Source organism: Macaca nemestrina, chromosome 13 (assembly GCF_043159975.1).
Source record: "Macaca nemestrina isolate mMacNem1 chromosome 13, mMacNem.hap1, whole genome shotgun sequence".
Lineage (NCBI taxonomy): Eukaryota > Metazoa > Chordata > Mammalia > Primates > Cercopithecidae > Macaca > Macaca nemestrina.
In genome coordinates this window covers 8,666,506-8,737,394 of record NC_092137.1, presented here as the reverse complement: position 1 = coordinate 8,737,394, position 70,889 = coordinate 8,666,506, and the positions used below count along the sequence as shown (strand labels likewise).

The window sequence follows — 70,889 nt, the reverse complement described above, 5'->3', positions numbered from 1 at the left end:
GTGGCTCAAGCCTGTAATCCCAGCACTTTGGGAGGCCGAGACGGGCGGATCACGAGGTCAGGAGATCGAGACCATCTGGCTAACACGGTGAAACCCCGTCTCGGCCGGGCGCGGTGGCTCAAGCCTGTAATCCCAGCACTTTGGGAGGCCGAGACGGGCGGATCACAAGGTCAGGAGATCGAGACCATCCTGGCTAACCCGGTGAAACCCCGTCTCTACTAAAAAATACAAAAAAATAGCCGGGCGAGGTGGCGGGTGCCTGTAGTCCCAGCTACTCGGGAGGCTGAGGCAGGAGAATGGCGTAAACCCGGGAGGCGGAGCTTGCAGTGAGCCGAGATCCGGCCACTGCACTCCAGTCTCGGCGACAGAGCAAGACTCCGTCTCAAAAAAAAAAAAAAAAAAAAAAAAAAGAAACCCCGTCTCTACTAAAAATACAAAAAACTAGCCGGGCGAGGTGGCGGGCGCCTGTAGTCCCAGCTACTCGGGAGGCTGAGGCAGGAGAATGGCGTGAACCTGGGAGACGGAGCTTGCAGTGAGCTGAGATCCGGCCACTGCACTCCAGCCTGGGCGACAGAGCAAGACTCCGTCTCAAAAAGAAAAAAAAAAAAAAAGAAAAGATTTGTTTCATAATAGAGAAATTATTTTCATCAGGTAGAGCAAGGCAGAAAGGGAAAAGCTTCTATTATAGCTTCTATGCATTAGACTTAATGCTATCTTTGGAAAGCTGATAAGGAGAACAAGCTGTCACACCATGGTGCCCCGTATTTGGTGGGTAGATTTCCTGGTGACTGAGCTGTCATCCTCAGTTCCAGGACAGCTTCTGCCTTCAGAAAAGACCAGATTTTAGCAGTGAACTAAAATGGCTTCCAAGTCCCTGGTGATACTTCTGAGCACTTGGCAGCTGAAGTGTTTTCCGGTGAGGAAGACTGAGTTAATGGGCACTTTCTGGGGTTGTTGGAGAACCCTTCCTTGCTGCAGGGCAGCCCTCAGCCAGCTCAGGTCCTGCTCAGCCATGATGGGCCAGACAATGCACACAGAGTCGCCAGGAAGTAGATGCTTCCCTCATGCTCCCTATGGCCTCATTCTGGTGGATGGGATGAATGTGCTTTTAGAATCATGTCCGCATCATTATTTATTGAAGAGGAAGGGAAGGATTTATCCTCTTCCCCCAGATGCGTGACTGTGGATATTTTAGGCAAGTATGCAATGACTTGGGGAGGCGTGAGGATCACCTGGGATGGGAGAGCACGCCGGAAGTAGGCAGGGAGGAGGAAAAGGAAACACCTATCAAGGTTGTTTAACTGCACAGGTCAGCGGACATGGGAGCCCCTCTTGTTATGTTGGAGAGGGGCTCTCTCATTTTCAGGTTGCTCATACATCAAGATTTATCCACGGACTATAACCAATGCTTCAATTGGTTGGGGGAACATTTCTTGACTGGGAGATTATTGGATGGAGAGGCAAGACAGAGTGTGCGCATGCACACGTGCGAATTTGCAAGTATGGGTTTGCTCTTGTGAGTGGGAGACACGATCTATGGCTTCCTCTCGTAAGGACTTGTAATCTACTCTTACAGAGAAGGAAACCACAAATGGCTCAAAAAAGAAGAAAGATTAATAACACCAAAGGGATGAATAATGATGGTATCAGTTTTCTAGGACTGTGATAACAAAATACCACAGGGCCAGGGAGTTTAAACAACAAATCTACTTTCTCACAGTTCTGGAGTCTGGAAATCCAAGATTAAGGCGTCTGCAGGGTTGGTTTCTCCCCAGTCCTCTCTTCTTGGCTTGCAAATGGCCCTCTTGTGGGCGTGTCCTCACATGGTCACCCCTCCATCTGTGTGTCTCAAGTGATCCTGCTGCTTCAGCCTCCTGAGTGGCTGGGATTACAGGCATACACCACCACGCCCAGCTCATTTTTGTATTTTTAGTAGAGATGGGATTTCACCATGTTGGCCAGGCTGGTCTTGAACTCCTGACCTCAAGGGATTCGCCTGCCTCAGCCTCCCAAAGTGCTGGCATTACAGACGTGAGCCACCATGCCTGGCTCCCGTGGGTATTTTCGACACCTCCACAAGGTGAGAGGGGACCAGGTGTCCTGGTTGTTCCAATAGGGAGGACCCTGGAGGGGAGGCTGGTGGCTGTCCACAGCTGAGACAGTTAGAGGCAGTGCCCAGGCCTCTGGATTCCTTTCCCGTTTGTTGTCACAGCTCCAGGATCCCACAGTGCCACTCCCAGCTATTCTAGGAGCATATCAGTCACACCATTGTGACGCCTGATAGGCAGGGAGGCCACTGAGGAGCGCGGCGCAGAGAGGCTGCCTCTGGGGATTCAGCTTCTGGAGGAGGCGTTCCTGTTCTGTTCTGTTCCCCACCACCCTGTCCCACTGACTCCTGCACCGTCTCCATGTGTCTCTGTCTGCTACCTGGCTAGCTGTCTGGCTCACGAACTCCCCGTGCAGTTAGAAATCTGAGCACTGAAAAACCTGCAATCCTGTGCACGACAGCCCTGGCCTCGTCTCCCCGAATGCAGGCAGGGCTTTCAATGCAGCTCTCTGCAGGCACTCTCTAGCACGTTGGTAGGCACACAGGAAGCTTTATTTATCTATGTGTGTTGAATACATGAATAAATACATTTTAATGTGGAGTTCTGGAAGTGGAAGAAGCCTCGTGCTCCTTTCTCCTGACACCTGTGGAAAGCTCGACACTGTGCCTGGCTGCATCTCTTTGAATGCTCCCGGGGATGAGGTGCTCACTCACAAAATAGCAATGTCCCTCCTGGGAGATGTTGACAGTGAAAACATGATTTGTGTATGGCAGCTGCACTGTGGCTCCCTCTCACGTTTGCCGCATGGTCTTAGTCATGGACAGAACCTTGGGGATCTCTCTTCCAGGGCTTCTCAGAAGGGAGGAAGATACCTGCTGGGTAGGGGTGAGTGGAGCAAGATCATTTGAAAAGGCCTATGTACTATTGTATATTTTGAAATTTAGAAGATCAATTCAAAACCCCTATTATCTTCTTTCTTTTTACGAGACAGTGTCTTGCTCTGTTGCCAAGGCTGGAGTGCAGTGGTATGATCATGGCTCACTGCAGCCTCGACCTCCTGGGCTCAAGCAGTCCTCCCACCTCAGTCTCCTGAGTAGCTATGGGTGAGCGCCACTGTACCCAGCTCTATTATTTCCATAATAAAAACTACTGACAATAAAGAGAAGAGTAATTACAAAGGGTGGGGGGTAAGATGCTGATCAAGTCCGGGTTGGTAACCGGGCTTCTCAAAGTTCACCTGGTTATATTGTTTTGAGGTTTGAACCATGTGAATGTATCACCTGTTCAGGGCAAAAACGAAATAAAACATGAAAATCAAAAGCAGGAAAAACAAAAAGGGACACGTTTTGCTAGGTCGGGATAAGACGTAATGATTCCAACACCACAACGTTCCATTCCGCCACCAGACTTCTCTTTTGTACCAAAAGAGAGTGTGTTTTAACAAAAGTTAACGAACACTCCGGTAATGGGGCCGCTCTGTTTGGAAGGAGGAAGGTGCAGCAAAGAGAGGAAAGTGTCGTGTCCAGTTGTGGTTGAGTCGGCTCAATCTCCTCCCGCACTCGGAAGCTCTGGTGGTGGATGAATTTGGTAGAAAGCATCCTGGCCTGAATATTAAGCTAGTGATGTTTGTTGACCCCTCCGTTTGGATGTTTATAAGTTGCTAACGTGGGGTTGACATGAGCATAGCTGGCTGCTCTACAGCTACTGACAATAGCATTTAAAACATTTCCTTCTCTTCTCTGAACCTTAGCCTCACTTAGAAACAACACAACACAACACAACCTACTGTATTGTGAATACATGAAAAGGAGCTCAATTTCACTGCTTCATAAATGCAAATCGGAAGAAGATGCCATTTTTCACCAATCATATCGACAAAGATGAACAAGTTTGATCATCTGCAGTGATGACTCAGGTGTGGTGGAACAGGGCTCTCAGCACTGTCGGTGGCAGAGTTTACGTTGACCAGAGTTTACATTGGTAGCAATTTTGCCTTGTGTATCAACGTCATAAGTGCGTGTAATTTGAGACCTACAATTCCACTTCTAGGAATTTGCTCTTCAGATATCCTGTGGCAATATGAACAAGGACACTGTAGCAAGGTTTGTAACGGCGGTAAACTAGAAGCTGGGTAAATAAATTATGGCGCTTCTATATAATGGAATCTTATACTGACATCTAAATGAATGAGACAGATTTTATAGAAAAAGCACGCCAATTTATGTTATTAAATTAAAACAAAAATGCAAAAACTGGTGATGATAGACAGCGGTTTTTTTTTTTTTTTTTTTTTTTTTTGCAAAAAGATATTTGCATGTGTTTGTGTAGATGGGAAATTTCTGGGTGGATGCATGGACAATGGACCGCTCTGGAAAGTGAATGGGGGCATGAAACGAGCAGGAAACTAACTTGGATTGTATAACCCTTTGTAGTGATTGAATTCAGTCACTATGGGCATGTGACTTTTATTTTTATTTTTGTTTATTTTATTTTATTTATTTTTGAGACAGATTCTCGCTCTGTCACCCAGCCTGGAGTGCAGTGGCACGATCTCGGCTCACCGCACACTCTGCCTTCCAGGTTTAAGTGATTCTTGTGCTTTAGCCTACTGAGTAGCTGAAATTACAGGCGCGTGCCACCATGCCCAGCTAATTTTTGTATTTTTAGTAGACACGAGGTTTTGCCATGTTGGCCAGGCTGGTCTCGAACTCCTATCCTCAGGTGATCTACCTGCCTCTGCCTCCCGAAGTGCTGGAATTACAGACGTGAGCCACAGCGTCTGGCCGAGTTTTATTTTTAAGGGGCAACTTTTCCCTCCGACAAAAACCTAACCCCTCATAGGCCATTGTGAAAATCAAATTGGATAAACTCAATTCAATTCAATCAACTTTTATTCAGCACTGATTACATTTCAGCCACTGGCTAATGCATATAAAACTGCTTCCCAAACTGTTAACCACCAGAAACACCGAGAGCAAAGCATTTATTTTAGATAGTACAGCTAATTAACCAAATATTTATAAGAGCCAGCTTCCATTTATAAGACAGAGCCCTCCTGAACAGCAAGATTCATTGCAAATGAGCAGTCACTGTTATTTTATTAAGGTGCTAGATTTCAACAATACAGAATCACCCTATAACTTGAAAAAGCAGACATATAACAATTCCCCCTAAATCCTTCCAGAAAGCCAAAAACAGGTGTGAAGATAGTTCAAGACCTGGGATAGATTACTATATATCACAAGACCTGTGATAGTATGTAACATCTCTCCTCCCCTCCCCTTCCCTCCCCCGCTTCTCCCCTCTCTTCTCCTCTCCCCTCCCCTCCTCTCTCCCTTCCCCTCTCCTCCCCTTCTCTCTCTCTATATATACACATATGTATATGATATTTGCATGTGAGATATATATTATGTATACACACACACACACAGAGGATTCATACCACTTTAATTTTTTTTTTTTTTTTTTTGAGACGGAGTCTCACTTTGTTGCCAGGCTGGAGTGCAGCGGCGCAATCTTGACTCACTGCAACCTCTACCTTCCAGGTTCAAGCGATTCTCCTGTCTCAGCCTCCAGAGTAGCTGGGACTACAGGCACGTGCCACCATGCCCAGCTAATTTTTGTATTTTTAGTAGAGATGGAGTTTCACCATGTTAGCCAGGATGGTCTCAATCTCTTGACATTGTGATCTACCTGCCTTGGCCTCCCAAAGTGCTGGGATTACGGGTGTGAGCCACCCTGCCCAGTCACCACTTTAGTTCTTTTACTCATCCTTGCTGTGAGTTTTTGGCTTGCAGATGTTGTAAGATGTCATAATATTCAGCTATTCCATTAAACTGTGTCTGCCCTGAGCACCCAGCCCCTCTGACTGCAATCCTCCAGGGGTAACAATGCCTCTGATGTCCCCTGATGCCCTGGGGCGGGGGGAGTGCGCTGGTGTTATCAGGTGAGACTGTTTTAGCTGAGATTTCTACTGTACCCAACTGACCTGACAGCTCTGTATAAACTTCTTGGGTTGCAGGAAATGGGCTACAGGTGTATCCTAATGATCCTACGGGGCTGTGACTGGCACATATTTCAAAATCATTTCCGAGAGCAACGTGAATCAATAGCTAATGAGCCATCTATTTTCACCCTCCAATGACTATTCTTGTAAGGTGGGAAAGGATGTGGCTTCTTAAAATGAAAAAGGCATCACAGCCCTTTGGTATCTCACACCATCAACCTTCCTTCCCCTCCTGTATGAGCAGCAGCTTGGTCAGGATGGTGTGTAGCTTGGAGGAGGGAAAGTAAGGGCTGCTCTGGGGCAGGGAGGGTGACTGAGATCGGTCTCACCAGGCAGTGCCCTCCTTGGAGAGAGACCCTGGAGCCGCATGGTCTGGGTTCCGATTCCAGCTCCCCTACTTAGTGCTGGTAGGATGGTCCGTGCAGCCGCCCTTTGCCTTAGTTTTCCCATCTGTGAAGTGGGAATGACGTCAGTGAGGTGGCCCAGTGTGTTAGTACAGGCAGGGGGCTCCCAGCAGCACCCAGCATGCACTAAGATGTTCAATAAGTAGAAGCAGGCACCCGACTTTGAGAGAGAGGAATGAGGGCGCAGAGGCTGGGGGGAGACTCTCTCTCTCTTCTGCCTCCCTCCCGGAGTCACCATTTGGGTGGCAAAATTGTTCTGGCTGAACTGTTTCCGAGGCTTTTGACCTTCTGAGGACCTGTGGGACTTGATGGGGCTGTGGAGAAGCCAGCGGGGTCAGTGTGGAGCCTAAGCAGAGGAGGCCCAGGTGGGTTTCTCCAGGGTCGGCGACACGGGGTTCCACCAGGCAGGCCTGGCTTCAAACTGGGCTCTGCTATTTACTAGGTTCCCACCTGCCCCACTGGATCCTGGTTTCCCAATCTGTAGAATGGGGATGACTTTATACCACAGCTTAAAGCCTTCAACTGGTGTTCACCACTGAGACAGACACTGGGTATTTAGACTAGAGCTTGGGACCCAGATGCAAGGGCTGCTAGGGTGGAGCTAGGGACTGAAGCGCTGCTCAGGAGAGAAGGCGAGAGGCCCTAGAGGGCTTCACCTGGTTGTGTCTGGTCCCTGAAGCATTGAGGTTTTGGGTAAAGCCCTGGGCACCGTTCTGTGGCCCTCACATTTGGGGGTCCCTGATATGGAGGGCTGGTAGCTCATGCCGCATGTCACTGAGAGCCAGCTAGGAGGCTGTTGGAGGATGGCTGGAGGGAGAGAATAAGTTGGAGACTGAGGGGACAGCCATGGTCTGAGGGCCACTGCCGAAGGAGACCCAACTGCTCTGCAGAGTGGAAGAAGGACCCAGCAGCCATTCTGTGCCGTTGGGACAGGAAGATGGGGTGCCTGTGGTGCCGACGTGGCCACAGGTTATATCCTACCTGGTGTCTTTCTAAGACGTAGAGCTGCAGGGGAGGAGTGGGCCCCCACATGGGTGAAAGGTCTTCTCCCCTGCGGCCCTGGGAGGAGGGAGGGGAAGAAGCTGGAGTGGTACCCTCTTGGCTGCCTGGAGTTCATCTGCTCTGCCCCTGGTTGGGGAGGTGACCAGGGAGCTGAGGGGGCCTTGGGCTCAAACACGAAGTCCTGTTTTGAATTATGCCACTTGCACAGCCGATGTGAAGCTCCAGATGTGCTCCCAGACCTCATTTTTTCCCACTTTAAAGCAAATGTGTGTAGACTGGGAATGCGTTTGACCTCTCAAATTTCAGGTTTTAGATTTGCTGCAAACCTGTCCCCAACGTGGGGCTGTTTTCAGATTTGAAGGTGAGTTGTCTTGACCTAGTTCATACCTTGTCTTGGTTTGACATGAGCTGTTCTGGCTCCTGAGGCATGACCTGACCCGGACCCCCTTCGCTGCCCTGTGAGGCTGGAGCAGGCCACCTCTGGCAGCGCTCGTGCCTGGCCGTCACCCTTTGTTTTGGTCCCACTGGCCACCCCAAGGCTCTAGCTTCTCCCCTACCATGAATCACAGCAGTCCTCGCTTCAGATGGCTGTTGTGAGAAGAAAGCGAATTAACCCAGCCCCTTTGGCTTTGAATCCACTGCTCTGTCTCCTGGCTCCAGGCCCATGTCCTGGCTCCTGCCTGGCTTGGGGACCTCTTTGGCTCCCCCAGATCTACCGTGGCCTCCCCCAGGGGTCAAATGTGAGTTCCACTTTTGGAAGAGGCCGGTCCAGCCCAGCTGGACATCCCGAGGGGGAACGGAGCATCCCAGGCCAGGCAGCCTCTACAGCTGCCAGTCCTCTCATGGAGCCCAGAATCTTCTCTCACTCTTCCAGCCAAGGGGGAGGCCCCCTGCTTGGGAGCTTCCAGGGGCTGTGGCTTGATGGCAGCGATCTCAGAGGTATCCGGTGTTACTTGGGTGTTGCTGTGGGAACCTCACCGCTCACGGGTTACCCTTCACACTGGTGACCTTTTCTTTCGTGTCTGAGCAGGATGACGTCTCAAATGTCAAGAACTTTAATTTTCACTTAGCAACGTCCCTGTGAGGTGATTTCCAGCCAACTTGGAAGCAGAAAGTTCAGGCATTTCTGAGTGGGTTGAATAATAATAAAATTTTAAAAAGGATCCTAAAACAAAATGAAAAAGGCCCCCGGAAAACCCAGACTTTCACAGATCCCCAAACCTTGTCATGCTTCTGCTTCCTCAGGAAGGTGACGGGGTTTCAAGCCCCTGTTGCATGTCAGGTGGTCTGGCCACAGTGGGAGCTGGTGGCACTAGTGACTGGGACATTTCAGTTCTAAATGGATCAGGGAAGTTGCATCCCCCCCATCTCCCCCACTGGCTTTCCCACCACAGCCTGTTTCCCCACCCCCCACCTGCAGGTGTAGCTGCTGCTGTTTCTCCTGAGGCAGCCACTGAGAGCCACAATGTTCTCCCCTCTGGGTGCCCTTTGGTTTGTTGCTTGTGGCTACTCAGCCAGGTGAGACAGCTACATACCATCGTCTCAACACCTTCCCCAAGACCTGGACTAACTGTGACATAATTGGGGTTTGAATCCTGGCTCTGCAGCATCCACACAAAAGTGACTTAACTTGGCCAGGTGCGGTGGCTCACGCCTGTAATCCCAGCACTTAGGCGGGTGGATCACGAGGTCAGGAGATCGAGACTATCCTGGCTAACACGGTGAAACCCTGTCTCTACTAAAAATACAAAAACAAAATTAGCTGGGTGAGGTGGCGGGCGCCTGTAGTCCCAGCTACTCGGGAGGCCGAGGCGGGAGAATGGCATGAACCCGGGAGGCGGAGCTTGCAGTGAGCTGAGATGGCATCACTGCACTCCAGCCTGGGCAACAGAGAAAGACTCCGTCTCAAAAAAAAAAAAAAAAAAAAAAAAAGTAACTTTTCTGATTGTCAATTTTCTTGCCCATAAAAGGAGGAAAAATACATTTTAACCCGTAGAGTTGTTTCAGAGATGAAACAAAGTGACATATGAGGTATACTTAATATGCCAGTCAACACTGGTTGAGGGTTTATCCTGCACTGGTCACTATTTTAAGCTCTTCTGAGCACTGTGTGAACTCATTCAGTCTCCTCTAATGACCCTCGCAGGTAGGTAACATTATTATTATCTCCATTCTTAACATTTTCTAAAAACAGTTGTATTGAGACAAATTAACATACTATACAATTCACCCATTGAAAGTGTACAATCCATTGCTTCTTGGCATATTAATTTTTCTAAATTGTGGAAAAATATGTAATATAAAATGTATCATTTTCACCATTTCAGCTGTACAACCCCGTGATGTGAATTATATTTACAGGGTTGTGCAGCCGTCACCACTATCGACTTCCAGACCGTTTTTATCCCTCCTAAGTAGAAACTCTGTACCATGTTATGCCCATTCTACAGATGAGAAAACCGAGGCACAGAATGATGAGGAAACTTGTTCGAGGTTATGCAACCAGTATGTGGCAGAGCCCAGATGTGAGCTCTCGTCATTTGGCTCAGAGCTGGTGAATTCACCCGCACGAGGAGCTGGGTATTCCGTAACCTCTGACTGAGGACCCATTCCGTGCCATGTTCTTTCCTTTGGCCATCGTAACAAGGCTGCAAGACAGACGATTGCTGTTGCCATTTTGCAGCTCAGGAAATCGAGGCTCAGGGAAGTTAGACAACTTTCTCAGGGTCACAACCATGGTGTGCAACAGAGCCAGGCTTTGACCCCGGGGTCTCACTAACCCCAGAGTTCACAGGCTCAGGCTCAGCAGAGTCGCAGAGCTTTCTTGGTGTCCAGCCTAGAGGTGGTGTCGCACAGTAGGTGCGCGGAGTGCGAGCTGAGCTGCCCTTCGAGATGCAGTTCTGAGGGAAGTCTAGGTCCCGGAGCCTCCAGCGGGTCCTGCAGATAAAGAAAAGTTCTCCAGTCAGCCCCAGAGGAACGCTGATCCCGAGGCAGGGCCCGAGGATCCTGTTCGGGGCCTCCCTGCTGCAAAGGAGTCCTGGACCTCCGAGGTTCATGGAATTCTGCAGGGGAAGGCCTGATATGAAATGAAAGTCACGAGGAGCCCTTTTAAACCACCTCACACGTATTTCTTCAGGACTTCAAAGTGCCTCGCCGGGAGGAAACCATAGGGGTGTGCCTGAAACTGGTAAAGTAGCCGGCAGGATTGGATGTGTGCACTGATTGCCAGGGTGGGGGCGGGGGTTGTAAAAGAGAGAAAGATTATACCTAGGCCTAGGAATGATAAAAGGTCTTAAGCAATGACAGGGACTTAAAAAGAGGCGACTGACAGGTCGGCTGGCATGCCTGGAGACGGGAGGCAGTGAGTTCCGTGGAGAGTAGCAAGTTGTCCGGAATGAGGCTGGGAAGGTGAACCTGGAGGCCCTCCGGGAGGCCGGACTGTGGCAGGAGCGGTGGGCAGGACCTTGAACATGACCCTGCGAGGCGGGCCGGGAGGGGGCGTGGCATGGTGCGGCAGTGGGCGGGTTTTGGCTGGGGCGGAGCATAGTTAGGGCTGTGGGCGGGGTGTCGCCTGGCCCCGCCCCGTAGGTGCCACCCCGCGGGTTGCACCCCCCTCCCTGGAGCTCTGCCTGCGTGCTGGGTCCCAGAAGAGGAACCTGCTGCAGGCGCCGGCGCGGGCGGCGAGGACAACCTGTTTTTCTGACCCAGCCCGGAAGCGCTGGTGCAGGTGGTCTCTGAATGAGGGTTCCTCTTTGCCTGTGATGTCTGGAAGGGGAATTCAGCAAGAGGGACTCCAGTCTGGAGCTCTGACCCCAACTTCCTCAATCCAGGCCCTCAAAGAGGGCGGCCTGTGTCACCGGGCGCCGGGTTCCCTGGGGGTGTCCGGGGTTGGGGCGGCACATTCCCACCTGGAGTGTCCTAGTACCTGGCTCTGAGGGACCCACAGGGTCACACTCTCTCTCTGAACCTTTCCCTCCCCTGCACCCCCGCTCATGCCCCAGGCCCTCTGCTGCTTAAGCCATGGCCCTGGGTCTGTATCCTGACCTGCACTGAGTAGTTTAATTACAGCTTTATGTGCGCTTCTCTGGTCTGTGAGCACAGGACCCCGGGCTTACTGAGAGATCCGTAATGTTCATGGATGGTGGGTGTGGCTGTGTAGGATGCCGGTCTCCTCCCGCAGGAGCAGCCTCGCCCCACCTGACCGGGCCTGGGACCAACAACTCGGTTGCTCTCCTGGAAGGAAAGGGGTGCCTCCTTCCACCTGGGGGTCTGAGCTGCTTCTCTCTTCTGAGGCCCTGTGCTGCAAGGTGCGCATACCTCCAGTCCACACCTCAGGAGTCCTTCCCGTGTCCTCTGGGAGTTCCCGCCCACGCTGGTTGAGCCCCAGGTCTCCCTGGGAGCAGTCCCACAGAGGGAAGCTGGTGGAGGAAGGGGCAGGGATGCTGGCTGAGGAAAGGCCCTCTTTCCTACAATGGCTGTACCCCAGGAAGCCCCAAGTGCGTGTTCCCTAAGCCGAGGCAGTGCTGGCTGTAGTTTCTCTGGGCTTCTGGGCTGGTGCATCTGCCCCTGCCTTCAGAACGGGCCCCTGTGCACGGCTGGCATCTGTGATTGGGGGCAGCGCCTGTTTCTGAGAAATGTGAAAAAAGCAGCTTCTTTGATTTCACCATTTCTAGAAAATGGCCTAAATTTGCTGGAAGAGTGGGGACAGAGGGTCTCAGTTTCTCAGGTGAAGCTCGCAGGCCATTGTGTTCAGCACCCAGCGTGTGTTGAGGCCTGTGAGGGTCTTGAGGGGCTTCTTGAGGAACTCTGGGCATGGGATTTTTAGCCGAGGCTGAAAGTGGAGTTCCCAGGCTGCTGTGCTGAGTCCCAGCTCCCTACAGCCTCCTGGGTTTGGCCACGTCCACCCGCCCTCCTCCTCTTTCCTGCAATTGTGCCTCTTTTCCCTGCTGCCTCCCCAGTCAAGCCCAGGGCAGGACTTAAAGGGCAGTGGAGGGGGTAAGGGGCTGGTGGCCTTGGTGCCTCTAGGCAGCCGTCTGTTCTCCGGGCTCTGGGCCTGGGTACCCAGGGAGGATGAGTGTCAGCGGATTGATTTTGTATCAGAAGGAACAGACTGCTCCAGATCCCTTTTCTGGAGTGTTAGGACTTGGGGCAAAAGAGATGGGCCCATCTTGTGAGTTTAGCGCCTGGAGCTTGCTTTAGTGCTAAAGCAAGAAGTAAAAACAGGATTTAAAGAAACCAAATGGAATCACAGTCATGGAGTATCAGACCTGGACGATGCCTTGGTGATGAGGTGGCCCCCTTCCCTTGGCAGACCAGGGGAAGAAACTGAAGCTCTGAGGAATTCAGGGATGTGCTGGAGGTTCCAGAGCTAGGCCTGGAACTTTTTCCTGGGTTCAATGCTATGCTCAAACAGTGGAAGGATCCCGCAGCATGGCATAGAGCCCCTTCAGAGCTCCAGCAATCTTGAGCTTAGCAACTGAGTAGACCCTGGAAGCCAGAGGGCTGCCTGCCGTCTCCCCAGAGATCTCAGGACCCGTGCTGCTAAGGTGGTTCACTTGAAGGGTGTGTCCACAGTGGTTACAAGTTAGCACTGGGGCCCTGTGCCCCGGCTCCCGCATCTCCAGGTCTGGCCTCCCTTGGCCCCTCCCTTTCCTCAGTGGCCTTGGCCTTGGCCTATCAGTGTCTCTGCCAGGATGTCCTCATCCTAAGGGTGAGCTGATAAGGCAGTCTCATAGGATGCAGGGTTGGAAGGTGGCTCAGGGACACTTCAGCTGAGCCCTCTGGGAAAACAGCAACCCCTGCAGGAGGTGGCGGGCGGAGGGGCCCAGGCTGCACTCAGGCTCTAGGAAGTTTTATTCTGTGTTCGCCCTCCCCATGGGCTGCACCCTCCTCAGCACAGAGGCGGCAGCTTCCACACCTAGCACCGTGCCAGCCTTGCTGGACACTCAAGAGAGGTGAGTTCCCTCCTGCTGGCCGCCTCTGCCACTGTCTCACCAGCCTGGGTGCTGGGTGGTGGCCGCACTCCTGGTGTGCTGCCTGCCTGCTTGCAGGAAGTCCTGGTGCCAGCGCACCCTTTGCTTGACGAGCTAGTGAGCTCCCTGCGGGGGGTTTTCCTAACAGTCTCTCCCCACATCCTCTCCTGCTCCTCCCGGCTTCCAGATCATGGAGGATGTCCCCAGCTGCTGACTTGTACGCAGTGGCACTGCAATTTCCAGAAGAAACCTGACCTGAAGAATCTATCCACCCAGGCATCTGCCCCTCCCACCCCGCTGAGAGTCCCTGTCCTCACTGAAGCCGGCCTCCTGAGGCCCTTTTCCTCACTGCCATGGCCCTTGGGAGCTCTTCCTTTTCCCTTCCCAAGGAGGAACCCCTCAAGCCCCATGTCGGTGACCCCGGGGCAGCTTGGTGTTTCCTGCCTCAGCGGCTCTGCCCACCTCTAGTCTGTCAGCAGATTCTCCCTTGCTGGTCTGGCCTGTCACTCCAGCCAAGGCAGGCACAGCTCCCACATATTTACTTCTGTGTCACCTGCAATCTTGTCATGGAAAGAAAGGTTGTAAAGACGTTCTCATCTGCTCCATTCTCATGCTTAAAGGGCAGGAAGGACCGTGGGACCTCCCCTCAGGGTCAGGGCCTGATAGGACACAGTCACCAAAGGGCTCCCCAAGGGAGCTGCGTGAAAAATGCCTGATTGTCACATGGTCACAGAACAACATAACCTATAATGGTATCATTCCATATACTACTCATTGCATGTACTAATTTCCTATTTGGTCTTATGGAAAATATTTGACAATGCCTCTAGGGGAACATTCGAGCATGCATTGGGGGTGGTGCTGGCGCACGCCTGCTGGAGTGATCTGTGCGAAGCTGCATGCTCACCCTTTCCCCCACCTACCCCACTTCCCTGAATGCTGAGACTCATTTAAAGTCACAACAATTTTTTTTAAGTCTCCTTTGCTGAGTAGCAGAGTTTCGCCTTCCAAGCATGGATGATCAATTCAGGAGTTCAATTGTTCGTTCATTAAATAAGCCAAATTTATTGAGCACCTACTCTGCACCAGGTGCAATGCTAGATAGGCTGTGGGATACAATAGTAAACGAGACTGGCACAGCCCAGTCCTCATGCAATTGTGAGTCCGTTGGTTTGAGTCCTAATTCTGCCATTTGCTCTATAACCCTGGGCAAGCCATTTTATCTTTCTGAACTTTGATACTTTTATCTATAAAATGAAGATTGGAATTCTTGCCTCACTGAGTTTTCCTGGTACATAGTTGGCGCTCAATAAATGGCAGCTATTCTTTTTACATTTTCCAGGCCTTGAGCTTTCTTTTTTCTTCTCGCTGTGGAAATTGCCTGATAAGCTACAAACTGTTGGTTCTTGAATGGGCTGGCTGCCCCAGATGTCCGAATCCCTTGGAAGGAACCTGGAGGAGTTGGGTGATGGGCTCCAGGTACATGCCAGGCTGTGGGCCGTGCTGAGCCCTAGAGTCTGAGCTGCAGCTATATTCTGTTCTAATTTCTGTCTCTATATTCTTTGGAATTGGGCCACTCTCTTAGACAGCTGGAGCAATTAATGACCTTGAGAAATGATCCCAGCCCTGAATGCAGAATCCTGCTCTTTTGAAGTCAGTCACTTTCTTTGTGGGTCTAAACGTGTTCGTGTTTTCCCCTCTTGGGCATGTGCCTCCTCCTTCAGCTTTGATGCTGCCTCTATAACAACAGCGTTTAGAATTATTAATTCCTCTGCACAGCAAGGTGCATTTTATTACACAAAGAGGGGGAAATATAATTGCTATCTTGAGTAATCATTTTCCGAAGGCTGAAAAGTGTAACCTTTAATTAATATTTCATCTGCAGCCAGGGTGGGTAACTTTAGCAGGGCCTAAAAATATCCCTGTCCCGGTGCATGGAGAGATCATGAACTGTGCGACATGGAGCCAGTGTGTGCTATTCAATTGTTGGCAATTATTTCTAGAATTAAAATGTTTAACCCATTAACCCATAATAAACTGGGGGGAGAGCTTTGGAGATGCAACTCTTTATTGAGTAGGATAAATGTGCAGATTCCTGGCATAATTTGTCTCAGTCACCTGCATTGGAGGAGCCATCTCACCTGCCTGAGAAATGAATTTGGGGTGCAGGGGCCTGGTGGGCCAGGAAGTCACTGATCAAAGCTTGGCTTCCAGGCTGTGGCTGTGTCCACCAGGCACTGTGCGGGCTGGACTTGGACTTCTACAGGTCAGTGGGTTTAAGGGTGGGATGGGAAGCACTGTCTTTGGTGTTTTCCAGAGCGGGGCCCTCGAGATGTTCAAAGTGCTTCCTGAGAGAGGGCCAAAGGGTGTTCCCTGGGAGAGCTGGGAATCCAAGAGACATGCACTCTGGGGGCAGGAGGAGGGCAGGTGAGGACCTGGCTCAGGGTCTGGTGGGAGAGGGAAGGAGGGAGCCAGTCAAGGGCAGGAGGAAACAGAGTTGCGAATCATGTGGTGGCCAGCAGTGATTCTGGGTGAGTTCCATCCCAGTCTTAGGGATTCCTCTGGATAGGATCATAGGGCTGACTCTGGCGAACCTACAAAAGTCCTTAGTCATGTGCATGTCCATCAGCACAGCTTTTCATGGTATACGCATCATCTCACTGACAGGTGCTACCCGATCACACTAACAGCCCTCTGGAACCCGTGACCATGTGTTCACAACAGCAGCCATTACAGGGGTTTCCTGAGCTCTTGTCGTGAGCCTCTGTCTGCTCCATCTCATCGATCCTCCCAGCAACCCACAAGGAAGGAGAGGTTTCTTTACAGATGAGGAAACTGGGGTGTTGGGCTAAAGTTGTTGATTTGCCAGAGTCCCACAGCACTAGGTGAGTTGGGACAAGAACTCAGTGGCCTGCTGGGTCGTGAGGACTGTGCAGAATGGTCTGGGTTTGGGGACCCCTGTGGGGCACATGTGTGAGGCTTGCTGCCGTGATGTTCTCGCTGGCCCTTCTGGATCTCTCTTGGGGTCCCTGGGAGTCCTCGCCCAAACCTAGGACCCATCCATGCAAGAGGACAAATCGCTTTATCAACACCATTGAGATGATTGAAAATCCTCCTGCTCGTAGGACCCTGGAGTTGCTGTGTTTCTGTGTTGGGCTTGTTGAGTCTCTCTTGAAAATAATATTGGCTAATGGGTTTATTGCCATTTTATTGATCACCAAGGGGATGGTCTCAATGGTTAACCATCTTGAGATTTCTAGACATGTTTGCCAGCCCTGGTTTCCTCAGGAATGCCCTCAGCAGGGAGAAAGGCTACTGGGTGTGTAAATGGCCACCCCTTCCTCCCCCGCTACCTGCCCCTCAAGACGTGGGAGGCTGGAGAGGAGCAATTAATTTGATTTTTTTTTCTCTTTGGAGAGAAGAGTGTTCTGTGCCATGTACCAGGAAGCAGGGAAGGACAGGTATGCTGACCACAGCTCATCCGCAATTCCCATGCTTTAGCTCACTTGATCTCACAGCAGCCCTGGTGGCCGGTGTTCCTATCCTTCCCATTTTATACAAGGAGAAACTGAGTCCTTCAAGATGGGGCACCAGCCAGGGCACTCTGGTCAGTACGGAGAGCCAGGATTGGGAGTCTGGGGGAGCTGACCTCCAGGACAGGGAGTGGCTCTTGGTCCCTCCGACCGACACTGGGACCTTGCTCTCCTCACTGTGTTTTTGTGGCCTGCTTCTACCTGCTCCAATCCAGCTCATAAAACCACTTCTAAGAGGTTTAACAAGAGTGACTTCATTTTATTTTTCTCCCTTACTCATTCCTTTTTAAAAATTATAAAGCAATACTTGCTTACATAACGTTTAAGGAGTTTTCTTCCCTAATCATCTCTCAGAAGTAACCACGATTAATAACTTGGTGTATAGTGTTCTTCTATGCAAATAGGAATCTTTAAAGATATGTAGAGATATCTATACACACGTGACTTTTTATCGATGAGCACATATAAGCATATATGTCACAGCAACGTTTGTAAAGGTCAAAGACTGGAAATACATGTCCCTCAAAAGGGATTCAGTAGAATAGATTATGATGCAGACATTTAATAGAATTATTGTTTGGTCATTAAAAAAATGAGGCAGCTCTCTGTACAGATGTGAGAACTCCCTCCTTACAACACATTGTTAAATAAAACATTGTATGCACATTGTCAGCTCACTTAATTTTCTATCACAGCTTCACATAGAGGCAGATGCCACACAAGCCACCCACCCAGATGCAGAGCCAGATTCCCTGCATGGACTGGACGGGAGTTTCCCAGCTGGAGTTCTCTGGGCCCAGTTGCCTGTGACATGGGGTTGGGGGTGCTCCAGAAAGTCATGGCCACCCCTGGAGGAAGTGACTTGTGGCTGACTGCTCAAGGGGAAGTCCTGTGGCGGTGGAGTCGTCAGCATTCATTCAAATAAGGTAAGTGCTTCGGCAGGGATGAGGGAGGGGCTGAAAGGCTGGGGGTGACTGCGATGACCTCAAGCTTGAACTGAAACCTCTGGAAGGGCATTGTATTCGAACTGTTTAGATGATTGCATGGAATCATCTCATTTTTACATCAGCAGAAGCCTAGACTCAGAGAGGTGAAGTGATTTGTCTGAGGTCACACAGCACGGTAGTGACTGGGCTGGGTCTGAGGGCCTCTCTGGGGGTGCATCTGAAGTCTCTGTGCCTCAGGGAAGCGGGAGGAGTGGAGACCGGGGCTGTGGCCAGGCTCTTCCTAGCCTTCCTAGGTGTCTATCTCCTCTTCAGTGTCATCTCCACTTTCCTTTCCCTCTGTTTCTTCCTCCTCTGCCTACAACACTCTTAGTTTGTTCTAAATGCCCCCTTGTCAGAGCTGAGGAACTTGAGGTGACATGCTGAAGACCCTGGGTGAGGATCCTGGTTTGACGCATTTTTCTTGGAACCCTTGGATGTTCCTGGGGTGTAAGTGTGTGTAGGGTGTGAGTGTGTTGTATGTGTACCCATGTGTGCTTTGTGTGTGTGGTTTGGTTCTGTGGTATGTGAATGTGTGTGCATGCACATGTGTGGTGTGAGTGTATGGAGTGTGTGCACAATGAGTATGTATGGTGTGTGTGCATGCATGTGTAGTGTGCACGTATGTGTGTGAATGTGCGGTATGTGTATCTGTGCACATGTGCAGGGTGTAGCTGGTGTGTGCTCACTTGTTTGTGATGTGTGCATATGTGCACCTGTGTTCATGCATGTGTGTACTTGTGTGGTGTATGCCTGTGTGTGCCCATGCATGCATGTGTGTGTATACGTGTGTGCAAGAGGAAACAGATGGTGACTTTGCCACAGCAGTGTTTAGCTGACCCCAGTGCAGGAGCTGCCCTTACCGCCTGTGTCCCCCTTTTCGGCAGCCCCAGCGGGAGTTCTGCCTCATGGCACACGCGTGTCCAGTCCTGCGGAGCCTGGACTCTGGGTTAAGAGAGGTAAGCGCTCAGAAATAGTAAACCACTGTTTTCTTGCCGACTGTTTGCCCTTATTAATTCAGGTAGCAATTACCCATTCTGAATATTTGGCAACTAATTAGTTTTCCCGTGGAGATGGCAGAATGAGGAATGCTCTGCTTTGACCTGATCCACTTTCTCAGTTCCCGGGGATGGGGGTGGGGGCTGGAGGAGGGAGGGCGTGGAGCGCGGAAGTGAGAGCTACAGAGAAGTCTGCTCAAAGCCCGAGATGCCCTTTAGCTGCCGGGGTCTTGGCTACAAATCTTTAGGAGGATAAAAATAACCCACCCAATGTTGGTTTTGTTGGGGCTTTCATGTCACGGGCCCATTTCCTCTGTGGGTGCAGCTCCTGGCAGTGTGCCGGGTAACGGAGGAGGTGCTGTCAGGGCAGACTCAGGGCTGCTTTCCAACCAAAGCGCCTCCTTTTTGGGAACCCTGATTTGGACTCGGGATCCATAGGAGACTGGAACCTGGACCACAGGGACCCGACGCTCATGGTGAGGGCACCCCTCAGACCCCAAGAGACTGGGGCCTGTGGAACACACAATCCGGGGGACAGGTTGGAAGAGACACTCAGATGACCGTCTGGCCAAGCTCAGCTGGGAGTTGAATCAGAGATCGTTTCTTACCAGCCACTAAGTCCCTTGGCCAACATCTGGCCTATATTTGCCTTTTTAGCTCCTGAGCTTTCTGTTACTGGGAAGAGTTGTCAGTGACATGATCTGGTTCCCAGAGGCACCTCTGAGAAAGGGTTCTTACAGATAGGAGGGTGCATGGATCAAGGCCAGCTCCATCCAGCAGCCTCCTGCATTGGAACAGCCCTCGGGCGGGAATCTATTTTGGGGAAGTGGTAGAAGGATGAGTCAATCCATCGCACTGCTTGCTATACCTTTTCTGGTGGCGGTGAGGGGGCTCAGACTACTGTGGGGAGTGGATGCAGTTCAGGGTGCCACAGACCAGCCCGCTGGTGGGGGAAGCTGCCTCCAGACACCTCCCCGCACGCTGTGTCCGCAGGGACGCAGCCTGTGAGTCACAGGCCTTCCTTCTGCCCCGCATGGTCATGCATTTGTGTCTGTGAAAGGTGCTCTTTGCCTGATGGGGGCTGGGAGGCCTCCAGGCCGATGTCCCTACCCATAGTCTTGTCTTAGCTGTGGGCAAGACCGGCTGCCTGCTTTCCTCCTTGGACACAGGTCCTCTTCAGAACCTGGGGTGGGCATCAGCATTCTCAGACTGGCACCGGCTGGCTGCATGCCCCCTCCCGCTTCTGTGTCCCTGACACTCAGCACGCGCCTGTCCGTCTGCACACGGCTGGAGCCGGCTCCGGTCAGCCGCACACAGTTTGCCCAGCTCACCTGCTTATTATAATTCAAGGCCAGGGACCCTGCGTCCTGTGTGTCTGGGGTTTCCCCAGGGCCTAGCGTTTGCTCTGGCTGCCGGCCCTGGCCGGTGGCTGATGCCGGGTCACATGTTCAGGCTGGTTTCCCTAAACTGCGGCAGCTGCAGTTCCTGTACAGATAGGCTCAGCGAAAGTGCCAGGGCCTTGGGTTCAGACCTGGCTGAGTCCCGGTTCTGCCAGTTGTGTGTGACTTTGGGCAAATTCTTTCAGCTCCAGGAGCCTCGCTTTCCTGGTGATTGCTGTATTTTTGGGGTAGACTACACGCATATTTGTCATTAGAACCACATGCTCCGGTCCCCAGCGATGTGAAGGGGCTTCAGGGAAGAGAGTGTGCGGAGGTGACCTTTGCAGTTTGCAGCTGGACGAGTGGCCTTGGGCCTCCTTACTCCCTCACGTGTCTGTGGGGTGAGCAGGCGTCACTCCTTCCTCCCTGGAGCTGAAATAGTTCTGCTTCGGCTGGGAATGACCGGCTTAGAGCTGAGGTCGGGGTGACACCCAGGTGTTTTCCAGGTCACCCAAGGGACAGGGTTGAAACAAGCGCGATCACAGAATTCCCAGGCTGGGACGTGAAGTGGCTTTGAGGCGCGGACCAGCTGTCTTGCGACCTAGGCCTCCGCTTGCTTCCTCCGGGCCACACCTGACCTCGGCCTAGGAGTGAGCTCAAAGCTGCACACACAATCCCTTCAGCTGGCTTGGGAAATGCAAAAACACCAGGTGCAGGGCTGTCGGTTAGAGTTTCCATTTACATTACCTGGGGCTTTTCTGTCCAGCTCACCCTTCCCCCACCACCTTGCACAGGCCTTCACCCCCACAAGCCCAGGGAGGGGGCGGTTCTTCCCAGACAGGTCACCTGTGGAATGTGAGCACCAGGCAGGCCTGGCCTCCCGCTGCAGGCAGGACACACAGCTTCTGCTGGGGACCTGGCTCTGGCTGGGGAATTTTGACCTGCAAAAGGCAGACAGCCATGTGATGACTGTGGAGGCCGGGATCCTTGGTCCAAACCCCTCATTACCTGGGTGGCCCTGGGCAAGTCAAACCACCTCCGATTTCTCCACCGCACATGGGGTTACACATGGGGGTTACGAGTACTTCCTTAGAGGCTAGTGGTGGGGGTTAAATAAGCAAAGGATAAGAGAGGGGCTGGAACGGTGGCGCTTGATAGTGGTGGCTGATATAATCATCACCCCAGCGTTCAGTGCGGGCTCTCTGCCTCTGGCTTCGCGGAGTTGGCACAAGTATCACCTCATTGAAATGGCACAACACACTCATAATGTAGACATTATTCTTCCTGTTCTTTCCATTTTGCCAGTGAGGAAACTGAGGCACAGATAAGTGAAATAACATGCCCAACCTGACGTTGGAATCTAGGCGTGCTGACTTCCAGCACTGTGCTGATGGACTCTGGGCGTGCTGACTTCCAGCACTGTGCTGATGGACTCTGGGCGTGCTGACTTCCAGCACTGTGCTGATGCTGTTCCTCTCCCTCTGCTCCTCAGCGGCCCTGGACGCCCCTGTGGGTCCCAGGCAGCTGGCATGACCCCCACGCAGAGCCTCGCTGTGGTTAGCATCGAGCCCTGGGGAGGCCAGCTCCAGACCCTGCTGCTCCGTTTGCAGGTGGGCTGGGGCGGGGGAGGTTGGGGGGAGGGTGTGGGCTCCCAAGCCAGATACACCTGGCTGTGCTTCCCAGCTGTGACATTTACAACTGAGGATTTTGATTTTTGTCACTAGTAAGGGTACGGTCAAGAGAAAGCACTGTGCTTAGGCTGTTAGCTTCCCATCCTTGGGTGTACCCAGGTTCCCCTGCTGTGAGCCTGGTTTCCTTCTATGCTTTCTTCGTTCAACAAACCTTTCTGGGAAGCTTTTCCCTGTCAATCTCTGGACTAATGAGCAAGACTCAGTCCTCACTCGTCTGTTAGAGGGTGTGTGTGAGCGTATGTGTGTGCATGTATTTTGTGTGCATATGTGTTACATGTGTGTGATATGTAATTCCAAAGACACAGGAGTAAAATAAGAGCCATCCACAAAGGTCAGAGGAGGGAAGCAGCAAGGTGCTTCCCAGCAGTCCTTGAGTGCAGACACTCAGGAAATGTTTGTGGAATGAACAGGAGGAAATCAAAGGAGGCTTCCTAGAGGAGGTGGCATTTAAGCTGAGGCTCACAGGGTGAGTCCTGTTTTGGTTACAGAGAGAGAGGCTGCTATAGGAGCCAGGCTTAAAGACATGGAAATGCCGAGCCAGAGGCAGACAGCTCCCAAACTGCAGTCTAGCCAGGGGTCCAAGAGGCCTTGTTTTGTCACAGGCTGTGTGTTGGGGTTGGGGAGCAGCACAGGGTGAATGAGTTGCTGGAGGAAAGTAATAAGGACCCATCTGTTTGTTCAACAAACATTTACTCGCTATGCACCCAGCCTAGTCTGCAGCTCAGTGAAGACCAGGATGAAACTGTTGACGGAGCTGGCAGACTCGTGGAGGTGACTGACCCTGGAGCCACTTGGGGCCCCCACAGTGTCCCCGTGCTGGGGTGGGACTTCTGCAAGGCCCTGGGGGCCCTGAGCAGGGAGGAGAGACAGGAGGAGGAGGACCACACAGAGGGGTCAGGAAGGAGGGCATCACGCGGCTGGGCTTCCAGGTTATGCAGGTGCTGCTGGGAGAGGCGAGGGAGGCCATGTGCGCATTCTGTGGGGCCTCGATGTGGGGAGGAGAGTCTGTCGGCGTGGGGCGGCTGCTGGCAGATGGCAGAGGCTGGGCACTTGCCTTTTAGGGCAGCGGTGCTCATGGTGCATTGAACTCAAGTTACCTGGCAAAGTGCAGATTCGGGGTCCTACCCCCCGAGACGGAGTCAGTGGGGGCCTGGGGATGTGGATTTTAGTTTTGTGGGTGTGTTTTTGGCACCCTAGGGAATTCTGATGTTGGTTATTTGCTTAGTCGCCTGGGCAACAAGAGCAAAACTCCGTCTCAATAAAAGGAACACCTCTTTAGAAGCACTTCAGGCATCAAAGCTAGAAATTCTCTGACGTCCATGACGCTGTTGCTTCTGCCTAGAACCCAGAGGCCCCAGGTAGGAGGCGTGCAGGAGCATCACCGCAAACCTGGAGTTCCCACCTTTGGCAGTCTGCAGCCACCGCTTATTTCCTTTCAGGTCACTCCATTTCTTGTATTTCATCGCCTCTCTCCTCATTCAAGAAAAGAGTTTCTGACGGCTTATAAAGATACCATAATATATGAACATGGCATAAATTAAAAATGGGGTAAAAAGATGGCAAAACAAAGGAGGGGTCGATGCAGATGGGGAAAAGCAAGGCTGCTGCCTTGGCTGTCATTTCCTGTCCAGCTGCTGTCATTTCTTTCGGGGCATCTGGCTACTTTGTGGGCTGTGTGAAGAACTTGGGGTCAAGCTGCCAGGGCTCCTTCTCCTGCAGAAAACCTCGCATCTCTATAGAAACTACAGCTACCAAATCCACACTTGATTTGTTGAATGAAACGCTGTGTTTCTTAGTATGGGAGCAACGTCGAGGAAGTCTTGTCTGGCGACAGGAAGGGCTGTGTGCCCAATGTCGCCAGCGGGGTTTTGTGCCTGTGAATGCAGGCCCTGCGCTTGCTCGCTAAGCCACCCCTGAATGGTCAGCACCAGCTGCAGGGCCAGTTGGCCTCTGTGCCTGACCCAAGGTTCCCAGGCCCTGGGGTCCCCAGGTGCCAAGTCATCGCAGAAGGGGTTTTCCAGGGGCCTAAGGGGGTCCAGAGGCCACCATGTTTTAGGGTGTTTGGTGGAAGGGGACTCAACCCCATTATGGTTACTGTGTGGTCCTTGGTGGACAGAGATGTGTGCTTTAAGAAGAGCTTCAAAGCAGTGGACTCCACTGGGAGGGAGGCAGCTGAGGTTCTGGAATCTCCGTCTTGTAGATCTCTCCCTGCACACAATCTGCTTTCGTGTTCCTGATGGATTGAATCAAGAGTCAATGAGCTCCTACTTTGTGAAAGCAAAACAAACTAAATGCTATCAACCACGACAGCAGAGCCTCCACCTCTCCCAGGAGGGTGAGCCCAGGTTGTGTTTTCATTTGTCAGAAATTTATCTGAGGAAGCCATTCCTGGAATCTGTTCTAATTTAGGCCTTTTTTTTTTTTTTTTTTTTTTTTAAATAATGCAGTTGATTCTTTTCCCATGAGTTTTCTTTTCTCCATGACTTGAATTTCCCCAGGAACTATTCAAATGCAGCATCTGGGGTTTTGTTTTTGTTTTTTGGTGAGGTCATGACTTTCTCTAAACAGTACTTATTAAACAAACCAAAGAGCAACCTTCTGTGAGGACGCTTTTACAAATATCGCCACTTTTACAATCAGGAATGGAGGTTACAAGTGCAGGATGCTGAGTTCCAGTGAATCTAGGGGAGTCGCCTGAGTCTTCCAGTTGGTTCCTGCCTCGTTCAGAAGATAGTTTCTCACATGGGAAATGGTCTTCAATGCCCTTCCCTCCTCTTCCTCTCTCCTAACTCGACTTTTCCAGGGCTTTCGTGTTTGGCTCCCATTGCAGGCTCGGGAATGCCCTGGGCTTGGTGACCAGAGGGTGGTGAAGTCACCCTGCTCTGCTAGAAAAGGGATGAGTGCTGTGTTTTTGGCAGATGATCAAGGGCTCACCAGCCTGGTGGCTCATTTGCTGGGGGCCTGCAGGCTGCCAGGAGCACCATGAGGAGGACAGAGTGGAGTTGCAGCTGCCCACGCGCTGCAGAGGGGACACGGGGGGTGTGCAGCATCTCGGGAAGGGCGCGGCGGGTGTGGCAGGTGCGTGGCAGGGCCACGCCATTCTGTCTGTTGTGGTACCCTCCATCCAGCATGAATTGAACAGAGAGGCAGGTATGGCAACTGAAAAGCAAGGGTGCTCCTAGGTGAGCACTGGGGCTAGTTTCCCGGCTGGCAATGGGTGGGATGTGGTGGTCAGAGGAGTGGGGTTTGGGTTTGTGGCTGTGGCCTGGCTGCTGTGCTGGGAAAGGGTGATGGGAGCTTGACGGGAGGTGGCACCCACATGGGAGAGGAGCTGGCATCATAGCCGTGCCCTTGGGGATTGGCTGCTTCACCACCCAGATTGGTGGGTGCTCCAGGGGGAGTGGTGAGTGGGAAACTGCACTAGGAACAAAGCTCTTCCTTCCTCTCTGCCCTTCTCCTTCCCTTCTTTCCTTCCTCCCTCCCCACCACCCTCCTCTGTCTCCCTTTTGACCTCTCTCCTTCTCTACCCTTTTCACCCTCAAAGTGTGATCTGAGGGTCCCGGATGCTGGACTCATCTGGGGCTGGGTGTGCAGGGTGAAATATGATCCTGAGGACTTTCTGAATTGGGATCCCGGGAAGGGATCCTGGGGGGCGCCCTGTTAATAGCACCTCTGTTGACACTGGATTGTGACAGCCACCGTTGGAAGGCACAGCGGCCTCTTCCCCTGAGTTAGAGATTTACTGTGACTCCCCAGTCTCTGTCGAAGGCCATCTGGTACACGTTAGTGTCCTGTGAGATGAGCAGTGTATTGTCTGCTGCACCTTCTTGTCCTGTATTAGCCAGGGTTCTCCAGAGAACAGAACCAGTAACCTGTGTGTGTATATAGAGAGATTTATTTTAAGGATTTGGCTTACATGATTATGGAGGCTGTCGAGTCCAAAATCTGCAGGCTGGCCAGCAGGATGTGAATTGGGAAAGTTTGGGGCTGCCGTTCAAACCCAGAGGCCTGGCAGGATTCCTTCTTGCTTGGGGAATGTTAATCTTTAGCTTCTTCAGTCCTTAACCTGATTGGGTGAGACCCACACACACGATGGAGGGTCACCTGCTTTACTCAAAGTCCACTGATTTAAATATCAGTCTCAGTCAAAGGCACCCTCACAGAAACATCCGGAATAATGTTTGACCAAATATCTAGGAATGGTGACTCAGCCAGGTTGACATATAAAATTAACCAACACAGCCCCTTCTGTCTTTCAAATATCCAGAGGGTTCTCTGGTTCTAGAAGACTGCCATAGGCAAGGTAGGGGTCTCAACCCTGTGGAGCTACAGAAATGCATAAAGCCACATGAGTGAGCCGCAGGTCTTTCTGTCAATTAATCATTTGGCATAGCGTATCCATTTCGTGTCCATCATAGACAAGTGCAAGCCTTATATAATGTTACCAACATAGATCACACCTCCTCATCTTCCTTGATGTGAGTGTTTATTTTTCCATCAAACCTATCCATCTACTTCCTCCCTCCCTCCCTTTTTGCTGTTATTCAATCCATACTATTGGGCATCTAGCATATTCCAGGCACCAGGCCAAGCACTGGGCAATCAGAAATGGAGAAGACACATCCACTACCAACAGTGAGCCCAGAGGCCAAGAGGGCTGCAGGTGCAGAAGTCAGTCCACAGAAGGTTGGGGCCAGCAGCCCGCCTTTCCCCTCTCTGAGCTTCCTTAGCAATGCCAGGTCTTAACACACAGCCCACAACAGTCCTGGATTGTCCTGGGGACACCACATCTTTGTACCTGATGTACCTGCTCTTCTGTACAGAGGCACCATGTCCCTTTTCTTCAAGGTGCGGCCGAGGTGCAGAGCAGCGGCATCACCTGGCAGCTGGTTAGAATGCAGATGCTCAGGCCCCACCCAGACCCATGAGTGAAATCTGCATTTTCACCAAATCCAGCAGGTGATTCCTGCACGTGTACATCTGCTCCCTGCTTCCCTGGTCTTCATCCCCTGCAATACGCAGAAATATTTCCATGGAGAATTCCAGAAGAGTTGGCAGCCTGGTCACAGGGCTGCTCTGTGAGGTTGGAATGTATTCCTAAGCCACACAGGGAGGTCCCCAGGCACCCTCTTCTCAGGCTTACGGGAGGCAGACTGGAAGCCACTGGTGAAATGTGAGCTGGGAGTGTGAGCCTCTGCGCCTCCGCTGACTTCTGGAGGCATCTCGGGGAGATACGTCACTCTTCCAAGACTGCTTTCTCCTCTATAAACAGGGATGATGAAAAAGAAACATCTTTCTTTCTGGGTTGTTGGGAACACAAGCAGATCCACAGCACATGGAGGGCCTGCCCTGAGCCAGGTGTGGCTGTGCCCTCATGATAGGCAGAAGGCCGCACTGGAGGCAGCTAGAGCTTTGGGACTGGGCCCCTCATCACCGACGCAGGGACAGTGCTTGCTGCACAGACTGTCCCAAGGACTAAGTGAAATTCTGTGAGCAAAACACCCTGAACCGTAGCTGTTATTTTTATAACAATTGGCTGATGTAACTGCCCTATGTGCAGTGCCAGCCCTTGACTCATACCCAGAGACAGGTGGCGGCAGGTGGAGGAAGGGACCACTGTTGGCTGAAGCAGTGTCTTCTAGATTGTTTGCAGAGGCACCATTCACCCCAGGGCACTCAGGCCTGGATTTCTGAGAGTCCGTAAGAAGGTTCAGAAGTTAATGTACCATGTTGCTAAGTGGATTTCTTTTAAAAGGTGTTCTCTTCTAAGGTAGCGACAGATGTGAGGGTTGCTATGGCAACAGGTGTGTTTTGGAGAGCACCACACAATAGGTGAGATGGCTTACCAACAATTTATGGTCACGGAAGGTGAGCTTCCTCCCAGGAAATTTGAGTGAGGGATCACCTCCTCTGGGTTTATATTTTCAGAAGCTGGTTTTATTTTGTGCCTTGGGAGATTGGGCAGGATGGGGAAGCCTTTGCATGGATTCAGAGCAGACTCCGTGCACAGCATATGGTCAAAGGGTCAGAGTCTTTTCAAGAATTGAAGGAGATTAAAAAAGAACCTTGAAGAATTAGATGGTCTAAGATCCTCTGAGAACATTTCACTAGCCTGTGAATTTATTTGTAGCAAACAGCACTGCAATTTTGCAGGGTTGGGAGTAGAATCTGTAGTTGGCCACGACTTTATTCTTTCCATAGAACAAGTCTTCAGCGAATGCCTCCTGGGTACATTGAAGGTCATGTGCTGGGGGGGGACCAGGGTGGCATAGCAGGATATGAAGATGAATAAGACCTGGGCTCTGCCCTTCAGAAGTCAGGGTGGGAGAGACAGACGGACACAGGCCGATTGTGGAGAGGCTTAAGGTGTTATGAACGTATAGCTGGGTGTAGTGGATGAGTTTGGAAAACTTGGCTGAGGATCATCCTCAGTGTGGGGTTGAGGAGTCTGAACTCTCTCCCACTGGAGACTTTTCTCCTGGGAATGAGATGTGGTCAACCAGGCCCATCGTGGTTAGCAGGTAAGGGCAGCATGGGAGGGAGAGGACAGGCAGGGGGCTGGAGGACTCTGTCAGGGCGAAAGGTAACGGATGGGCACCAGTCCTCAGCCCTACATGCAAGACTGACCAGATCCCAGCCAACAGCCTGGGCTCTGCTGGTTCCCCAAAGCCCTGAGAGTTTGCTGCCTCTTCTGGGCCTGGGTCAGGCTGGAGAGGCGGTTCCCTGCAATCCCCCCAGAGGGCTTCCAATCCTAGCCAGAGGGGAAGGCCCTCAGTGAAGTGCCTGGGTCCCAAGTTCTGGGCCAGAGCCCTCCTGTGCATCTGCCGGGCACCGTTCTCGTCCCAGATATTCCTCTCCAGGTGGGTCCCTGGGCCCCAATCAGCTCGGGCCAGCATCAGATTCCCGGGCCCTGCTCTCTAACCAGGCTGGCCCATCCTCGCCTGGAGCCACTGCCCAGAGACCCAGCATGGCTGGTGGATGAATCCCGGGGATGTAAGCCTTACTGGACTGAGATAGGAGAGCCAGGAGTAGGAGCAGAGGAGGATGTGCCCAGAACCTGCTGGAAGCAGCCTTCATCCGCAGGAGCTCGCTGGAAGCTCTGCTGCAGCACCTGGCAACCTCCGGCGCAATAGCCACATGACTAGACACAAGCTGAGCCCTGGAGCCGGGCAGGGAGCCAGATGGGCACCTCGAGCTGTGGATCCCTCGAGTCAGGCACCTCGAGCCCTGCCTGGGGAGGGCACAGGCGAGAGTGCACGGGAGGCAGGGCCAGAGGAGCTCTTCCCGCCGTGGATTCTGCAACCTTCTCTGTTTCCCGCCCGTCTGCACTTGGGTGCACCAGTGGAGAGCCAGCCCTGGAGAGCCACGGAGCACCTGTCTGTTCTGGGCAGGGCATAGTCTCAGCCTGCACCCTGCCTTCCCCAGCCATAAAGTGGAGATAAATTGTACCTGTTTGGGCTGCCTCAGGTGATTTAATGCAAAAGATTTGTAAGCTCTAACTAGGATTCCATTCCATGGGATTTGAAGGATGAAACAAAAACATTTATTTCGTTCCAGAACATAAAATTGATACATGTTTTCAGCATACAATTTGGAAAATACACACAAAAAAGAGAAGATAGAACAACCCATTATGGCAGCACTCAGATGCAAACACCATTCATATTTTGTAATATTAGCTGCCACTCTCTTCTCTATGTGAGGACACACGTCTCTACCTTTTATTTCCTTTGGTCCAGATGGTATCATAGTTCATGCACAGCTTTGAAAACATTTCTTTTCCATTTAACAACATCTTAGAAACATGTTTTCTTATCAATAAACCTTTGAATGTAACATCATTCATGGCTGCCTGTAATTGCATCCTGCGTATGGATCCCACATTTTGTTCAGTGGGTCCCTTCAGTGCTCATTTAGGTCGCTTCCAAATTGTGTTACTGTGAGCAGTAGTGCAATGACGGGTTTTGCTGAGTACCTCTGCCTTTTGCACTGGATGGTTTTAATAGAAGTCTTAGTATAGGCAGAGTTGTCATTCTAGGGAAATGCATGCCCAGGTCTCCCTGTCGGCTCAGGCCCGACCCGCCCATGCTTCATGCTGAGCATGTGCTGGTCTTTGTCCTGGCATTTTCCGGGCTCTGTGTCTTTGCTTTGATTTTTCTGTCTCTCCATCTTAAATGTGGAAAAAGGCGCCCCTGCTTCTGAGAACAGAGAGAACCAAGCGACAGGCCATGAATTTCCTGGTGCACCAGTGAACGGCCACTTGGCTTGCTGTCCGCGAGCTGATCGTGAAGCCTGATGGTTTTTAACCTGGGCCAAGGTGCAGGTTGTCCCTGCCGTTGTCCTGTGATGCTTTCTTCTCCAACACCAGCACCGAACTCGCCTTCTGGGGCTTGTCTCCAGCTTGTCTCTGAACTTGTCTTCCGGGTCTATCTATTCCCCAGCGCAACTGGCCTCCTAGCCACTGATTTCCCAGTCACAGATGCAAAGACCCCCTCTGAGGGTGGAGGCCCTCCCTGAAGGTGACCCCACCCCAGCAATGCCATTTTCTATCCAGCATTCAAGACTCCTTGAAGCAGAATTGTAGGGTGCTTGCTGGTGCCTTCGAGGGACAGCCTTGAGTCTTCCCCTGTGAGTGTTGTGTCCTCACCAGGCAGAGGGAAGGAACAGGAACCACTGTCCACTGGACATCTGTTAGGACCTAGGTCCTGGCCTGGGTACTCACATGCTGACAAATAAGTGTTGGCCTCAGATTTGGCTGCCTTGTCACACTGTGGTCACACACGTGCCAGGTGGACCATATGATGATGTGTCAGCAATTTCTAACCCACAGATCTAGACTCAGCAGCCCCTCCCACAGGTTTGGGAGGCATGTCACCCAGCACACAACTCAGCACAGACAGACTTGGTTTGGATGACAATGGTGGGAACCATCACACAGCCAGCTGCATGGGGCCAGCAGGCAAATTTCTCTAGTCCAGGGGTTGGACTGGCTATGCAGGCTCAGCCAAATCTCAAATCCCGCTCTCTGGAGCAGACTCCCATTAACCCTGTGCATAGTACTGACGTATATGCCAGATGTCAGCTTATTATTACTATTAGTATTGTACCATTTTATTGAGGCCTGACTGACATGTGAAAGCTGTCCATATTTAATGTATACAACTTGATGAGTTTGGAGCTAGGCATGCCTCCATCAAACCATAACCACGATCTACACTGTCAGCATTTCCACTGTCTCCAAGAGTGTCCTCCCTTCTTTATTTATTGTATCATGTTAAATATTTTTTGTGACAAGGCCGAGTGCAGTGGTTCACGCCTGTAATCCCAGCACTTTGGGAGACCGAGGTGGACGGATCACAAGGTCAGGAGATCGAGACCATCCTGGCTAACACAATGAAACCCCGTCTCTACTAAAAGTACAAAAAATTAGCCGGGTGTGGTGGTGGGCGCCTGTAGTCCCAGCTACTCGGGAGGCTGAGGCAAGAGAATGGTGTGAACCCAGGAGGTGGAGCTTGCAGCGAGCCGAGATTGCGCCACTGCACTCCAGCCTGGGCAAACAGTGCAAGACTCCATCTCAAAAAAAAAAAAAATTTTTTTGTGACAAGGACACTTAACATAGAGCTATACTTTTAGTGAACATTTAAGTAGACAGTAAATATTGATAATGTAATATGAAACAATATGCAATACTGAACGATATTGATAATGACAGGCACTAAAGTGACAGTAGATCTTTAGGTCTTATCCGCCACGCATAACTGAAACTTCGTGCCCTTTGACCAACCCCTCCCTGTTTCCCCACCCCCCAGTCCCTGGCAACCACCATGTTACTTTCTGCTTTTAAGAGTTGGACTGTTTCATTCATAGATTTTTTTCTGCTTACTGAGGTATCATTGACAAATAAATATTGTATACATTTAAGGTATACAACATGATGTTTGATAAATGTATACATTGTGCAAGGGTTACCACAATCTAATTTACTTATCCATCACCTTCTATCGTTAACTTTTGTGTGTATGTGGAGAACACTTAGGGTCTACTTACTACCTTAGCAAATCTCACCTATACAATACATTAACTCTAGTCACCATGCTGTACATCAGATCTCTAGAACTTATTCATTCCACATAACTGAAACTTTGCATGCTTTGGCTAACGTCTCTGCATTTCCTTCTCCTTCCAGCACCTGGTAACCACCATTCCACTTTCTGCTTCATTTCTGGCTTATTGCACTTAACATGATATCCTTCAGGTTCATCCGTGTTGTCCCAAATGATAGGATTTCCTTCCTTTGTAAGGATGAATAACGTTCCCTGTTGTGCATGTGTGTGTTTATCACCTCTTCTTTCTCCATTCGTCCATCAGTGGACACTGAGGTTGTTTCCGTGTCTCTGCCATCGTGAATAATGCTAGAGTGAACATGGGAGTACACATATCTCTTCAAGACCCTGATTTCAAATCCTTTGAATGTATATTCACAAGTGGGATAACTGGATCCTGTGGTATTTCTCTTTTTAACTTTTTAAGGAACTTCCATACTGTTTTCCATAGAGGCTTCACCAATTTGCCTTCCTGCCTACGGTAACAGGGTTCTCTCTTTTCTACATCCTTGCCAACACAACTTTTTTTTTGTTTTTTGTAATAGCTGTCTTAACAGGTGTGAGGTGACATCACACTGTGGCTTTGCATTTCCCTGATTATTGGTGATGGTGGGCACTCTTTCGTATACCTGTTGGTCATTTGTATATCCTCTTTGGAGAAATGTCTACTCAGATAATTTGCCTATTTTTAAATTAAGTTGTTTATTTATTTTGCTATTGAGCTGTAGGAGTTCCTTATATATTTTAGATATTAACCCCCATTATCAAATATATGGTTTGCAAATATTTTCTCCCATTTTCGTAGGTTGCTTTTTCATCTTGGTTATGGCTTCCTTTGTGGTGCAAAAGCCTTTCAGTTTGACATAATCCCACTTGTCTAATTTTGAGTCTTGCTCTATTTTTCTCGGTCTATAGTGTTAAGTCTGTTGTTTCCTCATTGATTTTCTGTCTGAGTGACCCATCTATTATTGATAGTATTGAATTATGCTATTATTGTATTGTTGTCTGTTTCTTTCTTACGACCAACCTGGCCAACATGGTGAAACCCCATCTCTACTAAAAATACAAAAATTAGCCAGGTGTGGTGGCAGGCGCCTGTAATCCTAGCTACTTGGGAGGCTGAGGCAGGAGAATCGCTTGAACCCAGGAGGTGGAGGTTGCAGTGAGCTGAGATTGCGCCATTGCACTCCAGCCTGGGTGACAAGATCGAGACTTTGTCTCGGAAAAAAAAAAAAAAATTTGTACATGTTTACTTTATAACTTTCACTGCTATGATGTTGGGTATATATACATTTATAATTGCTATATCTTCTTGTTGAATTGACCCTTTTATCATTATGTAATACCTTCTCTGTCCCTTATGACAGTTTTTGACTTAATGTCCATTTTGTGTCATGTAAATATAGCTACCCCTGCTTTCTTTTGCTTACCATTTACATGGAATATCTTTTTTCCATCGCTTCACTTTCAGCTTCTGTATGTCGTTAAATCTAAAATGAATCTCCTATAGGTGGCATATAGTTGGATCTTGTTTATTATATTCATGCATTCAGACTACATCTTCTGATTAGTGATTTTAATCCATTTATATTAAAGTAATTATTTATAGCTAAGTACTTACTATGACCATTTAAAAATTGTTTTCTGTTTTGTAGTTCTTTTGATTCGTTCTTTCTCTCATGTTGTGTATCTTGGTGATTTGATGATTGTTTTTGATCATGGTATACTATATTTATCTTTATTGTATCTACCATAGGTTTTTTTCTTGTGGTTATCATGAGGTTTGCATAACATTTTTTATATTTATAATAGTCTGGTTTAAGCTGATAACAACTTCAATTACATACAAATGCTGTACACTTTTACTGCTCCCCTCCTTCACTTTATGCTATTGATGTCAAAATTTAGTTTACATTGTGCATTCATTAATAAATGTTTATGGTTATAGCTATTCTTTAGACTTTTGTCTGTTATCTTTTAGACTTGGATTAAAAATGATTAAGCAGGCTGGGAGTGGTGGCTCATACCTGTAATCCCAGCACTTTGGGAGGCTGAGGCGGGCGGATCATGAAGTCAGGAGTTAGAGACCAGCCTGGCCAATATGGTGAAACCCTGCCTCTACTAAAAATACAAAAATTAGCTGGGCGTGGTGGCACACGCCTGTAGTCCCAGCTACTTGGGAGGCTGAGGCAGAAGAATCGCTTGAACCTGGGAGGCAGAGATTGGAGTGAGCGGAGATTGCGCCACTGCACTCCAGCCTGGGTGACAGAGTGACATTCCATCTCAAAAAAAAAAAAAAAAAAAAAAAAAGATTAAGCACCACAATTACAGTATTGCGTTATTCTGTATTTCTGTATTTATTTACGTTGACCAGTGAGATTTATACTTCCGTGAGCTTCTGTGTTGCTGTTTAGTGTCCTTTCAATGTGAAGAACTGTCTGTAGGATTTACTGCAAGGCAGGTCTAGTGGTGACAATCTCTCAGTTTCGTTTGGGAAAGCCTTTATCTTGCCTTCATTTTTAAAGGACAGTTTTTTTTTTTTTTTCGTTTTACTTTCAGCACTTTGGAAATGTCATCCCACTTTCTCTCCTAGCCCATAGTTTCTGCTGGAAGTCTGCTGACAGTCTTGTGGAGGTTGACCTGTATGTGAAGAGTCGGCTTTCTCTTACTGTTTTCAAAATTCTCTTTGTCTTTGACTTTTGACAATTTACATACAGATAGTCCCTGACTTACAATGGCTTTACTTATAATGTTTAACTTTAGATGGTGCAAAAGTGATATGCTATGCATTTAGTAGAAACCGTACTTCAAATTTTGAAATTTGATTTTTCCTGGGCTAGCGATATGTGGTGGGATACACACTCCTGATGCTGGGCGGTGGCAACAAGCTGCAGCTCCCAGGTAGGCACTCGGCACTCGGTCATGAGGGCAAACGACCAATACCCTGCCGTTTTGACTTATGATATTTTCAACTTACCACAGGGTTCCTGGGACATAAGCCCATCATACGTTGAGGAGCATCTGTGTAATGTGTCTCAGTACAGACCTCTTCGGGTCAAGGTATTTGGTACCCTTTGGGCTTTATAAACATGGATGTGAGAATTTCCTGCTTGAGGGTGTCCAATGATAAGTCCCACAGGCTGGCTTTCTTCACTCTTTTTAATTCTTCTGTTTGTTTTCTTCTCTGATTGGTTAGCTTAAAATGACCCATCTTTGAGTTTGCTGATTCTTTCTTTTACTTAGTCTAGTCTGCCCTTGATGCTCTTCTAGTCCTGCAGAGTTGAGCTGGCTGCTGAGATCCACTCCAGCTGCTGAGATCTGTGTTTGGCCTGCAGGCAGGTATGGAGTGTCATCTGTAGGGGCTTGTGAGGTAGTGACTGCAGAGGTGCATGTGGGCTGACTTCTGGGGTCTGTGGGTAGGCCCGTTGGCTGGTGGGGTCTACAGATAGGCTGGTTGGTGGGCGGGGGCGTCCACAGCTGGGACAGCTGGCAGGCCAGCTTGTGGGGTCTATGGGCTGGTTGTTGGTATCTGCGTGCCAGTTGCTGTGAACACCAGCCCCTTTTCTATATTCTTAGTTGACCCCAGGTGATCGAGCCATGCCAATTTCCTCACTGTTTTGGGCTAGGTGCTAGAGAAGTGGGCCTCCTGGGAAGTGCCGTGAAAGGTTAGGGAAGCTGGATGCTCACTTTGCTCTCTCTTTCCCTCATGGGAAAAACTGTAGGCCAAGGGCATCTCTCAGTGCTTAGCTGTGCCAGCTTGGGGAAGGAGTGATGTGAGTGAAGTGAAACTACTCTTCTTTCCCTTTCCATTGGGACTGTTCCTGTATTTTGTGCCTCACCAGGGTGCGGGGACCTTTCAACTGGATTCTGGAACTCTCCTAAAAATATTTTTATCCATGGACGCTTGTTAAATCCATGTGTCTGTGAGGAGACAAGGGCCAGGACCTCTTATTCTGATACCTTGCTGTTGTCACTCTTCTTTATAAGGAGAAATCCATCTGTCAGAGGGTTTGGAGAGCGGAATCCTCTGGTTTCCCTATTCTGTTTGGGGAAGCCTACCTGGCAGACTTCTCTGGCTGCCTAGTGAGTGTGGAATCCAAGTCAGGGAGCAGGTGCTTTGGTTTGAATGCTTACTAACTTCAGGCACTCGTGCACTCATCTCCTGTCTCTAGAGTGAGGTGGGCCTGCCACTGAGACTGGAGAATTACAATTCATTCCTCAGACGGATCTGATTTTCTTCTAGATCCCTATGGGTTTCCATGGGTGTGCATTTCCCATTCTAAAGAATAGCGTTTTTACTTATTTATGCCAATTTCAGAGGGGCTGCCTTTACTTTCTTCATATTTCACATTTATCGGTGGATGGTCTGGTCCCAGGTAAATGGTGTTTCGTGTGCAATTCCAGCTTCTCAGCACCCTGTGAAGAAGGACTCTTTGGGGTGCCACGGAATTCACATCTGCTTCTTGGTAGTGCTTCCTTTTCCGGGGATTGGTTTTCGGTTTCCTTTTTTTCCCCTAGCGTCTCATACGTCGCTCAGTCTGTAGGAAGGCCCTACAAAGGCCTTAGCTGGAGATTTTGCTGTTCTGCTCTAGAAAAGGGCTGTGACACCAGCATGAGCGATTTTAGGGTGCAAATTTGCAGGTCCTGGAACTTATGGACGTTTAGGTTCATTTTTTAACATGAAAATATGAAATTTTAAATACAAAATTAGGTATAAAATGAAATTTAGGAAGGGCCTAGGTCAGTGAGGAGCCTGAAGCTTAGCTTCATGAAGTGCAGAGAAACTTGGCTGCTGGCAAGGGTTCTGCACAGGTGGGGTTAGGCTTAGGCTCCAGAGGACCCAGGATTATGGATCGTGGACCCTCACAAAGAAGACTTAAAGGTTCTTGTGCCTAAACTGAAAAGCCTCTAATTGATGATACTTACACAGATAATTCATGAACATGCTCTCATACCTATAAATGAAGAAACAATGCAGAAGAGCATAGAGCGAAAAGGGAAATGCTTCCTCTAATTATGATCACCCGACCTGCTTTCTCCCATCAGCAATCCCTGTGAACAATTCAGAGCGTCTCTCGCAGGCATTTTTCTTAACCTCTAAAAAGATATATGTATATTTACCTCATTATTTTTAAATGATACATAGTAATCTATAATATGTCTGCTCGAAGTTTATTTGAACAATCACTTATCGATAAGTATTCAGGTTTATTTCAGTTGGTTGCTTTTACATGATGGCAGTTACCATTATTTTACCTACATATGGGCATATGGGAATATTTTCATGACATAGACAACTGGGAATTTCTCAATAGGTAAAAAAGTGTCAAGATTAAAATTTTGATAGATTTAATGTTGTCCTTTTAAAAGACTACCACAATTTACACTCCTATCAATAATATAATAGTACATCTTTTATATGTTCTTATCAATATGACTTTTCAGCAATATAATGGGTAAAATATATTTTTGAGATTTTTGAATTTTTTTTTGATATGGATGTGCTTCAGTGCTAATAAAGTTTGACATCTTTTTTATCTTTATTTTTATTTTTTAATTTTTTAATTTTTTTTGAGACAGAGTCTCGCTCTGTGGCCCAGGCTGGAGTGCTGTGGTGCGATCTCGGCTCACTGCAAGCTCAGCCTCCCAGGTTCACGCCATTCTCCTACCTCAGCCTTCTGAGTAGCTGGGACTACAGGCGCCCGCCACCACGCCCGGCTAATTTTTTTGTGTATTTTTAGTAGAGACGGGGTTTCACCTTCTTAGCCAGGATGGTCTCGATCTCCTGATATCGTGATCTGCCCACCTCGGCCTCCCAAAGTGCTGGGATTACAGGCGTGAGCCACCGTGCCCGGCCGACATCTTTGTTGTATGTTTACTGTTCATTTATATTTCTTCTCTGTGAATTATCTGCTCATATTCATTCCTTTGTTTTCTTTGGAATTGCTGGTCCTTTTGAATGTGTAGGTGCTCTTCCACACTGCAGATGTTATCCATGCTGTGTATCCTTTCTGCCTTTCTGCAAGTTAGCTTTAAACTTTGTTTATGATGCCTTTGGTTGTAACATTTTTATATTTATGTGACCAAGCTTGTCAATCTTTTTCTTATTTCATCTGGGTTTTTTTTTTTTTTTTTTTTTGCTGGTAAAGAGGGAGTAACACTTATGAAGCACTTTTCCATCCCTAGATTTAAAAAATGCTCTTATATATTTATTTTAATAATTTTATAATTAAAATGTTTATGAATCATTTAAAATTTATTTTTAAATATTTTAAAATTATAATTTAAAATGTTTACAATAATATTTATATTATAAATATTATAAATAATATTTTATACTATAAACATTATAAATAATATTTTATACTTTATAATGTTTATATATTATATAATATTTATTACAATTTAAATTATTTTAAAAATGATTTGTAAGTCTTTCTATCATTTTTTTGAAAAGTTGATATTTGTTCAGTGATTAGAAACATCTACTGTTCTGGTTTTTCTATTGCTGCAGAACATACGCCTCTAGACTTAGTGGCATGGAACAATCACAACTTGATTCTGCTTATGAACTCTGAAGTCTAGGAATTTAGGCAGAATGGGGATGGTCTGGCTCTGCTCCACCATGTCTGGGGCCTCAGCTGGGAAGACTTGAGTGACTGGGGTGGTGTGAACAGTGGGGGACTGGGATCATCTAAGGGCTTTTCACTGACATGTTTGGGTACCTGGCCTTGGATGACTCAAAAGTTGGGCTCAGCTGGGAATAGTCCTTGGAGCGCCTGACTTGGCCTCTGCATGGCTTGGGCTTCCTTACAGTATGGAGGCCTCAGGGTGGTCTGAATTGTTCATGAAAGCTCGGGACACCAGGAGCCAGTGTTGCAACAGAACAGGGAAGAACCTGCATGGCCTTTTGTGACCTCACCTTGGAAGTCAAACATGTCACTTCCACTGGTGGATGGTCACGTGTCCACCCAGATTCAAACAGAGGGCACATAAACCCCACTTCTCAATGGGAGAAATGTCAAATAATTTGTGGACATGCTTTAAAGCTACTTCAGCCTCCCTTATCATATATTAAATTTCCGTTTATAATGGATCTGTTTGTAGACTCTAACATATCCCAGTGGTCTATTTGTTTAAGCCCACTCCAACATCACGTGCCATCCTACAGACTTTTCTTCTTAGCTATGACAATATTTAAAAATTTCTAAAACAAAACTTTGGTGAGAAAGTAATATTACCTGTAAGCAATGATTTTTTTTAATGTGTCCATCAGGAGTTCATGGAGTTTTTAGGGTGGATACACATGATATTATGTGCTGACATCTTGTAATTATATCTCTACTTCTTAGAGGAGAATTTCGCACCTGTTGAGTTCATCTACCTTACTCCTGACGATTTTATAGGGCAAAGAAGCCCATGCAAAGACATTGAGTGGTTTGGCCATGGTTTGCAGCATGTTGGAGGCAGGGCTGGCTCCGGAACCCAGGTCTCCTGAGCGCAGCATGGTGCCCTGCCTGTCAGTCAGCCTGGATTCTTCAACCCCAGTCTTCATTGGTTACATTTTGCGCACTAATGATGTTTGCCTGTGGCCATTGACAAGGGCTCTGGTTACCTATGTGTATGATGCTGACAATACACCGTGGAGCAAATGTGCCTCCTGCACGGTGAGACAGCCCCCAGGTAGAAGCAGCGTCTTGGCAGGTGCCCCACACTGCATGGTTACTTCAACCTTCATGCACTGAGCACTGCACCAACTGCCAGAAGAATGTATTGGCCATTTTCATAATTTCTACACTAGATGCTGGGTTTGGGATTTAGAGGTCAGCTGTGGAGTAGGCTGACATCTTACCAATGCCCTTAGAAAATGCAGTTCAAATTAATTGTCATTCCCTGGGCTACTGGGAGCTGCTTGCAGGGAATATCTCCCTGGAGATCCCTTTCCTGCTTTGTCCTGACATTTAAGACCCTCAGAACTTTCTGTAAGAGGCTGGCCTTTTAGCGCTGAGAGGGACTTCTCTAACCTAAACTTGGTTAACCAGACTAGGGTATTTGGCAGACATTTTTTTTTTTTGAAAATAAATGAAGTAAGCCTGTGACTTCAGGAAAAATAACTGATAGTATCTGTTGCCATAAAATGAGAGCTTTCGTGTGAAAATTAGAATTTTAGAAAACTTGTATCCATCGCTGTGAGCTTGATAGCTTCCTAACACCTCCTGACGTTTCTGATGGGATTCACGGTCATATTAATGCACTGGCTGTGTAATGAAATGTGTTGACATTTGATAGATCTGCAAACGTCAGTGAATCAATATTTGCCAAATGACCGATACGTTTATTGCAAAATCATGAGTGGGTAAACAAATGATCTATTCAAAGTGCAGGATAGCTAATAGATTTTAATGTAGTCGTGTAAAAAAATAGGTGAGATGGGTTCTCATCTGCCAGTGCTGCGAACCTATGAGAAACTATCATGCTTTGAATTTTGGTATAGTATTGATGAGGAATAGCCACAATTGGCTGAAAAGTTTACTACAAAAGTGCCCCTCTTTTCTAGCTACATATTTGTTTCAGGCTGAACTTTCTTCACACGCCTTAACTAAAGCAATCTAATGGCCCAGGCTGAGGGCAGAAGCAGATCTGACAACCCAGCTGTTTTCTAAGTCGGACACCCAGGAGCTTCGAACAGGCATAAATTATCGCCATTCTTCTCACTGATATTTTTGTTTTGAAAAATATAGTGGCTGGGGCACGGTGGCTCACACCTGTAATCCCAGCACTTTGGGAGGCCGAGGCAGACGGATCACTTGAGGTCAGTAGTATGAGACCAGCCTGGCCAACATGATGAAACCCCATCTCTACTAAAAACACAAAAATTAGCTGGGCATGGTTGTGGGCGCCTGTAGTCCCAGCTACTGGAGAGGCTGAGGCAGGAGAATCACTTGAAATCAGGAGGCAGAGGTTGCAAGGAGCTGACACTGGGCCACTGGGCGACAGAGCAAGACTGTGTCTGAAAGAAAGAGAGAAAGAAAAAGAAAGAAAAAGAAAGAAAGGAAGGAAGGAAGGAAGGGAAAATATAGTTATGTTTCTTAAAATATGAAATTTATGTTTACATGTCATGAATTTATTATTGTTATTTTTGATACAAGTTGATACATATTTTAAAATTTTCTCAGCTTTCATTTGTAATACAGCAAATGCCATCAAATCTAAACTCTCATGAACAAAAGCTCTTGAGGATGCTGAATAATTTTTCAGAGGGCAAAGTGGTCCTGAGGCCGAAAAGTCTGAGAGAAGCTGCTTTTCAGAAAACCCTACCTTAGTTTAAACAGTTAAGAGACCTCTGCACAGGCACCTGGTTGGTGAGGCCTGTGCCAGGTGCAAGGGCGGCCCCCCAGTTATTACCTGTGAGCTTTCACCAGGTCTGACTTCTGCCTTTTAGGCAAATGACCTGGATCCTGTGGGCCGTGACTCGGAGACCACTGGGCATGTCTCCTCTTCGTCATGCTGTTTAAAAACAAATGAAATGTGGGTACCAGTGTGTATTTCTGAACGATGTGTGAAAACAGCAGCAGAATAGAAAGTTCAATGGTAACTGTGCAGTGAGTAATGTGGGTGTCCTCTAATGGGGACCAGGAAAAGGGAAGCTTGTCGGGAAGACAGGGTGTACACTGATGTCAGGAGGTCTTGTGTGAGGCTGCTGAGGCGCCCCCAGATCTGCTTCACATCCGCTTCTCACATCTGCATCTGAGGCCCCGCTGTCTCATCCCCGAGTGTGGAAAAGGGGGACTCGGCTGCACCCTCCCTGTGCTCGCCGCATTATTCTCTGCACCCTCCGAGGGTGTGCTGCTGAGTTTATAGTCCGGGATTGTGGGTGGAAAGATAGCTTTGTATTTCTGAATGTTAAGAAAACAGAGTAAAGCCACTTCAGTGATTTTGTTTGTTTGTTTGTTTTTTGTTTTTTCTGGGAAGGTATATCCATGGACAATTTTCACCTTTGTTTTTCCTGGGATTACGTGTATATGCCCTCTGTCCCCCCCTGTTCTGGATTCAGAGATGAACTGGACTTCTCAAGAGAGTGCTCAAAGTCTCGTTGGGAACTAGATAGAAAAAATGGAAAACTACACAGGGGTCTGAGGGGATACGCTGAGTCATCTCCCAGAAGTGAGTGCAGTGGGCGTCTAGAGAGGGCTGTCCCTGACGGTGGTGTGGGGGGTAGTGAGAAGGAGATTTGGGGGAGGGAGAAAGTGGTGACATGGGGCTGCACAGAAGCAGGTGTTCAGAGGGAAGGGAATTGAGAACTGCTCCCCAGGAGAGCTGGAAGGCTAAGTCCAGGTGACCCAGACAGAGTCACCAGGTAGTGAAGACAAGGGCAGGGTGCAGCTATGGGGAGGCAAACCCAGATGATTTTCTGAGCAGTTGGCTTGTGGTCATGAGTGTTTCGGTTTCACTGATCCTGCTGAACACACACTGCCTCTTGCCAAGTCCAGCCTCGAAGAGTTGGAGTCATCTGGAAACATTCATAATGAAGGGAGGGCATGAACTTGACCTTGAAGGGCCACCAGGATTTGGGTAAGAAGAATGGGAAAAGCATTTGAGGGTTAGAAAAGGGGTAGATGAAGGCTTAGAAGTGGGAAGGTGCCAGGCATGTGGACCAGGGGACTGGAGCCAGGGTGTGGTGTGGGAAGTGGGCCGGGCTGTGAAGCCAAAGGCCCTGCAGGCCAGACTCAAGCGTAGGCCTTGCCTTTTGGCTGTGGGAGTCACGGATGGTCTTTGAACAGCAGTTAGGACTGTATGACAGGGCCCTTATCATGGCACCTGAGGGTGACTGAAGGGGAAATGGAAATGCCAGAACCATTAGGGTTTTTCTTCATTGTGGGCTGTCGGGGAGAAAAGGAGAGATGAAAAAAATCACTGCTTTAGAGGAATTGGGGACTGACTGGAATCGTATGGCGAGGGAGCGGAGGAGTGAGGGATAGTGCCAAGTTTTCGGCCTGACACCAGCGAAATACAAATACGCTTGTTTCTTTACATAGCTGAGCGCGCAGATGATCTTTAAGACGTGCTCGTCTGATTTGGCACTTGGATTCTGGGAGGAACAGGAGGAAGAGCTCTCTCAGACTGGGATTCAAGTTTTAGCTCCCCTTGGGCTATTATTGTTACCTAAGAAACACAATCAGGCTCCTGGTTGAAGAATCAAACTAAGGACAGAGATGTCTGTGACCTGGGCTCCCCTGCAGGCCTGCGTGGCCGGCGGCCTCTAGGACTGCCTGGTGACCCCTGCTGCTGCTGTCATGGCCTCTCCTCGTGCCCACCCCTGGAGCGTGGGCTGGATCTTGGGACTCGCTTCTCATGGACAGACCACAGGCTACAGCAAAGGTGACCAGATGCCACTTCCGTGATGAGGCCGAATGTCTTGCTCACTGTCACTCACGCCTTTGCTTGGCCACTCACCCTGAAGGAAGTCACTGGCCTCAGGACAGGCCCCCATGTAAGGAATCGAGGTCTCCAGCCAACAGCCATGTGAGTGAACTTGGAACCAAATCCTACCCCAAGCAGGCCCCGAGATGACCGCAAGCTATCAGCTTGATTGCAGCTTGTGAGAGGCCTGGAGCCAGGGGGACCAGCTAACCACTTCCAGGTCCCCAACCCACAGGGACTGTGACATAATCTACATGGGTTGCGTTAGGCTGCTGAACTTGGGGAAATTTGTTGCACAGCCATAGATAGCCGACACACCCAAACTCTCCTGGTGGTGTTTAAGAGCACTGGCCCCGAAGCCAGATGCTTGTGTGCAAATCCTGGCTCTGCCATTTACAAGCTGCACAACCTTAAGGAAATTAGTTGGTTCTATGTGCCTCAGTCCCTTCACCTGTAAAATGGGAATAAGAATAATGCCTGTGTCATGGGATGACTGTGAGGATTAAATGAGATAGCCCCTACATTGTTTGGCATCGTGTTAGCACTCAGTCAGTATCAGCTCCTATGACCACGATTACTATTGTCTACCCTTGAAGGCCAGCTGAACGCCCATCCTGCCTACAACTTCTCCTTACTGCCCCAGTGCATGCTGGCCTCTCCTTGGCACTGCACACTCTGATTCTCCATGAAAAACTCTTGAATTTGTTCTCTGAGGGTCTCAGATGTGTAACCTCTTCTCTTCCCAACTGTGTTAGTCCATTTTGCATTGCTGTAAGGGAAGACCCGAAGCTGGGTAATTTACAAAGAAAAGAGGTGTATTTGGCTCACCATTCTGCTGGCTGTAAAAGCATGGAACTGGCATATCTGCTTTAGGCAAGAACATCAGGAAGCTGCCACTCATGGCAGAAGGTGAAGGGGAGCAGGTGCTCCCCTGGTGAGACAGGGAACAAGAAAGCAGGGAAGACCCCAGGCTCTAACCAGCAGATCTTGTGGTAACTCATTACCACTGGAAAGGTACCAAGCCATTCATGAGGGCTCCCATGACACAATCACCCCCTTCCAGGCCCCACCTCCAGCACTGGGGATCACATTTCAACATGAGATTTGGAGGGGACACACATCCAAACCATATCACCAGCTCTGAAGGGTCTCCAGGAAGACTTGGCAGAGTGCTTGATCAGAACGAGAGGGCGGAGTTAAAGTGGACAGACGGTGAGAGAGGCATCATTAGCCATGAGCCTGCGGAGGCCAGGACCAGGTGGAGATACTGGTTGCGGCTTGTGAGGTCCTAGACTGTCCAGGCACAGAACAAGTGCAGAGCCATCTTGTTAATCTGGGTAGAGTGAACAGAAATGACACACTCAGAGGCCTCGAGAAAATGCACAAGGCCATGAAGGGGACATGAAGACCGGTTCTACGGAGGTTCCCTTAATGCAAAGTGAGTGCTTGGTAAATGTTTGTTACAAAAAGATTTGTTGAATGGAGCCAGATGTTCATTCTTGCCAGTTTGGTGAAGGTCCCCTGAAGTGGTTGGAATTTGGATGATGGGAAAAGAGACTGATCACCGTGAAAGGAAGAGGAAAGCTGAAAGTCACAGGAAAGGGTTTTAAGCAGGAGCCTGAGCTTGGTGCTGGCACCTCGGGCCACATGTACCCTCCCCGCAACTGTGCCCGCCCTGTGCTGATGGCCTGGCGCATGCTTCCGAGTTTGTGTTTTCTATGGCAGCCAGCTCCCTGGGTGGGCCTACGTAGAAGGTTGGCAGAAGGTAGGGCGAGCTAAGGTCCTGACCATCAGAGAGAGAAACCAGCAGCACCTGCCCCTGTCCATGTGGCCCAGGGAGAGTCTATTTGATCACTTGTGCCTGAACTGCTGAAATTCAGGTGAGATAAGGGAGGTGCTGGCTTTGAGTCCTGCCTGATTGAGCTCTGGGAAGATGCCATGCCATGATCCCACCCCAGGGGGACGAGGACCACTGCCTACAGGCATGATGGCTTCCTGGACCCCCAAAGGCGAAATCCTTGCAGCACCCGCAAAGGTAGTCAGAGCAGCCATGTGGAAGCCTGCAGGTAGGAGCTGCCCATTAATACATTCAACATGCCTTTTGTGAGTGTCCACTTTGTGCTGGCACCTTAAAGCACTGGGGTTGAGCAAACCCAGACATAGCTCCTGTCCCTGCGGCTCTTTGCACCTAGCGGGGCAGGGCTCCCTGGGGCGGTCCAGCCTCCTGGGGCTGTGGGAAGGCCTGAGTGCCTTTGAGGCTTGTCACAACGCCTGAGAGAGCCATTGGCATTGAGTGGGTGGGGGCTGGGGACCCTCCTGCTATTCACAGCACCGCACGGTGAAGCATTCCACCGCTGGAAATGCCAGTCAGTTACACCTTCGGGGATGAAGAGTCTCGTGGGAGAGGTAAGCATTAGTTAATTAGCCACACAAACAAGTGAACAGTTACCAGCCCTGTGAACTGCTGTGAAGATAGGGCCCAGGGCGCTCAGAGGGGGAATAGACAGGGCCAGGGTGCTCAGAGGGGGAATAGACAGGGCCAGGGCGCTCAGAGGGGGAATAGACAGGGCCAGGGTGCTCAGAGGGGGAGCAGTGCAGCACCGTCTAGGCGGGAAGGGGACATGGAGGAAGGAGGAGGGCTTCCTTGGGGAAGCCATGAGTGGCCAAACTCGGAACCACTGGGTTAAAGGGGTGCAGTGGGGGTGAGGATAAGATGAAGATTGTTCCAGGCAGAGACAATGACATCCCCTAAACCCTGGGAGGGAGGATGTGGCCCATATGAGGACTGCAGACGGCCAGGGGGATGGTGGGAGAGGAATCGGGAGAGACAGGCCAAGGTGAGGCACATAGGCCCTGAGGAGCTGCACCGGGGTCCTGGTCCCCAGGAGTTTTTGGCACATGGGTGACCTGACCACATCTCAGACTTGGGATGATCGCCCTGGAAGGATGTGGAAGACAGATGAGAGGGCAAGTGTGGGGACGGAGGGCACAGCCCAAGGGCCACGGGCCTGGCACCCAGAGAGATGGCTCTTGCTTGGATGGGGTTGGGGAGGGGGGCACAAGGATGAAGACAGAAGACAAAAAGGGAGGGCTGTGCAGGCCTTGAGCGGGAGGTAGGACTTGGGGTGGGGTAGACCTGGGCAACAGAGAGGAAGGTGGGAAGATGAGTGGCGGACAGTGGTGGTATTACCATGGGCCTGGGAGTGGGTGGTGAGCACAGTTTCGGGCATGGAGAACCTGGGGACCTCTGAGGCATCGTGTGTGTGAGGGGGCGGTGTGGAATAGACCTCTCATGGTGAAGCTGTCCAGGGGCCAGAGGTGAGGTCAGGGCTGGAGGTACCACTGGGAGAGGCTGATGCAGATAGCAGTAGAGGCCGCTGGAGTCGGGGACCAGCCTAGAGAGGGAGTTCATCAGAAGACACAGCTCCCCCTATGACTTGAGGCACCCCAGTTTTAACAGCCAGGTAGAGGACTCTGGCCCAGTCAAAGACAGAAGGAGAACGGACAGAGGGGAGGAGAGGGGATGGACCTGTCATAGACACTGGGAACACACTTGTTTCGAAAGTTGCTTGTGCAGTAGGGTTTAGTGCTGCTGGGACGTAGAGTCTGAGGATGACAGAAATGTCTCTCGGCTTTAGAAAATGGGGTTGTTGGTGACACTGGCAAGATCCACCTTGGAGGAGTGGTGAGGCAGAGGCCGCTTGGCAGCGTGGGGTGAGTGGGTGGAGGGGAGGAAGTGGGGGCGGCCTGGAAACCCTTAGAAGATGCATGTGAGGGAAGAGAGGTGAAGGAGTAGCTGGGGAGGCTGCGGGGTTGAGGGAAGGCTTTTCTTCTTTAATTTCGGGAGGGAGAGGCCTCAGCATTCTCCTGGCAGATGTGTTGTCCCTCAGTTCCATCCCTTAAAAAGAACAGCTCGTGACTGCAGGTCATTACTGCAAAATAGACACCCATGTGAAAGGGCAGATGCTATTATCATCTTCGCTTTACATACGAGGCCCAAAGTGGTTATGCAACTTGCCCAAGGCCACACAGCTGGTAACTAGAGCCGGGATGAATCAGACACAGTTTTCCTGAGCCTAACTCAAGGGTCCGGGTCTTAACGCCTTGACTCTTGCTCTGCCGCCTTTCAGTTGAGCCTGGGCCATTGTCACGTGTCTGTGCCCCTGATGGACGTGAGCCTGTGTGGGAAGGGTGGTCATATTACTGCGTATTCACCAGCCCTGTGCTGGGTGTTGGAGCTCATGGCAGCCCATTTGTGGTCTCTTCCCAACGCCACATGTGGGCATGAAACCGGCTTCAGCGGGAGTGTTTATACCGCAGGAATTGGCACCCGCTACAGATCAGAGCTATTTTTAATCCCCTCCCCAGGCCCCAGTGGAGCTGGTTGTTCGACATTTAGCAGCACACCACACGCTTGTCCGTACAGAACACCAAGGTAGGCTCAGTGGAAACCCTCCACCTCTGACAAACCTTCTGCCTTGGGTGAGCAACTGAGGGCCTGTGGCTCCCTCAGAGCTCCCTCACCCTGCCCTGCAGCTGGGAGGGTCTCCACCCATCAAAGGCCACGGCGACCTGGGCTCCGATTTGCTGAGCCTCGGCGGGGCGGGCGGCAGGAGGGTGGGAAGGTGGCCTGCCATGCCTGGGAGGCCTGGCTGCTGGGCTGCACGGGGTGAGCCTCCCCACCTGCTGTCCCTGCCCTGGCTTCCCTCCTGTCACCCCCATCCCTCCACATCAACTCAGCAGCAGCAAGAGGCGACGCTCCAGACCCCGACTTTCAGAGCAATCACCTCTACATGTCAAAGTGCAGCATGGTTTAAAGAAAGATGAGGGGATGTATTAAAAAGGGAAGAAGGGGCCAAGAGCTTTCTCGGGCCTAAGGGAGAACCCAGGCAGGGCTGTGGGCTCCCTTCACAGAGCACCTCTGGGTGCTGGGCTTCGACCTAGAGAAGGTGGGGCTTCTGTCCATTTTATAGATAAGGAAACTGAGGCCCAGAAAGAGGAAGTGACCTGCCCCAGGACACACATCGGTGAGGGGTGGACTCCAGAGGCTCCAGGTCTCACTCTTACGTTCCCGTAGGGCCCGGGGAAAGAGAGAGATTGACTCAGAACCAAAAGTTGTTTCTGCCACCCTTTAGGTAGCCACATCTTCCCAACTTCCAGGATGAAGAAAGGCTTTTCCTGGACTGACTGAGAGGCTGGCAGGGTGGTGGATGGCCGGTGTTGTGGCGTCTCAGTTTCCAGCCGGCTCCCATGCAGCAACCGGGAGGGTTCTGTGGCTTCATTGTCATCTTCATCGTCGTCCGGGGCCTGCTTGGGGCCGTGTCTGCCACCTGCCTGGTCTAGGCCAGGCACAAAGTGGGTGCTGAGGCGTCTCCTCTCTGCCTCCTGGGCTCAGTCGCTGTGGCTGGTGTCTGGGCCCCTTGTCCCAACCTCCAGCCTGCAGTGCCCACTCCCACGTGAAAGACTGGCTCGTACATTTCCCCATTCAGCTGATGGTGAGTGCAGTGCTATTTTAAGCCCACATGGAAGTACTTTTTTTTTTTTTTTTTATAAGGACCATCTGCTACCGGCCCCAGCCCAGATGATACAGTTAGAGCCTACCCACAGCATCCTCCCCGCCTTCAGACAGTTCCAGGAACAGGGGTGAGTCACGCCCAGCTGAACTCCCATCTCGCTCACCCGAGAGCTGGACCGGGCGCCAGCAGAGGGGGCCACGCACGCTCCGTGGAGCAGGTGCACTCTGCCACCTCCCAGAGATGGGAAGGAGACCCTCACCCTCTGCCCCAGCTGTGCCCTGCACCCTCTGAGGGACCAAGGCCCGGGTCACAAATTCAATAGCAGATGCTGCAGCTTCTTGTCACAGTAGCTTGTCCCAGAGCAGGCCACACAGAAGCCACCCTTCTCTGGCTGCCCCTGGAAGCACCTTGGGTCTGCCTTGGTGCAGAGAGGGTGGGCTGTTTGAGGCGGTGTTCTGGGTAGACATCCAGCTTGGGCCACTGGGAAGATGTGATTAAACACTGACCACCCCATTTTCTTTCTGGGTGAAAGATCAGGGCCCAGGCAAGGCTCCTCAGCTGTGCTCACCCCCCGTCTCCCTCTGACCCCTTCTCTCCTCTTCCCATCTCAGCACCTAGCGGCCTGCTGTGAGCAGAGGTTGTCAGGGCAGAGACCTCAGTCAGACTTTGAATCCAGGCTCTGCCCCTCATTGGTGGTGGAACCCAGGGCCAGACCTATTTAATCCTGAGCCTCTGTTTGCACATCTGTAAAATGGGGATAGTCTGAGCTGCCTCCTAGGGCATGTGAACAGGAATGGGACGATGCATGGAAGGATCCGGCATGCTACCTGGCTGCTACTTTCTCATCACTAGGGATTCCAAAGGGCCTGTCCTTGGCATAGGCTGAAACGCAGTGAGAGTGTTGAAAGCGCTGGACCTGTAACTCCATAGAGAAGCGCTTCCCCACCTCAACACCAGCACCAGCACTGCTCTCAATGTGCGGTGGCCTCTCCCTGCCTGAGAGCTGGTCATTTTGGCAGCAGGGAGCCTGGTGAGGCAGTGCATGGCCAGCAGGCATTTGACGCCAACAGTGCAGGCTCTGCCGGCCGTGATTCCATCATCCCCAGACTAGCAGAACCACTGCCTTCGCAGGAATCTCAAAGCCCAGGGCTTTTGGGGGTGCTTCTCCACCACTCCTGACTGCTTCTTTCCCTTCAGGGGCCATGGCTGCTGCCTGCTGCGGGGTCACTGCGTGACGCGAGCACCGCAGCATCTCAGGTGCGTGCACCCTTAGATGACCCTGAGGTGCCCGGGAGCAGGCGAGGGCCGAGTCCTAACAGCTCCACTTCCTGTCCCCGAGTCTATCTGCTGCTCCTCTGTAGAGTCCTACAGTTTATCTGTGGTCAGTTTTCTTACCCATTTCCTGCCAGCTGCTACTGGTTTTTTAGTCAGCTCTGACAGCTACGGTAATTGGGAAAGGACGCAGGCTGCTGAGGCCGGGTGATTCACCAGCTCTGGCCAACGGGGACAGGGAGCACAGACGGAGGCGCCCCGTCAGTCCCCCTGGGCCTGGTCCCCCAGGCCTCAGTGAGTGAGACGCAGAAAAGACCCAGGGGCACACTCATTGTGAACCGAAAGCTGATCTCTGTGTGCACACGCGCGTGCATGCGACATAAGGGAATTTTCTTTTGAATGCGCCAAAGCCAATATAAATGGTTTCGTGTTTTGAGAAGTCAGAACATAACTCCAGGCTGAGTGCGGCCCCTCTCCCGGGGAGCCCCACATTTTCTCTGAGGTGTAACTGCGGTGAGTTGTCTGTGCCTCAGATCAGGATATTGGAGTCACATTTAACATTTTATTTCATGGCATTTCCAAAAATGAAGGGAAAACCCCTATTGCAGCAAATGACTCCTCCAAATAGAAAACTTTGACTGTGTCTGTTTTGTAAATGCTGTGGAAGGGAGTTTTGGAGCTGCCTCACTGTCAGTCATCTCCCAGCCAGGTGCCTTTGGTTGCTGAGTGTTGCACTCAAGGGTGGGCTCCCGGCTGCAGAGCAGTGCCCCTCAGAGGCGGGGGCAGGACCAGCCACGCAGCCTCACCTGTCTGGGCCTCTGGAGCCAGCGCCTCTGAGTTTTACCTGACTCTCTGGGTGGCCCTGTTGCCTACTCTAGTGTGAGAAGCACCACTCTAGACTTTACTGGAAGATAATATTAATTTTATTGATAGCAGTAGGTTGTGGAGCATGAAAATGATCCTCCAATGCAGAATGAAATGAAATCTCCGCACAGATTTACTACCTTCCTTGTGGGCACCAGGTTCTGTGCCGGGCACAGCAAGGGACCACCTGGCCTCCGGAGCACAGGGCTCTGTCTCCAGGGGTCCCAGTCTGGAGAAGGTGGATAAAACAAACAAGGAAGCCTCCTAATAAGAAGTTCCCTAATCAGATGTGGGCTTTGCTGCCAGGAGCACCCAGGGGGGCTGGCCTGGGGCCCAGGGAGGTGAGCAGGAGGGGCTCACTGGAGTAGTAGGTGAGACACAAACAGTATCATCCATGGGTAGGAATTAGATGAGGGGGAAGGAGAGAGTTAGGAGATGGTCATGGAGTTTGGGGGTGCTAATAATGGCCTTGGTGGGTTTGGGGTCATCCCCGCTCTGACACTATACAGCACAGTCAGCTTGAACCAGTCCCTGACCTCTCTAAGGATCAGTTTTCTCATTCATTCAATGGGTCTAATGATAGTTCCTTTTGTGATTGTTGTGAAACTTAAATGAGAGAATAATGCAAAACGCTTAGTACAGCCCTCACTAAGCTCAGTAAGGAGGGTGACTGCATCCGAGGGCAGAGGGAGCCGCTGAGGGTGTTTCAGCCGGTGAGTGATGGGAGCAGATTTTTTTTCTTGAATAATTCCTGGAAATGCTTTGATCATTTAGGCCAGTAGAGACTCTTGGTTGAGTGTGAGATGCATGAACCATTAAGATTGCAGGATATAATCATGTGCACATTTTAGAAAATACCTGAAATCCTAAAATGCATTTCCCTTTTCCCATCGCCATAGTTTTGGATCCTAAAATCAACCAAAGGCAGAATCTGACCGCTTTCCAAAGCAATGATCCTTTAGACTGAGAACAAAATCGTGGAACAGCCCTTCATTTTTCCCATCTCAAGAAGTCACAACGCCCAGAATGCAAGAAAATCATGGCTTTTGATGACCAGGCCTTGTCGGAATGGCCGAGAAGTTCCTCACCCGCAACCTGGTGCAGTGGCTGCATTTGGCTGTCATGGAGCAGGTCTCAGTGGAGCCAGGATTTGCTCTGTTCAAAGATAAAAACCACTGGAGAGGGAAGCAGCAGATCACACGGAGTGATCTCGATTCTATAGGGGCCTGTCCCCGGGGTGTTTTGCACAAGGCTCCATGTTAAATAAGCCTCCATTCGAGCGCAGCCTCAGGACAGCCATCCTTCATTCCCCCGTCATGCACCTTCCACTGCCTGGTTCTCTGAGCGCTTCCATCCTTCATTCCCCCCGTCATGCACCTTCCACTGCCTGGTTCTCTGAGCGCTGCCATCCTTCATTCCCCCCGTCATGCACCTTCCACTGCCTGGTTCTCTGAGCGCTTCCATCCTTCATTCCCCCCGTCATGCACCTTCCACTGCCTGGTTCTCTGAGTGCTTCCATCCTTCATTCCCCCCAGTCATGCACCTTCCACTGCCTGGTTCTCTGAGCGCTTCCATCCTTCATTCCCCCAGTCATGCACCTTCCACTGCCTGGTTCTCTGAGCGCTTCCATCCTTCATTCCCCCCAGTCATGCACCTTCCACTGCCTGGTTCTCTGAGCGCTTCCATCCTTCATTCCCCCCGTCATGCACCTTCCACTGCCTGGTTCTCTGAGCGCTTCCATCCTTCATTCCCCCCGTCATGCACCTTCCACTGCCTGGTTCTCTGAGCGCTTCCATCTAGTGGGAGAGACGCCTGCAGCCAATAGTTGCACACAGGTCTGGATGATGCCCAGCCCCAATCACTCTTCTAAAAGCAAGGAACTTGCTTCTGCAGAGTCAAACGGAGCTCACATGAGGTACCTGGAGGCACTGAGGTTTCTTTCTAGTCTCCTGTTTTGCACAGACCTTTTTCTTACTGAGCAATTCACTATCTGCTGGCTTCGGAAGAGGTGGATTGGGTTTCAGGTGGGGTCACCGAGAAGCCGCCAGATGTCCGAATTTGGAGGCAACACAGGCCACCCAAGTGCCTGCACAGGAAAATGCATGCAGCTGCCACGCCACATCAAAGGCAGGTGGTCCAGGGTGATCCGGGTGCGATTCCTGGCACAGGCACCAAAGTACTGTCATCCAAAGCATCCTCTATCTCGGTTTCCTCATCTCTAAAATGGGGTTCCATCTAACTTTTCGGGTTCTGCAAAAACTCCTGAGCAAACCACTTCACTAGCCAGGAACGCGGTATGCCTGCCATGCCTGGGGCAGGCAGGGCTTTCCAATTTCCTCCCCAAGGTTTTCTGAGAATTCATCTGACAATGTCTGTAAATGTCCCTCCATTCTCTTTCATAGAGGAAATGCTCACATTAGAAGGAAGTCTCTTATGACCAGAGCTCCCCACTTTCAAGGTAGAATTTTGCTTGGCTCCCACAGCCCTGGGCTGGTTTCTGCACAGCCTCCCAGGGTCTTTTCCTAACCCACAAGTTCTTTTCTGCCACTGGTCTTGCCTAATTCCCGCTAAGAGCCCCTGCAGGAAGGCACCAGGGCTCCTTCCGTCACCTGTGCTCCATTCCCCTTCTGAAGGACATGTGGCAGCAGCACGGAGCAGCTTGAAGCTCCCCAGTGGGGCTGGGCTCTTCCTAAGTCCCAGAACCTCCCTCTGCATGCCCTTTCCTTTGATTGGCTTTGCAAACTCCTCTTCATCCTTCAGAACCCAGCTCTGTGATCAGCCCCTCTGGGAGGCCTTCCTCAACCCCCCTGTTCCCCTGATGACAGATTCACTTCATCCACAGGCTCAGTGTCAGGGACGTGGGGAACCCTGAGGCCTGTTCCTGGTCATCCCGCAGGCCAGCGGAGTACCTCTCTCGCTTTTGGGGAGCAGGGGCACATCCTCCTCGGTCCCGCTTCGTGGCCAGAATCCTGTCCGTTGACCTCCCCAGCAAAGAAGTCCTGTTTCAGAAAAGCCTGCATGAGGCAGGCTGACTGCAGGGAGGGCTGCCACAGAGCCTGGCGATTGTGGAGACACTGTTTCAGGCTGAAAGCGGAGTGCAGCTGACGAGAAGGGTCTCTGGGAAGGAGGGCTCAGCACAGCCCAACTGAACGCAATTACGAGGGTCCCCGCTTGTGTGTACAGCAGCCAGAGTTGTTCCGCGGTGGGTAGGAGGGTATGAGGAAGGGACGGTGGTCCTGGAGGCCCCAGGGAAGGATGGGAAGCCATCTGTCCCAAGGATCCTTCTGCCCTTGCTGCCACCTTCAGGAGGGAGCAGTGGCCGTGAGAAAGGAAGTGGAGACAGGGAGGGAGAGCCTGGCAGCCCGTCCTATTCCTGCCCCAGGCGACTGGCTTGTGACATTCAGATAGCTCCCTGGGTCTGGTTTTTCCTGTTACTGAAATTGCTGCTGCATGAAATTCTCTGGGCTAGGTCAGAAGCGGCAGCTGGGGAGTGTGCCCATGTGTGTAAAATGTCTCAGGTTAAAGAAACAGGAAATTCAGGACCAACTCGAACGCTGCGGCCCACGCCTTGTTTCCTAGAAAGGAAGGGGTCGATAACATGGGAGGCTGGGGCCCTGCGGTGAGGACACGGATGACACAGGAGGCTGGGGTCCCCCAATGGGGTTGGATGACACAGGAGGCTGGGGTCCCCCAGTGGGGCCGGGGATGACACAGGAGGCTGGGGTCCTGCAGCGAGGACAGGGATGACACGGGAGGCTGGGGTCCCCCTTTGGGGCTGGGGATGACCTGGGAGGCTGGTGTCCCCCACTGGGGTCAGGAATGACATGGGAGGCTGGGGTGCCCCACTGGGGTTGGGGATGAGACAGGAGGCTGGGTCCCTAGTGGGGTCGGGAATGACAGGAGGCTGGGATCCCGCAATGGGGTCAGGGATGACACGGGAGGCTGGGATCCCCCAGTGGGGTCAGGGCTTTGGTCCAGAGAGGAATGGCCTTCTGGCCTCTGTGCTTGCCTGGGCCCAGGGCAGTCTCCTGACCCCCAGGGTCTCTTTTCCTCTCTGCTCTAATAGAATGTGGCCAAGAGCTTGTGCCTGCTGGCCTGGGAGGGTCTGGGTAGAGGAGGATGAAGCTCTGCACGGAGAAGCTCTGGATGCTGGGTGCTGCCTGGTCTGGATTTTGTCCTGAGCAATCCTGGGGAAATGGTCCGAGTGAAGTGAGAGCGACTCCGCGAGGGAAGACAGGTTACAGCGAGATGAGAGCGGGCAGGGCTAGCCTCGGGGTCTGGGTCTGGGAGGTTCCTGGGACTGGCAGTGGGGCAGCCATTTTCTTCATAGTCAAGGAAACCGAGGCCTCGAGAAGCTGGGTGCATGGCCCACGGTCCCAGGCTCTTAGCTGCTTGACACCTGCACCAGAATATAGGTCCCAACACGTGGCCACTTTTCTAGTAGGTGGTCCAAGATGTCCCCAGTCTGAATTCTAGGGCTGGGCACTTGGCCAGCTCCCACATCCTCCTCTCCCTTAGGGAGAAGTGCAGTGGTCCTGGGGCCACTCCACACTGGGGCATCTGGGCTGGAAGTGACCCCAGGAAGCACCTGTGGGCCTGGCTAATCAGGGACCGATGAAGGACACACACTTCTGACTCCCAAGGCCCTCAGAATAACTGGGTCTGGTTTCCTGGGTCTGGCTTCCTGGATCCAGCTGAACAGGTCTTGAGCTGGGGCTGTTTGGGAGATCTCGGTTTCTGTCTGCATCTCCTCGTCTGTTCAAAGGAGCAGTGGTTTGGGTGTCCCACCAAGAAGTCACTTTCCCACAAGGGAAAGGAAGAGCCCTGGGGCAGCCAGGTGGGCCTGGGTCGCCCCACTCAGCCTAAGGCCATCCCTGGAGCTCTTGGGCCCAGAGAGACCTGCCTCCAGCCTGTCTCAGCCGGGATGTCCTGCAGAGCTCAGACCCTCGGAAGGCCCCCATGACCTCGGATGGGAGGGAGCACCCAGGCAGATTGTGGGGAGCCCGGAACAGCTCACATGGCACAAACTCTCCCTGCACTGATTCCCCTCAGCTTGTTCCACTTTCAAAAATAGCTAATGAGGAAATTAATTTTGTCACCCAGATGTATTCAGTAAAAACATGTCAGGGAAAGACAATTAACCTCTGTACTGATAAATCCTTCCCAAATTAATGAAGTTAACATTTGTAGATATTGAGAGATTCATTTGGGGAGAGAGGCCCTAAATTACAGCTTTCTCCAGGCTAAGAAGGGAAGGTTGAGGGTGGAAAGAAAGGAGAGAGAGAGAAAGACGTGGGGCAGGAGAGCAAAGACAGAAATGCACACGAGAGGGACCATGACGGGGCCAGGACAGGGAGAGAGGAGAGAGGGTGGGGACTGGCAGAGAGACACAGAGAAAGAAGGAGAATGAGGGAGAAGGGGCTGGGCTCAGCGGGAGCCTGGCCGGGGCCCTCCTGAGCATTTTCCATTGGTCCAGGCATTCACTTGCAGTTGCTTTTTGGGCAGGAGAAGACTCGACAAGTTCAACCAGAGAATGAAAAGAGCTGAGGTATTTTTAAGATGTAAAATTTTCGGTCCCCACTTGGCCTGATGTCTCTCTGTCTAAGGTCTCTGGATTCCTTTCTCCCCGGGAGCCCAGGCCCTGGGAGCTGATTTGCCAGCAGGAAAGGCTGGCTAGCTGGATTGGAGCTTCCTGAAAATGTTCAGCCTGGCGTCCTCTTTCCCCGAGAGCCACTGAGTCCTGGCATCAGCAAGTTTAGCCTGTCACCCACGCAGGAGCTCCCTTTACTTTCTCCCCTTTCACCAAGTGCAGTCATGCCCCAGATGCAGCATCTTATGAGAGGTGAGTCTCTGCCTGAGTTGGATCCTTTGATCCAAGGTTAAGACTGGCCTGAAAAGACAGGAAAGCTTAGGCCACGTGGACAGCCAGGTCGGGGGTGTTGGCAGGCTGGCAGTGATGTGGCAGGACCCAGTGTGGGAGGAAGGGACAGCCCGGCCCAGACTCGTGCTCTCCCGACCCTCTGCGGGCTCAGCCCCATCTGAGAAGCCCCAGCTTAGAAAGCAAGTCCGACTCTGCTCCTGGAATGGAGATAAAAAAGAAAGCTTCCCAGGAGACCTCCAGTTTTGGCGATGTCAGGTCGAACGACTGAGGGGCCTCGTGACCTCCTGAGTTTCCATCACGTCCAAGACCGGCAGGAGTTGCCTGCAGAACTTCACTGCTGTCCTTCTCTCCAGAGGGTGTGATGTAGCCATCAGACCCTAGCCAAACGGGCTGCTTTACTCTTGTCTGTTTAAAAATTATGCTTTTAATAATCTCTCCCAGGAGTGTGACATACAAACAGGCCTGGAAGCAGTAATGATTTCAAATCCTGCCAAATGACCAATTCTGGGAAGTAGTTGTCAGGATGCGTGGGGGCTGGTATTGCTGTGTGGAGCCCACCAACCAGGAGGCCGAGAGGAGATGGGAGAAGGACCCTGAGACACACAGGCTGTGCTTCTTTCTGGAAAACCCAGCGTGGATGACAATGATCGGCAAACGGGAGGGGAGGGAGGGGAGGCCTGGTGCCCAGGGCCCCAAGACATAGTGCAGTCTGGCCTGGGCCCCATTTGGGAAAACTCAGAGGGCTGGAGGAGGTGTCTGGGGGAAGAGTCAAGGGTGGGAGATGACTGAAGTCAGGGACGCCCTGTCTGGAAAGGAGAAAGCTGCCTGCTTTGTTTCTACACTTGAAAAAATGCCAGCCAAGTTAGCCTCACAAACATTGTGGGCACAGAAGGAAGAAAACAAGATACTAGGTATCTGGAGCTGGATTTTCCGATGACCGGGCGCTTACTAATCTAATCTTCCCAGGCAGAGTGTGGAGCTTGCAGATTGCAGAGAGTGATACGTGTTACCTATCTAGAGTTCAGTTAGGCCGTTGCTCTTCGCTGCGTGACAAACCTCCCCCACCCCCAAACCAGGAGCTAAAGGGAGCATTAGTCCCGTTCTCTGGATGACAAACTGGAGGACCAGGGCCTCCACGGGCCATCACACAGAGCAGGGCTCAGAGTGATGTCTCGAGGGCTCAGGCCTGTGTGATGGTGTCGCGATCTCCAGGAATGGAGAACAGAAGACGTGTGATGTTTTGCAGAGGATATCCAATGTGGGTGGGAAGGGATCTGCCCAGGGAGGAAGGATCTGGACTCATAGGGCTGAGGTCAGAGGGGTCAAGTGCGCTGCAGGGCCAGAGGCACTGGCTGAAGGGGCTTGCCCAGGTCCTGGCTGGTTTGGGCCTGTTCGTCTCGTGCCTTCCCCAGGCCTGGCACTGGGCTAGGATGTGGATCTTACTCTGTCTCTCCGAGGCAGCAGTGGGGCCGGTACTGCTGGGTGAGCACAAGCCCGGGGCTGCCACCGACTTCAACACCGAGCTCTCGGCCTCCCACGTGCCTCCCGCCCCCCGGGCCGCTTCCCCCAGAGATGAGTAAAAGACTGAAAAATTAGAACCGGGAGGGAAGTTTGGGGGAAGGTGAGGCTGCAGTCTGGTGGTGAAGTCTGCAAGCACAGGAGGCTTACGGCTTTTTACACGAAGGGTGTTAGGTGGGTGGTTCTCTCTCCTCTGCTCTGGACAGAACACAGGAAGCTGGCTTGGATGGCAGCACTGAGCCTTTGAGCTGGGGTAGGGAAGAGATCTTGCCAGCAAGAGGCTGATATGCAAATGAGTTACTAGTAAACCTCTGTGTGTGGAAGTCTCAGAGATGGGCTGGTGCTGCCTGGCAACCGCGACCACCTGCAGCAGAGTTCCAGGATGTCCGCAGGGACCACCGTGGCAGCGCCCCAGGCTGCGTGAGAATCCCCGCCAGTCACTGAGTCAGTCCAAACCGTGGTGTCCCTATCTGTGTATTGACACAAACGTTTCTGCTCATGAGACTGCTGTGAGGATTGGAGAGATACTGTGTGTTTTCAGGTCGAAAGTGCCACACACACGCTACCCCCAGTGCACACACGTGCACACGCACGGACACTGGCAGAGGCGCTGGGTCCAGACGAATCATGGAGTGTGCTGGGGTGTGCTCTGCTCCCCTCCTCAGCCCCTTCCTCTCCCTGGACCTTCTCTAGTCAGAGCAGAGATCCCCTGGGGCTGAGTTCAGTTGCATGGAGCCAGGGCAGCCACAAGGGCCTGGCGCTCTAAGCCTCCCTCCTGGGCTTTCTCCCCCAGGCCTGGGAGTGGAGGAGACACGGAAGCAGCCAGCGGGTGGATCCGGGCAGAGGTGAGCATAACCAGCAAAGCAGCAGGCGCAGGGCAAGATCTCCTCCTCCCCGTGCAGCAACTTACTGGGAGCCGGGCCTGTGGCACAACCAGGCCTGGACATTCACCAGGCGTTTACCCAGAGGGTGGCTGGGGGCCCAGGACCTTTCTGGCTGCAGTGGCTCCAGGCCTGGGCCGCCCCTCACCCACTCAGCCTGGACCTAGGCCCTGCTGGCTTGGTCCCATCTCGGGACTGGCCTGGGCTGGGGTGGGGCTGTCCTCTGGCTCCTGTCTTTGCTGACCCTGCAGGCCAGCCCTTGCAGCTGTAAGGGGTTAATTAACAGTCACGCCGGGCAGAAGGGTGGTAACCAAAGGGGAAAAAGTGGGGAAGTGACAAAAGTTGAAGAAATCTCACAGGGCCCTCACAGCTGGGGGCTCTAGTTCCTGATTCTCTCGTTGAGATGGTGCCTGAAGGCAGCCCTTGGCCTCTGCCTCCCCTTCCACCCCCGCCAGCGAGGGTGCAGGTTCCCCTCCCAATACATCCCCCAAGCACCCCTGACTCAGCTCCTTCCACAGCCTGCAGATCCCGCAGCGGGTGGCCGCGGGGCTGGGAGTCTGGTCAGGGGTCAATTGCATTTCCTCGCTGGTCTGCCCTGGATGCTTCCTACTGAGAGGCCAAAAGGCCAAAAATCTGAGTCTCAGGGAGGTCAAGTGACTGGCGATGTGTCTGAGCTCATGGCCAGTGGTGTGGCTGGGATCCAACCCCTGCCTGCAGTGGGGCTACGCCGCCGAGTTCCTCACTCCTGAACTTTGCAGAAGGGTCTGGGGAATGGGCGAGAGGGTCCCAGCCAGGAAGACTGTGATGCACACAGTGGAGCTTCAGTGCGCCCTGTCCTGTCTGTGGTGGGGACCCGTGAAGGACTTAACCTGACAAGGGACAGAAGTGCCTCCCCAGGAGGCCTCGTCCCTTTGAGCAGTCACTCATGGACCCGAGAGGATGGGAAGCACCTGCAGCCGTCTCTCCAGGGAAGAAGCCCTGACTCCGGGGGAGAAGACCTCCCTTGGGTCTTCTCTTGGATCTTCTTGCTGAGATTTGGACCCAAGGCTCACGCGCATTGGCCTGGGAGTGTCTATCCTGGTCCTCCTGCCTGTCCTGTCCTGATGGAGCAGGACATGCATTTCTCCAGCTTCAGTGTGATCGCATCGGGGCTGAGTTTAAAAAGCCAACTCCCATTTCTAGCTGGTAGTGTAGAGAAGGAAGCTACACGGGGTGGCAAGGAGATGGGTGGAAGAGGGGCGCCTGGCTCCTGTGGGAGGGCTGCTGTCCCGCTGTCCACCTCCCCTCCAGGTCAGCCCTGGGTCTCCCTCATCCTCCCGAGTATTCTCTCCATGAATAAGGGAGGTGATTCCAAGAGGCCTGTAGCGGGTCCTGGGACAGAGGCTTTGAGTTTAAATTTGTCATGAATACATTTGGTTTTGTAATGAGAAAGCACAGTAGTAACGATGATGGTAACAAAGTCACTCATTCAACATTGACTGCATGCCACAGCACACCCTAAGCTTGGATGCTCTGATGTAATCCTTCCCACAACTTTAACATCCCTGGTCCTGATGAAGACGTTGGGATACAGAGAAATGTAATGAGTTTCCACAGCTGGAGAAAGGCAGAGCTGGGTTCAAACCTGGGGCCTGGAGCCCCATGCAGGCCCTTTCTCTATATGGCTCCTTAAACGTGTAAGTGATCAGCTCTGTCCTTCAGGACAACACGTGGGGTTTGCCAAGGGTAAAGTAGGTTTATCATCTTAAAGCTCTGCTTCGTGCTGAGGCTAGAAAACCTGATTGTTCACCTCAGAGCTCACAGGTGAATAAATCACCATTTGCTGATTCGTGCGGGGCCAGGGAGATGGCGGAGATACCCGCAGTTGAGGGGCTGTGCAAAAGAAAGGCTAACTCTAGCTCAGCAAGTTTTTAGCCAAGTGACCTTGGGCAAAGTCCCTAATCTCTCAGAGCTCCAGTTTCTTCACCTGTAAAATAGGTGTGATGACAGCTTCTGGCCAGATTTATGAGTTTACATGGCTGCCATGGCATGGTACTCCAAACTGAGTGACCTCAACAACAGAAATGTATTTTTCTGCAGACCAAGAGTCCAAGATCAAGGTGCGGGCTTGGTTGGTTCCTTCTGGGCCTGCGAGGGAGACTGTCCCAGGTCTGCCCCCAACTCCTGGTATTTTGCTGGCCATCTCTGGTGTTTCTTGGCTTGAAGAACATCACTCTGATTTCTGCCCATGTGGCTGTGCTCCTGGGGGATAAGACAGAGGGTCACAAAGTGGCCTGTGCTAGGCTGAGATATTGGCTCCGTTGAGACAGAACTATGTCCTGTGTGCTGAAGCACCATCTATATTCCATACCTCTGGGGAAAGGGGGAGAAAGAGATGGGTGAACTCTGGTTTCTCTCTTTAGTTGACCCTAGGGTAAGGGTCATACCCTCTGTTTGGGCCAGAACGGGCTGCTGGGTTGGGATTCAGCCCTAAGAGCCACAGTGTGCGCGTCTTGCAGATCCCTCGTGGGATGGGGTGAGCAAGCTGCTGAGCTGCTGAGGACAGTGCTGCCAGCTCTGTGCTCCACCAAGCTCATTTTTATCTATTTCATTTTTACTTGGCAAATAATTATCTATATTTATGGGGTGCAGTGTGATGTTTTGATACATGTTTACATTGTAGAATGATTAAATCAAGCTCATTAACAAATTCATCACTTCACAAATTTTTTTTTATACAGAATGAGGACTATAATAAATAAGGATGCATTGCATATTTCACAATTGCTAAAGTGTAGTAGATTTTAAATGCCAGCTTCACTCTCTGTAGTCAGGTATAGACATACCCTCCCCCCACACCCAATGCCCTTTCAGTAACAAAAACATACACACATACACATGGATATGGAGCTATTTAGACACATGGCCCGATACTTGAAGTGTGCCACTCTTCAGGTCAATGTTGGCTGTTTACTGAGTTGTGAGTGAAGATGCTTAGAAGATGATCAATACGCTGATGAAATTCCACTTTGCACTGGGCTCTAGCAGTCCAGCCCAGCCAAGTGCAAAGAGCTGATATTATATTGGGAGCATCCTATGGTAATTGCGTGTGTGGTGTTGGGGGGCATTCTAAAGTTAGAGGGTAGAGCCTTGGTGATACTTTATCTACCACCTCTGTAATCTAAGAACAGAAGCTATCACATGTCTATTACATGTCAGACACTGCTAGCATGTTCTTGCAAGGGAGGTTATTATTCTCATTTCCAGAGAAGCATCCAGTCTTCAGAGGGACTAAGTACTCTTAATGTCTGTTGGTCTGTCTGTTCTTTGAATAGATCATTTGCCCATGCATGATTTTACATTGTCATATTAAATACTGGTTTACTGAGTTATGAAAATCTTCCAAATGTTGACACATTTCATTGTTCAATATCCAGAAGCTGCCTTAGTTAATATCAGCATCAATCTCTGTGGAAAAGTCTTGGAATGCTCTCAGGCAAGTACAAGCTTCCCAAAATTCTAATTTTCACTTGAAATCTTAGATTTTGTTGTTGACAATAAATGCTGTCAGTTGTTTGCCTTGAATGAACAGGCCTACTTTATTTTCAAGAGGATGTCTGCCAAATCCCTAAGTCTGAAGAAATATAGTTTGTCAGTTGTCAAGTAAAAATGATGTTGCATGAAAAAAGTGGCTAGTTTAGCTTGTAACTCACATAAGTGCTTTTCCTGTAGTCAACTTCTCACTTCAGAGCATAGTAGAAGGGTGTATGCGTCCTTCCCATCTCCTCACACAGAATATTAAAAATATGTCATCAAGTAAAGAGATGTAATGAAATTAATGCTTTTTCCTGCTTCATCAAGGGCATTCTTTGGTGAAACTGATGTGTGTGGTAGGGGAGATTGCAGTGACTGTTAATACGGTTTGCTGCTGCTGCCCATTGTCTCCATTTGTGCAGTTGCCTGCACTGCTGCTTTTGTACCATGTGTGCAAATGTCGACACAGAGAAGAAGCAATATGCTCCCATTGCTCTCTCTCTCTTTCTGTCTCTCTTCTTTCCTCTATGTGTCTGTCTGTGCCTCTGTCTTTTTATTTTTAGCCCTTTCTTTCTCATTCTTTCAGCCTACACCTCTCTCTGTCTCTCCGTTCCTTTGTGTCTCTCACTCTCTTAAACTGTCTCCCTCTGTGTTTCTCTTTTCATGACTGTTGCCCTGATTCTCCGCTATCTCCTCCTCCTGCCCTCTCTCCAGGTGCCTGGATGTGTGTGGGACCCTGTGTGGGTGTGCAGATAGTACTCACCATGGCGGGTGGGGGGGCACTGGTGTACAAGATCTCTCCTACAAATACAGAGCAGTACGCAGCCCTCCGTCCAGAGAAATCCTTTTCCTTTAGACACTCACTAGCCCAGGATGCCCCAGCATTGGGGAACCACCTAGCAGGTGCAGTGAGTGCCAAGGGCTCTTCCTTGCCTCCTCCCAGCCACACTGTTCTGCTGTGTGTCTTTGAGCCGTGGAAGAAGGAGAAATACCATCTCGCTCCTTCTCATTTTGAAGCAGCTTGAATTTGGTGTTTGTGTTGAGCAAATTAGTCTAAAGAGATTCTAATGTTTTTTTTTTTTTTAATCTCAGATGTGCTTGTTGTGTAAATATTTTTTCATCCAAATCATCAGAAGAATTATTGCAGTTTGGTCTGGACATGGTGGCTCATGCCTGTAATTCTAGCACTTTGGGAGGCCGAGGCAGGCAGATCACCTGAGGTCAGGAGTTCGAGACCAGCCTGGCCAACATGGTTAAACCCTGTCTCTATTAAAATACAAAAATTAGCCAGGCATGATAGTGTGCACCTGTAATCCCAGCTACTCGGGAGGCTGAGGCAGGAGAAAATTGCTTGAGCCTGGGAGGCAGAGGTTGCAGTGAGCCGAGATTGTGCCATTGCACTTTAGCCTGGGCGACAGGAGCGAAACTCCATCTCAAAAAAAAAAAAAAAAAAAAAAAGATTACAGTTTGTCTCAGAGACGTTTTGCAGGCCAACCTGTGTAGATGGACAACTGCACCCTCCTGGCGCCCTCTGAAAGAGCCCTGCCCCTCCCTCTGCCCTGTCCAATCTTCCTTCCCTTTTCCCACTTGCCCAACCCCGGTTGATGTCTGTTAAGATGCAGCCCTGGCTATTTTTGGAGGAAGGCAAAGAACATTTATCAAACTCTTTACATGCGCCAGACATGGTCCCAGAGCTTTAGATACATTTTTTTCATTGGGAGGTTATAGCACCCCTCCACACCAAGAGGTGGATGCTATTTTATCATTCCCACTTTACAGGTGAGCAGGCTGAGACTTGAGGAGTGGATAGTGACTTGTTGACCAGTGGTCTGGCTACATGATCCAGGCACAGTTGGATCTAGGCCTGGCTGTATGACCGCAGGCACAGTTGTTGGAGGTTGAAGCAACTGGCAGCAGACAGAAAGGCCAGAGGGTATTTGTGTGGATGTGCACTCATGTGTATACATGCATGGGGCAGGGCTGGGGTTGGGGAGACTCACACTGTGGCTAGAGGTACTGCAGGAACAGGTGTTGGGGCTGAGTGTGGAGCTCTGGGGAGGTGGCACTGAGGAGTCTGGCGGTTGTCCTGCATGTGGCAATTTTCTGTAGAAAAGTGTGTGGTCAGGAGTGTATTCTGGAAGCCTTACCTGGAGAGGAGTTTGGAGGATGGATTTGGGATGGAGGAGTAGAGGGGAGGACTGGAGGAAGGATCCCAGGTAGGAGGCCATTGCAAAAAGCAGGAGAAAGCTGATGACGACTGGTGGTGGCAGGTGGTCTTCCTGGGGCCCGGATACCTGAGATGAAGGGGACAGGCTTCCAGGGCCAGGCAATGGACTGGATATGGGGGCTGAGGGTGAGGGGTGGATGGCATGGTACCCAGGCTTCTGGTGAGGATGCTGTGTGTGCACTGAGATGTCTCCCCAGGAAAGAAGGCACAGAACGGGGGAGAAGGGGTGGGTCTAGGGGCAAATGGGCTTTGAATCCAGGCCTTTAAGATACCAAAGTCCCAATTCTCTTTTCTGCTGTCCCAAAGCTACCGGACTGGAAGTGAACACCCCATCCCGGGGGGTATTCAAGCCTAGTCAGATGGCCTGAAGTTCATCGCAGGACCCCAGAACCCAGGATGTGGGTGGGAAATGGAAGACCGCCTGTGTGCGGGCTCACCTCTGCCTGCACCCTCAGAGTCCGCTTGTCCTGTGGTAGTCACTTTGGAGGCGAGGAGCTGCTTTTTAGCTCCTTGTCACCACCGCCTGATGCATCTCATTAGTCCCGCCCTCCAGCTGACAGGTATCAACCCGTCTGACTACAGGATGGCTTCACCTAAGTGCTTCCCTCTGGCAAAGCTAAATATTAATTATCTCTCTTTATTTCATGATGATTTACGGGCGCTAATGTCACCACATCATGGAGTGGGAAGTCGGCGCCAGGAGACATGAAGCAGTGCTAAGTCGGAGGGAGCTGCAGAATGTCCCTGACATTGGAGAGGTGGCTGCTCCCTGGGGAGCTCGGTCCGTTGTTACCGGAGGTGCCTCTGAGTGATGGCCCAGGTGGCTGTCATCCCAGGTGAAATTGCAGGATGGGAGGGAACAGAAATAGTCTGCTCAACCTGGGTGCTCAGGCAAGAGCCAGTCCCCTGGAACCAGAGCTGATCATTCGTGCAAGGCTCGGCTGAGAATGTACGTTTCAGGTTTTGGCGGGTGAGTACACATCAAGTGGACCCAGGATGTGCCGGGAAACATGCTGGCCCTGGAGCAAGAAGGGCCCAGAGGACAGGGCACCGTGTGTGGGTGGGTGGAGGTTTAAAACTGGACACAAATCCGTATCACAGAACTGCCTCTGTGGGCGTGTTATATCTGTGCGTGTTTGTGTGTACCTGTGTGTGTGTGTGTGTACCTGTGTGTGTGTGTACCTGTGTGTGTGTGTGTGTGTGTACCTGTGTGTGTGTGTATGAGTGTGGGTGTGGGGGACATTTTGCCCATTAGAGGGGATCCCTGGACTGATGGAAAGTAAGAGGAATAATGTCCTTTGATGAAAGGTCCGTCTCCTTGTGTGACCCATGTCCTTGGCGCACAGGTGCCCACTGAATCTCCACTCATGGATGGAGGTGTGTGCAGGGGAAGCCTCTGCTTGCAGCTATGTGAACCCTGGTAGAAGCTGTCCCTTAAAAGCACAATCTCTGATGGAAGGCGGAGGAGCGGGAGAGGTCAGTGTGGAGCCCGGAGCTTCCTAAAGGGCGGGCAGAGAGAATAGCCTGTTATGCTAATTACTTCCAAGTAATGTAGCAGATCTGTAATTATAATATGAGGTCATCTTAATTCGAATGACATAAAATAATGTCTAATTAGACACCAGACTTGTCATAGTTCAAATGGAAAACCTTTCAGCTTCTCGGTGGTGAGCTTTGAAAATCTCATCCTCTCTCAGGTCTGTCTCTCCCCCTGCTAGCCCTGTAGTCACTGGCCTCCAGCGGTGCGCAGCCTGTGTACTGGACCTCTTTGGCTCGTCTGCCAGGCAGAGGGAGAGGCCAGGCTGGAGGTGGCCTCTGGAGGAGACAGCAGGGATTTGGAGGGGGCCAGACTCCCCCCTTCTCTCAGAGAAACTCCTTTTCCTGGGAAAAAGTGTCATAGAGGATGCAAGACTCATCCTGGGAACCAAGACACCTAGGCTTCAACCTGGGACAGCCTCCAAACCACAGACCCTCCTGTGAACACCCCACCCCTCTGACCCTCGGACTCTTCATCTGTGACTTGGAACGTGGGTGGTGCTAGTCTGTGAGAGGAGGTGAAGGAGGGAGGCTGGAATGGAGCAATGTTTCTTAACATTTTTTGAAGCCTCATTGTTCCTCAAGCTGGGCTGAAGGGTTTTGCTGCCAAAATCAAGTCGTGACATTTCCCCCTGGCTTGTAGGAACAAGGATATCAAAAGCTCCCAACGGCAAATGTCCCCGTGTTCTCCACTTGCCATCTCGGGGGCCTGCAGTACACTCGGACTCTGCCAGGCTTCTCTGAGCACCCTGGGAGGGAGTCCACCCTGCTTGCCCCTTGTCACCTCCTGCCCAGATGGCACCGTTGGGCTTTTCCACGAGTGGCCTCTGGCTGAGGAGAGGATCTCAGCATCTCCGCTGGCCCTGCTCTTTCTGTGTGGCCTCTCCCCAAGTGTGACTGAGCCCCTCCTGGGTCCCCAGGCAGCCATGTTCAACAGCTTTACTGAGGAGGCTGACATCCCCTCCTGGCCTCCTGGAGCCCGCCTGCTGTGCCAGCCTTTTAGAGGGTGCTGGTGGGGGCATTTCCTCACTGCCTTTGGGGTGGGGGCAGGGCCTGCTCTTCTGTCCCCTCCCCACCTTGTCTTCACTCCTGTCCCCTGCCTTGCCTTTTACATGTGAAGCAGAGCACCTAAAACCTCACACTGAGAAATCTGCATTTAGGGCAGTTCACCTTTTCGGGCTTCCCCCACATAACGGGAAATGCTCAAATACTCCGGCCCACATCTGCATGAATTAAAAGGCTCATCTAAGAGACGGTCTTTCCAGAGGACAGAGTTCTCTCTCAGAATGCAAAAAACGGGTACGTTTACCAAAAACAGGCTACTTGGTGATGAAAGTTGGCTAGGTCTCCCTCTAGAATAGAATGTTCTCCATTTGAAGTTTCTCTTTCGTAAATGTTTTAATTAAAAAATTAAAATTGTGTTAAAACACACATAACATAAAAATGACCATCTTAACCATTTGTACGTGTGCTGTTCAGAGGCATTAAGTTTCTCTTCCATAATTTTTAATACCTTGGGACTTGTTACCACCTGACAGACTGCTTTCTTCTATGAGATCCTATTTTAAGTTGAATGTTTTTGTGCTTCTGGGTGTCCCACAGAGAGCACTGCTGCTCCTGGCGTGGACGGTGGTGGTGGTGGTGGGGTCACTGCTGCTCCTGGCGTGGACGGTGGTGGTGGTGGTGGGGTCACTGCTGCTCCTGGCGTGGGCGGTGGTGGTGGTGGGGTCACTGCTGCTCCTGGCGTGGGCGGTGGTGGGGGGCAGTCACCTCGGAGACACTTCTGGAGCCCTTTGCAGCTGCCTCTTTGGGTTCTGCCCTGGTTTGACGTTGGCACAACATCCTCTACTTATTAACTCTGTGACTTTAGACAAGTGTTTCAGTTTCCTTGTCCGTAAAATACAAACATTGAGCATCTCCTGGGGGAGAGGAGACAAGGACCAGATAGATAATTATGTCCTGAGAGTAGCCAGCGTGCCCTGGCCCCAGGAAATGGCCTCTTGCTGGGACTGCCTGGGGTGGTCACAGCAGCTGCCTTGGCCAAGCAGGAAGTGGAGCGCAGGCCGGATCCTGTTAGAGCAGGTTGAAAACATGGAAGTGAGTCCAGCAAGGGAAACTGTGAAAACCAGCCGGGCCTGAAGCTGATCGCTGACCTCCCGCGTGGTAAAATCGATACAGACTATCCACTTCCCCTTTGTGCCTTGGCTTCGTAGGAAAGTCCCTGCAGGTGTGAGCTGAGAAGCACAAAGAAGGCTGGGAGATAGCAGCCCTGGAAAAATAATTCCACCTGTAAACACCTGTGTTAACAAGTGCTGTATTTGTGCAGCTATTTTCTTTTTCAAATACTGTTGACACACACCTATTCTCTTACCCTGCTCAGGTGTGTGTTGTATGGCATCTGGAGACCTGCTGGCCAGGGGCCAGCCTGCCCTTCTGAAATGCTTCCCTCCTCTGCCCAGCAACGTGGGGCGCGGGAGGCCACGTCTCTCTGCGGCTTGGCTGTAGCTTTAGCGCTGCTGGGCTGACGGCCTGGAGTTCAGCCAAGTCCCCATGAGCATGAGGTCTGAGACCTCAGTGAGACAGGAAGGACCAGCCTGGGGCCCCTTAGGGGACAGTGACCCCAGCTGGATGAAAGAGGACACCTGCTCTTTTCCTAGCTGGTCAGGGTCACTTTGCATTTTCACACCCAGAGGAAATTTGAACCCTTCCACCACCTGATCCCGCCAGCCGCGGCTGACCCAGGACAGGGGAGTGACAGATGTCCAGGATCCAACAAGGAGCCCTTCAGAGGTAATGCAGGGAGGGGCGGCGGTTCGTTCCATGCAGCTCTCCTGCAGCCTCAGGAGTTCCAGCATCCTTTCCCGGCTCCATCTCACTCCGTGGAAGCCCTGTGCAGTTAACTCCTGTCCTACTCTGGCCACTGGCTTCAACCCTAATGCGTGGTAGAACCACCAGGGGATCTTTTCAAGGTCCTGATGCTCAGGCCCCAGGCCTAGGGATTCTTGTTCACTTCATCCCAGGCAGGGCCTTTGAAAGTTTTGAAAATCTCCCCAACCAGTCTAATGGGTGGTCAGTTGGGAACGACTGCCCTGGTAAGGTAGGGGGACCTCTCGGTGTATTTATAAACTAGCAACCTTCGGTTTAGAAGGGTTGTGCATTTACAGAAGCATTGCAGAGATAACGCAGAGGATTCCCGGATACACCTCCCTGGTTTCCCCATTGTGACAGCTTGCGTTTCCCTAGCACATTCCTCACCGCTGAGGAACTAACCCTGGTTGGTTCTGTCAGCTAAGCTCCACGGTTTGTGTGGATTGCACTAGTTTTTTCCCTAAAGCCTTTTTCTGTCCCAAGATTCCCCTCTAGGATTCCACGTTGCATTTGGTTGTCACATCTTGCTGGCCTTCTTTGGCCTCAGACTTTCCTTATTTTGGATGACCTTGACAGCTGTCGTGAGGATTGGCCGGGTATTTTTGTAGAATGCCCTTCAGTTTGGGCTATCTGATATTTTTCTTATGGTTAGACTGGGGTTATGGGTTTTCGGGGGAAGCCCACAGAGGTGAGGTGACATTCTTGTCGTATGAGATCAAAGGTGTGCACCTATCAACAGGACTGATGGCCACCAATGACCTTCAGCTTCTGGCTGAGCTGCGTTTGTTAGGTTTCTCCCAGTAAAGTTCTCTCCTCCCCCACCCCCTTCTCAGACCTGCCCTTGAGAAGCAAGTCACCAAGCACAGCCCACACCTGAGGGCAGGGAAGGTCATGCTCCACCTCTTGAAGAGGTGGGTAACTACATAAATTATTTGGAATTCTTTTTTAAGGGTGGATTGTCTCTTCTTCCTGTTATTTGTTCAATTATTTATTTTTATCGATGTTGGTTCATAGGTACTTACTGTATTCTCTGGGTTACAATCCAATAGTAGTTACTTTCTTGCTCACACTGTTCCAACTTTGGCCACTGGGAGCTTTTTCGGGATCTGTGCCACCCCCGTCCCCCGCCTTTTTTTTTTTTTTGAGATAGAGTCTTACTCTTGTGGCCCAGGTTGGAGTATAATGTTGAGATAATAGCTCACTGCAGCCTCCTCGAATTCCCAGGCTCAAGTGATCCTCCCACCTCAGCCTTCCTAGTAGGTGGGACTGTAGG

General features: G+C 50.9%; 2 long non-coding RNA genes across 2 annotated transcripts in view; both read left to right on the top strand.

Moving 5' to 3' along the window:
• Window positions 1–17,507: 17,507 nt before the first annotated feature.
• LOC139355405 (uncharacterized) lies at window positions 17,508–49,211 on the top strand. The gene is made up of 3 exons (XR_011611437.1): window positions 17,508–17,891; window positions 18,836–18,907; window positions 49,095–49,211. It is a non-coding gene; the product is annotated as an uncharacterized lncRNA (long non-coding RNA).
• Window positions 49,212–58,191: 8,980 nt separating this feature from the next.
• Window positions 58,192–70,889, top strand: part of LOC139355339 (uncharacterized) — a 161,357-nt gene continuing 148,659 nt past the window's right edge. The window contains exon 1 of the long non-coding RNA XR_011611434.1: window positions 58,192–59,436. This is a non-coding gene — a long non-coding RNA (uncharacterized lncRNA). The remainder of the gene's footprint in view (window positions 59,437–70,889) is intronic.